This window comes from Candoia aspera, chromosome 1 (genome assembly GCF_035149785.1).
Source record: "Candoia aspera isolate rCanAsp1 chromosome 1, rCanAsp1.hap2, whole genome shotgun sequence".
In the NCBI taxonomy this organism is placed as follows: Eukaryota; Metazoa; Chordata; class Lepidosauria; order Squamata; family Boidae; genus Candoia; species Candoia aspera.
Genome location: NC_086153.1, coordinates 93,033,069 through 93,104,670, shown reverse-complemented (window position 1 = coordinate 93,104,670; position 71,602 = coordinate 93,033,069). Strand labels below are relative to the sequence as shown.

At 40.7% G+C, this 71,602-nt stretch overlaps 3 protein-coding genes and 1 long non-coding RNA gene across 6 annotated transcripts; 3 read left to right on the top strand and 1 right to left on the bottom strand.

Moving 5' to 3' along the window:
- The first annotated feature begins 3,503 nt into the window (after positions 1 to 3,503).
- On the top strand, positions 3,504 to 7,493 carry TCF21 (transcription factor 21). The gene is made up of 2 exons (XM_063309856.1): positions 3,504 to 4,493; positions 7,003 to 7,493. The coding sequence occupies exons 1-2, from the start codon at positions 4,032 to 4,034 to the stop codon at positions 7,090 to 7,092; spliced, it is 552 nt and encodes a 183-aa protein (XP_063165926.1). The 5' UTR covers positions 3,504 to 4,031; the 3' UTR covers positions 7,093 to 7,493.
- Positions 7,494 to 12,343: 4,850 nt separating this feature from the next.
- Positions 12,344 to 15,180, top strand: LOC134501869 (uncharacterized). Its single transcript, XR_010068392.1, has 2 exons — positions 12,344 to 12,503; positions 14,220 to 15,180. It is a non-coding gene; the product is annotated as an uncharacterized LOC134501869 (long non-coding RNA).
- Positions 15,181 to 18,095: 2,915 nt separating this feature from the next.
- On the top strand, positions 18,096 to 30,010 carry TBPL1 (TATA-box binding protein like 1). Its single transcript, XM_063309819.1, has 7 exons — positions 18,096 to 18,373; positions 22,955 to 23,141; positions 24,390 to 24,472; positions 24,584 to 24,647; positions 26,672 to 26,775; positions 26,912 to 27,006; positions 28,754 to 30,010. The coding sequence occupies exons 2-7, from the start codon at positions 23,007 to 23,009 to the stop codon at positions 28,831 to 28,833; spliced, it is 561 nt and encodes a 186-aa protein (XP_063165889.1). The 5' UTR covers positions 18,096 to 18,373; positions 22,955 to 23,006; the 3' UTR covers positions 28,834 to 30,010.
- A 3,947-nt stretch (positions 30,011 to 33,957) lies between these two features.
- SLC2A12 (solute carrier family 2 member 12) lies at positions 33,958 to 62,103 on the bottom strand. Of its 3 annotated transcripts, none has more exons than XM_063309790.1 (5): positions 61,803 to 62,095; positions 46,135 to 47,463; positions 42,862 to 42,984; positions 40,161 to 40,293; positions 33,958 to 34,318 (listed from the first exon to the last, which is right to left on the bottom strand). In XM_063309790.1, exons 1-5 carry the CDS (start codon positions 61,903 to 61,905, stop codon positions 34,213 to 34,215), a joined length of 1,794 nt encoding a protein of 597 aa, XP_063165860.1. In that variant the 5' UTR covers positions 61,906 to 62,095; the 3' UTR covers positions 33,958 to 34,212. The 3 variants fall into 3 exon arrangements, with proteins under 3 accessions (XP_063165860.1, XP_063165877.1, XP_063165869.1); XM_063309807.1 differs by lacking the exon at positions 61,803 to 62,095 and adding an exon at positions 61,089 to 61,224; XM_063309799.1 differs by lacking the exon at positions 33,958 to 34,318 and adding an exon at positions 34,914 to 35,924 and having other exon boundaries at positions 61,803 to 62,103.
- Between the last annotated feature and the right edge of the window lie 9,499 nt (positions 62,104 to 71,602).

Sequence of the window (71,602 nt, the reverse complement as noted above, 5' to 3'; positions counted from 1 at the left end):
AGAGCAACTAATTTCCTCACAGACAAGCAAGGAGAGGCCCCTCTTATGAGAATGGTCATGCTGAGTTTAAATAATTATTTCTTTCTTAGATTTATTAGGATATTTTCCTACCCTCAATAGGGAAGAGCCTGCAGAGCATAATGGACACCAACTGGTAGTTTACTGAGCCAGACTCAAGATGCTGGAGTTGCAGAACCTTGGAGAGCTCCAAACCACCCAATTTTCTCCAATGAAGTTTGGCTTCATCCTGGATCATTCCTCTTGGGTGGTCCATCCTCTTCCCCCAAAAGCAAGAGCTTTAAGGATGGTTCTTTGCTCCAGAGTCTGGCATTATGTCACCTCTCAGGCAGATCCCAGCTTGGACATTGCCTGAAGAACAGGCACAGGAGAAAGTGAAACCCCAGGGCTAAATCACAATTTATCTGGGACAGTCCACATTCAGGGGGTCTGGCTCAAGAAGAAATTATCTGAATTTCAGCTCAGTGTTGGAGCCCTGATTCATCATCCCTGCAACTTGGGCCATACTGATTAGAAATAGCTGTTTTAATGGGCTTTCTACAAATCTTTTTGTCACTGTAAGGATTTTTTTTAAGTATGTCAATTAATTTTTAAGTCATGGAGCACACAAAAAAACCCTCATCATTGAGTACAGTGGTGGTAAAATCCATTTGCTTTAAAAGCTGGGCAGTTTTGAGCTTCAGGGTTTAGTCACTGTGGTCTAGACAACAGATTTCCTGACATTTCGCTGGTAACTGTGGCTGACATCTTCAGAGGCAAGATGGTCTGCTTGACAACCCTCACCAACCTGCACCAATTGGAAACCGGCTTGGCCAAAGACCAATCAGAAGTCAGGATACCTGGCTATAAAGATAGGAGCCCAAACAGTCCCTGCTCAGTTGCCTGTGGTCTGGCTTCCTATAATTTACATCTATTGTTATCTCTTCCTGGATCAGGAGGCTCTGCTGATGCTCTGGTCACCTCCTGAATGGACTACTGCAATGTGCTCTACATGGGGCTGCCCTTGAAGAGTATTTGGGAGTGTCATCTGGTACAAAACAAGGTGGTGCAGGCACACTTTACACCTCTGCTCCACGAGCTGTATTGGTTGCCAGTTTGCTTAGGGTCCAATTCAAGGTGCTGATTTTGACCTTTAAAGCCCTACATGGCATAGGCTCAGGGCATTTGAGGGTCTATCTTTTCTCAATTACATCTATGTGTCCTATCAGGTCAGACAGAAAGGACATGTTACAGGTCTCATCTGCTAAGGAGCTCCATCTGAAAGGACTCAGGAGGTGACCCTTTTCTGCTGTAGCACCCACCCTTTGGAACTTCATGTCCCTGAGGTGAGATTAGCTCTGACCCTATTGGCCTTCCAGGATCTCTCAAGACATGGTTTTTCCAGCAGGCCTGGAGATCCCTTGAAAACAGGAAGCCTGGGAGATGGCTTTATTATGTATGAGCTTTATTATGTATGAGTTTTAACACTCTCCCTTGTTCTATGCATGTTTCTTGTATTTTATAGTTATTTTAAAATGTGTTTTTATTGTTTTGTTTTTATTGTACCCCACCCAGAGTCACATTCATGAGATGGACAGCTATATAAATTTGATTAAACAATGTATGTATGTATGTATGTATGTGTGTGTATGTATGTGTATGTGTGTGTGTGTCTATGTATGTATGTATATATATGTATGTATGTGTATGTGTATGCATATATATATATATATATATATATATATATATATATATATATATATCTGGTAGCATTCTGTTATTTTTCAATCATTTTCTCTAATCTATTGAAATCATTTTGAATTTTATTTCAGTTTTCTAGGTATTAGCTATTGTACCAAGTAGAGTCATCTACAAATTTCGTAATATTCACTTCTTCATCAAAATCATTAATTAACAAAACTGAAGAAAACAGGGTCCAAGTCTGAACCTGGGGGCACCCCACTTGATATCTCACTTTAGCTTGATGAGGAACCATTGGTGAGCACTCTGAATACAGTATTTCAGCTACTTAGATAGCCATTTAATTGTCATGTCATTCAGCCCATACTCAACTGTAACGCTGAACTGAATGTCATGGGTTTGCTGAAATCAAGATATATTACAACTACAACATTCCCACAATCTATTACAGAAGTTACCTGGTCAAAAAAAAGGCACAAAGAGTTAGATAGGAATCCATTCTTCACTGAATGGACTCAAGCAAAGACTAGACAAATCTCCTCTTAGGGATGCTTTAATCAGGATTCCTGCACAAAGCAGGGGTTGTACTTAGTGCTTTAACTGTCCCCTTCCAACTGTAGGATACTATGATTCTATCAGTTAAGTGGTGTTATTTGAGTGGGACTTTGATGACCAGACAGTAGAATGCTCAGGAGAGTTCCAGCATAAAGGATTAGATTACCATATTGACAATGAAATGAAAAGTGGATGTTACATGTTCATTAAGCCTAGAGTTTAAAAGTACCTAGCTGCATTGATATATACCTGGAGTTTGTCATTGCAATATAGTTCCTTTCCTAGTATGAACTGATTAAGTCATGAAGAGAGAGTGATTTTCCATAACAAATGTGCGTACATATGACTATTGTATTACGGAAGATATTAGTATCAATCTGTACTTTTCCTTAAATTTAACCACATCTTGTAAATGTTCCAGATAAAGGCCTCCAAAGAAAAAGCACCACTGATTTCTTAGACAACATATTCCAAAATCTGCCTTAACTTTCATATATAAATTCTGTGTTGCAAGTGGTTTTGACCTAAATGGTGGGTGGAAAGGGAAAAATATTTGTGTTAGAAAGTGGGTAGCAATTGGCAGCAGGTTAGCTTTTCCTCCTAATGTAAAATATAAACAGCACCTACCCTAAGACAGAACAGCCAGTTTGGTGTAGTGTTTAAGGCATCAGGATAGAAACTGGGAGACTGTGAGTTCTAGTCCTACCTTAGGCGCCAAACCAGCTAGGTGACCTTGGGCCAGTCACTCTCTCTCTCAGCCCTCAGAAAGAAGCAATGGCAAACAGCTTCTGAAAATTTTCCAAGAAAACTGCAGGGAGTCACCAGGAGTCAAGACTGACTCAAAGGCATCAAAAACAAAAAACACCACTCCCTAAGACAGACAAATTATTCTCACATATGGCAGAAAATCCCATAAGCACCTCTTCCCAACATTGGCAGTAAAGGCACAATAAAGAACAAATTAAATAGCAACTTGCTGCCTTTTCATGACACCCAGAATCAGCTGCTAAGGTGGGTGCCTCTTTCTGCCTCAGAGGAAAGCTGGTCCAGGCTGGTGGGAGGAAGTTTAGGCAAACTCTGACAAGCTTAAGCAATCTCAGCTCCATCAAGAACTTAGACCTCTCAGACACAGACGTCCTTGGCCAGCCCATTCATATTGCAGGAATTCAAGTGAATGGATTTCTGCAATTACTGAGAAAATGACACAGCTTTCAAGGCTTCACAAGAGAAATGTCACTGGTTCTGGAAGACAGGAAGGAAGGACCTAGCACTGAACGACTTGGCAAAGCAAATCCCATTGTGTTCTCTGAACTGGGATGTCCCAGAGGTTCTTAAGCCTAGGCAAACTCTGGGGCGAACCCAGGGAAGGAGGCATATCTCTGGAGGCATCCTAGTCTAGAGGACTCAGTAGGCAAAAAGGGAAGCAGATATAACTGGACGGAGGAGAGAAAGAGAGGGTAAGGCAGGCAGATCGCTCCAGCCCTACTCCGGTTTCACTTCGGTTTCAAGGAAGCCCCAGGCTCTCGACTGGCCTCTTCCCTGACCGGTCCGGGGTGACTGTGGCAGACAACGCTGTGCGGCGACCCTTCTGCGGAAAGCCCCTCCCACGGGCTGCCCCGGACCGCCTATCCATTCCCCCACCCCCGATAAATGCCTCCTGGGCGCTACGCATCAACTTGCGCCGCGCCTTCCCTCTCGCCCTCGCCCAGACTGGCGAGGAAGGCTGAGTAGGGGTCCCCAGGCGGTGGGGTCCCCTTCCCTGCCCCCGGCCCGAGGCCATGTCCACGGGCTCTCTGAGCGATGCCGAAGAATTTCCCGAGGCGGAGATTCTGGGCTGCGCGGGCAGCCTGATAATGGACCGCCGCCGCTCGCCGCCTCCCCCGCGCGAGAGCCCCGCCGAAGGCTCGGCCGGCGACCGGGGCTCCCCCGGCAAAGGCCGGGGCGCGACGGGCGCGGGCAAGGCGCGGAAGAAAGCGCAGGGCAAGAAGAGCCCGCTGGGAGCCGCAGGCCAGGAGGGCAAGCAGGTCCAGCGGAACGCGGCCAACGCCCGCGAGCGGGCTCGCATGCGAGTGCTGAGCAAAGCCTTCTCGCGCCTCAAGACCACCCTGCCCTGGGTGCCGCCGGACACCAAACTCTCCAAGCTCGACACGCTCCGCCTGGCCTCCAGCTACATCGCCCACCTGAGGCAGATCCTGGCCAGCGACAAGTACGAGAACGGCTACCTCCACCCGGTCAATTTGGTGAGTGGGGCCGGGGAGGAGGGAAACGCGCCGCCGTGGGCCTGAAGGACGCGGCGCCGCTCTCACCGGGCCCCGCGCCTCCCGGCGCCCTCAGCTACCCTTCGCCTTCCCCCCACCGGCCAGCAAAGCGGCATGCCGGCCGGCGGCTCGCCACCCGCCTCGCGGGGGAAGTCGGTCGCCGGGGTCGTCGGAGGCAACGGCGAGCTCTGGACGCCGTGGCGAAAAGCCTCGCCCGCCTGGCCAGCCGTCCCCAGCCTGGGAATCGGCTCTTCCCTGCGCGCGGACGACTTCGCGGCTGGTTTGTCCCAAGCACGCGAGGTCAGGAAGCAGAGAGGTGAAGGGACTGGCGAAAAGGTGCAGAAGGGGCGGGCAGAATAATAATAATAACAACAACAACAGTAATAATAATAATAAATCTTTAAAGGCAGCCCCCCCTTTTCTTTTATTTTCTTTTTTTTAACCGCCCTCCTAATGCACCTGGAATCAGGAAATCGGATTGCGCCGCAGAACTATTTTCAGCTGTCCCCCTATCCCGGCCACTCAGTTGTAACTGAAGGGAGCCGTCGCGTCCTTCTCTCACCAAGTATACTAATTGATCAGAATAGGGGGGGAAAATAGCCCGATTTATTGACTTAACGGCGTCAGTCGGCTGGATCCGATTTCGGTGTGTTTATCTGCCAAGTGTTGGAGGTTACTACGATTAGTACTATTACAACAACTACAACTACTACTGTTATGCTATTAAGTCGCAACTTAAACCGCTTTTCCAAAATACAGAATAGCAACAAAGGATTTTAAATAAAGGAAAAGAGACGCCTGCTTTTTTTTCCTCCGTCTCTTTTCGCACGCCCCGACGGCAGGAGCTTTTTTTTCCCGTAAATTATGGCTTTTCGGGAGTGGAGGGGGGGGGTGTCGACGGCACACCTTCAGATTTACAACCACCTTCTCGACTTCCGTCACGAAAGGGGCCACGGTCCGTTTCTAGGTCACGAAGGAGGAAGAAAGAAGACGGGGGTGTTGTGAAGTGGCTTCGGATGCTTATGAGCCTCTCCACCCTCCCTTTAGTAAATGTGAGCTGGGATAAGAATCAAATGTCGGTTCGGGTATTGGGAGACCCCGTTATTCTCAGCAAGCGGAGTTGATCATAAAGAGGGAAATGTTTAGCCCCAGTTCATGGCTTAAACGACCACAACTGCTGCTAGAGAGAGGGAGCTCGGTAAAAAAAAAAAGTTCCGTTCAGGGCTTTAGCGGCTGATCCCTCCTTATTTGAAAGGAATCTGGGAGGGGGGGCATCACATTTCGTTTCCTATCTTTTCTAATTTATCGGCACCCCTGAAAGTTTACTTTTATTGTGGTTGCATATATAACAATTATCTTCATACTATTAATAATGATTAATTGTGTTGATAATAAATTGATGAGGCTTAATGCATTTATTACCCTATGATTAGCCAGCGGATACACAGTTACATGTAAGAAGCTCCTGAAAGCAAAAACAGACTCAGAGCCAAAAACTATCTTGACTGATGGATTTGCCCGGGTGTGTGTGTTCGTGTGAGAGAGAGAGAGATGGCTGACCTTGCTGTTAGTCTTGCTATTATGTAATTATTGCATGTATATGATTACCTAATTTTAAAACAGGCTGAGATTAGTTGCTACAATAGCGTGACAATGATGAATAATTCCCGCCACCACAGAACGGATAATCTACAGATTTTATTTTGCTGAAAAGTTTGCATGGGCGCCATTTTTAAAAAACAAATGCAAGTAATTAAGATGATTTGTTCTTCTTGTTGTCCAGTGAGAAACGGATAGAACTGGAATTTTACTGTTACAGAATTATACTTTCCGTATGGCCATCAAAAAGACTTCTGACCTCAGTAGAACTTTGGCAATTGCAAACCAAAGTATATAGTAGAAAAGAAACCCCCATCTCCAATTCCAAAATGCTTTTAGAAGAGATAATACTCTTATCTTTTTCAAAACAAAGCAAAAGTGGAGGGGGAGCCGTGCTTTGACATTACCCAGTCAAGAATAGACAGGGGCTTAAAAAAAAAAAAGATGTCTGCCACAATATGCCTTTTTTTGGTTCTATTCATTATATGTTTGAGAGAAACATCATTTCTATCAAATGTGACACATGTTGGTATCTAGGATCAATAAAGCATGACCCATCACCCCCAAGGATTACCAAGAATTATGAGGAGCACAGACATAAACAGTAAAAAATGCCTTTATGGCGCAAAACATATTATGATTGCGCAGCCGCATGGGGCAATACGGTGGAGCCATCTTAAGAACCTGGTTACACTCAGTAGCTGAGACTGTCTGGTCTAACCACTTCTTCTTCTTGTTTGGAAAGAACACCTGGGTCGTCTATGGCTTTATTTATTACCGTTCAAGTACTGCGCCATTTGAAGAACACTGATCTCTCTCTCTCTCTCTCTTCCTTGCCACATCCTTTCTTTTTCTTCCTCTCCTTTGTCCCCCCTTTCCTCCTTGGCTACAGACATGGCCCTTTATGATTGCTGGCAAACCAGAGAATGAGCTGAAAGAAGCAGTGAACACAACTCGGTTGTGTGGCCCTACCGCATCCTGACCCAGGATTTTCAAGCATGAGAAAACCACTCTTCTATGTGGATGAATGCATTCGTGCATGTGTGTATGAATGGGGGAGGCATTTAAAGGAGGCAGCAAACTGTTTTCTCATGGAAAAAAAAATCCTAAAACTGAAAAGAAGACCAAATATACTATGCCAAAGGAAAATGAAGCAAAGAACATATATTTAACTTTATTAACTTGTATATATATTTGAATATCCTGCAGCAACGCCTTGCTGGTCCAAGTGCTGTTCTCTGGATCCAACCAGAATTTGCAATTTTCTATCTTTGTGTACTCCACCTTGTGAAAGACGGCGATTCCTAGAATCAATTATTCTGAAATCACATCTCTCTAAAAGAATACACATTAAAGATATTCTATGAATATATTTTCTTCAAACAGGTTTTGCTATAATTTGTATAATTTTTTAAAAAAATTCCTCAACAGGAAAACAAAAACAAAAATAGCAGATTGTGATGTGGGTTTCTTTTCATTTCTTTTCCAAGAAAAGAGAGAGAGGATTGCTATTTATTTTATTTTGGCTGAACAGATTTTACAAATCTTAAAGTGACACAATGCAAAAACCATTTGACCTCAGATTATGAAATGTTTGTTTTCCTAATTAAGAAGAGGTAGACCGTATCCTTTGGGGGGAGGGTGGGTGGTTTAGATGGCTAGAAAAACAGCATGCAATGGCTGCCTAACTTAAGAAGGAAGGAAGGAACCTGTTTGTCATATTTGCAATAATCTAACTAGGAATTACGGGGTTGTGAAATTAGCAACAAAGTTGCTAATAGCTGAATAATAGCTGAATCCATAAACCTGCATTTTCATTACTATTCACCCTTAATTTAGAATGGATTGTTTGCAAGGATGGTAAGGATGGAAGGCAGACAGTTTTATATTGCCTTTGCATTCCAGACAATCTAAGTTTTATGGAATTTTTCACAAGTCATACAAACTGTAAATGTTAGCATGGAATGTGTCTTTTCTAAACACTGCCAATGTAAGACTGAAAGCGGAAAAATGCTGAATGAAGGTAGGTACAATTTCTTTCAATAGAATTAATTTGAAGCTGGATATTTGAAGGATTAAAGTGATTTGATTTCTACTTAGAAATAAATCCCAGGTGAGTTCAGAGGGCTTTCCTATTCACTTCATTTGTTTCCAAGGGATTTATATGTTGATCCTAAATAACTTTTTGGAAATTAGCATCACCTCTAAAGTATACATTCATAGATAACAGATGCAACATGAGAAAGAATATGTCCAGGTTTTTTTGTTAATCTGTTCAATTGTGTCAGATTCTCGGAGACTGCCTGGACAAGTCCCTGCAGTTTTCTTGGCAAGATTTTCAGAAGTGGCTAGCCATTGCCTTCTTCCTATGGCTGAGAAAGAGTGACTGGCCCAGGGTCACCCAGCTGGCTTTGTGCCTAAGGTGGAACTAGAACTCACAATCTCCCGGTTTCTAACCTGATGCCTTAACCACTACACCAAACTGCCTCTCATATCCAGGTTACATGCAAGCATATTTGTTTTTAGCTAAGTAGCTTGAGGATCTGCTGTATATAGTTTGGGTTTGTTTTTTGTAAAACTAAAAATTGTGTAGAAAGAAAAGGATTTTTTAGAAGTATCGAGCAGTTCAAACAAATATATTCTAGATCCCACAAGGATGGAGTTAATCATTTAAATTATATATGTATTAGAGGTGACAGCAAAAACACAAATAACATTTTTACAGTAAAACATCTGAACTCTTGCTTTGTTCTGCTGTTCAGATAGTGTATCTACCATAGTGTTTCAAAATAACCAAACAACGCAAAAGCTGAAATATTTTGCAGTAAGGTTTTTTATTATTATTATTGTCAATCGCTCTATTACAGTAAATGATAGAAATAGTATTATGAGGGACAGACAGACCTAAGCTAGCAACAACAATCTTGGGGGCAATTAATGAATTATTTCACAAAGATAGGTAACACATTATCTTCAATATCAACTAAGCTAAAATGATTCCTTGGCAACTAGGAATATTCTTTAAATGATACCACCTTTCTGTTTTCTGGTTTAACCAATGAATAAAGGCAAGATTATTTATTTGTAGGATCACAAGTTCAAGCTTTAGCTCTTTTCAGGTCTACTTGCTTGGCATGGTCCTTTAAATTGAAGGAAAGGGAAGTCCAGCACTTCTGTTTTACTAAAATGAACATATTGATTGTCTTGTTAACCATCTGATTTGGTCTGGATGGGCTGTATTAACAATCTCCACATGCAATGTGCATGCACCCACACAAACCGAGCCACATTCCAATCCAGGTTCCCTCTACAAACCCTTATCTGTACAATTTGTGGATTGCTGAAGTCTGAAAGGAGAACATCTGGTGCCTTTGCATTCTATCACAGTGGTGTCTCAACTTGTCATCTGCTGGAGCACTGAATAAAATTCTAAGGTATGCCATGCTTCCAAATGTTTTAGCAGTTAGATGGTTCAAGGCTATATGTGTGCCAAATGTATGCATTTTATTTACACTACTATGGAAGCCCTTGTTATACGTGTACATTATATAGTTCTGCATGTATCAAAGGATAGGATCATCTTTAATTTTTTAGAAGTTCCAGTGCTCATCCCTGTTGGAACAGCAAGTCACCTGGAATTTCTTATTATTAATCCTCGAAAAATAATTCAAATTATTGGAAGATAAAAGGATAATATTTTCAAACAAGTTCCATTCTTTATTGTAGGGTACCTGACTTTGAAAACAGATTTGGGACTAAGCCTCTCAAAGTGGGGCCCATGAGCAGCAAAGCCTTGTTGCAAAGATATCTCCCCACCAACCCCCACAGTCTCCCAGGAGGCAACGTGAGATGATGGTGGAGCCAGGGACAGTACCATTAAAAAGTACTGATGGAGTACTTTCGGTGGGAAGGTATTCTTGCCTTGTACACCCTCATGGTGCCCTGGCTTTAATTTAAACATCATTCTTTCTATTGATCTGATTTGTTACTCTGTGAGAGATTAAGCGAAGAGATAAACAGAAAGTGCTGGGCTCTTTCCTCTGAGCCAGCTCAGTCCAGAGGCAGCTGATGCACCAGATCCCAGAGAACTGTTTAACGTTTCAAGGTTATGACCGCACTGTTTACAAGATGTCTTCAGTTATTTATACTGTTATTCCCAGCAGAGGGGCTTTAAATTTCCGCTTCACTTACATACATACATACGTACATACATATATTCATTCTGTTTAATTTGATACCTGGATTCCTTTTGGGAACAGCAACATTCCCATGGGGAAAATTTACACTAAAGTTAAGCCTAACTTAGAAATGTACAAAAATCTAACTACAAGGTATATATACAAGTAGAAGGCACACGGCAGTTTGGGAAGATGTGATTAGGATCCTTTAACCAAGATAGAAATATGAAACCTTAAAAATCACATTTATTGTTGAAGTTTTAATAGACCATCTTGTCACATGCATGAAATAGTTCTCTCAGTGATGTGATACAAATATAGCTTAAGACAGAAGTTGACAAATTTTTCAGATTTTTCCTTACAAAAATTCAGGAAACATGTGATATAGCTATTGGGATATTGTGCAAATTACACAGAGCTCACATACGTGTCGGACACAAGAAACCTTCTGAGTAGCAGGCGTCAGTAGAAAAAATACATCTCTAAAGACAGCCAATGCTCTTTTGCAATGAGCTGGAAATCCCCAGGATTTTTCTGAAATCAAATTTCATAGAGACAGAAGTTGATCATGAATTTTGCTGTGGCAGCTTCAGATCAGAATTAATTATGCTGTAATATACAGTGTATCCATGCTTCATGATTATAAGTGATACTTATAGCTGTGTGTATCAAGGTAATTATCTAAGTTATTCTTACATAGACTATGACTGTAAATGTGATGCAAGAAATGTACATCTAATACAATATTAATATATACAGTACTTAGTGTTAATTAACCTGGAATAACTACAGCATTCTCTTTTGATATTAATATAATTTAGGATACTTACTTCACCTTGATGAGTATATAGTCTTTTCAGGAGAGAGCTGCTATTAGGTTTTTATGGCATGGCTGGTGCCATACTGCAAAATACAGGCTGAATCAGGTCAATGAAGTAGGCAGATCCAGGATAATCGAACTGAAATGTATGCCAAATAATTTAATACAGTATAAATAACTCTCCATGTATTTCATATTTTCTGTCTCCGTCACATTACCAATATTTAGCAGCATCTTAAGTGAATTTAAACTAAATCAATTAACTAGAGCATATCTAACTTTTCATGTATTTAATGCTTCTCCTCCCAGCTTGTTAAAAATGATAATTCAGCAGCATCTCAATTAAACTGAATTTAAACTAAATTAATTAAATGCAGTATATATAACTCTTCCTGTATTTCACATGTTTCCCCTCCAATTTTGTTAAAAATTACAACTCAGCAGCTTATTTTGGAGAAGCCCCAAGAACCATGTACAGGGCTCTAGGGGAGCCACATGGGGCCCTAAGGCCTCAGCCCCCCCCCCCATATCTTGCAAGTATAGAGAGAAAAGATAAGGTAGCATTAAAGGGTGCTAAGAGGTAATTAGCCTATATGACGTATGTGAAAGATTTATGCTAAAGTTGGAGTGTCATCCTTTCCCCCTTGCCATCTTCAGTGAAATTTAAACAAAGAATTGCATGGGCCCCACATTCATTTATATAATTTACATGACACTTCAGCTGTATAAAATGTGCAACATGAAGTTCAACTTATTTTGTCTTAAAGAAAAGTCACTGAACTGAGAGGTCTCTCTGCAGTCTTAGGGCCTAATTACTTGGGTAATGCCCTTTTGATCTTTCTTTGTTGTAAATAATAGTAGCCCTGGACCTTGTTAGAATTGGGACCAGGGCACATGGAGGAGGATTAACCCAAGTATCTTTCCCATCACCCAAACTTTTTTGTGTCAGGAAGGAAACTTTTGTTAACATCACATGTAGTTTAATTCTTAGAATCCTAGGCTGAGAAATATTTGTATCTCAGTATGATGTTCTCTAAATATGCTGAAGGTAAGACAAGAGGTAAAAAAATTATAGTGGAAGACGATCGTGCACGTTTCTAATCTTTTTTTCTTTTTTAATACTAATTAATTGCTGTCTGCAACATACTGGTACTATCTAGTCTTCTCTTCACTAGTTTTGCCACTTTAAAAAAATGTACTGTATATAGTGCTTTTGTTTTGTTTTTTTAAATTAGGCAATGAATGAGACACTAAATTGAATAAACTAACACGTGCAGAGAGCCTGCCCAAAGTTTGGGGAAGGACAAGAACTATGATTGAATTGAATCACTGGAATGGACTGTTTGGTTTGTTTTTTTTTATACCACAGGAAGAAAAAGGCTGGTCTCGTTATTGGTTAGGTTTGAATGCATCAAACGCACGCTGTCTGGAGAACTCTGGGAGTTGAAATCCACTCATCTTAAAAGTTGCCAAGTTTGAAGAACATTGAATTAGAGCAACCTTACTTGTCAGGAAGAGTGTGAAAATTGTAGTTTTGGGTTTAGCTCTAGTGTGTGAAAATTTAACAACCGGTTCTCATGAATTGGGCCAAATCTGCAGGCTAATATCCCTGACTGGGTGGCCACCTGGCAGTGAGCCTTCTCTGAGTGCCTTTCTAACTCTGGGAGGCCCTCCCCAGTACGGCATGCTTAGCACTTAGTTTATTATCTTTTTGGTGCCAGCTAGGCAGAGATATTTTTATTCCCTAGAAATTATTACTCTTTATATGGTATGTATTTTAAAGTGCTGTATTTTAAGAGATCCTGACCCAAAGATTTTTTTTTTAAACCCTCTCTCTAAATCTGATGAAATGGAATGGTGGACATCCTATTTCCTGCAACTTTGTAAATAAAAGGCTACTAAGAATGTCACCTTCTGTATTAGTGCAACTAACATGTCCTAATTTTCTTTGTACCAAACAAACACTGCAACAGCCTGTTGAATGGATACAGTAGCAGTGAAGAGGAAATCACTACTGCAATGCTATCAACACCAGAGCACAGGCCTTCAGATAAAAAACACCAACCTATGGCTTGTGTTTTCAGCCAGCTGCACCCTCCCTTCTTTCAGGAGGTGTAATATTCACTAGATCTCATCACAATGAAGAGAATTGAGACTCTATTATGTGAACAGAGTACTGGAGACCAATACCTATGGCCAATAGGTCAGCAAGTGCCTCCAGCATTCTACAGTTCTTTGTATCTCCTTTCATCTGGGGTGGGACATTATAGCTGGTCCCAAAGAAGTTCCCATCTATCTGCATACAAATACACAAATTCCACATTCATGCATTGCACTAAATTATGAGATTTCCTTGGTTCTAGCTTAACACATTGCAGGAACCTAGCCTCTGAAATTATAAACCAGGGTATTTAGTTTAATATGATCTGTAATGGTAGCCAGTGTTGATTTATACAATCCATGATAATTAAGCAAACTGTGGTTTAGCATAATGTGTTGTCTTCATACAGGAAAAATAATACTACAGCTGTGTCTGTGGTTCTAAACACATTTTGAATGTACAGCAAAATCCTTATTTTAGAGTTGTCCTCCCCCCCCACCCCCCATGAAATGCTGTTGAACTTCAATCAGTCCTACCAACACAGTCAGTGATGAGGGCTACTGAGAGTTGCAGTCTAACAGTGCCTGAAGACTGTGCATTGCCTCCGCATGTTCAGCAGCTGGGATTTTAATGGTCAAAATTTAATAAATTAGAATGAGAGATGGCGGCATTACAATCTTTAGCAGCCACACTTCAGATGAAATGGGGTAGGAAACTGGCTTTCAGTTTACTGAAGCAGGGGGGAGAGAGAGATGGGAGCAGAGAAGAGAGAGGAAAAAAAATCTAAGGCAGAGTGATGGAAGGGATGGGAAAATTGATAGTGTTTCAAACCTTTGGCAAGAATAATTTATACTCCCCACCCTCACCCACTTTGCTTGCATAGAGGGAAAAGTAGAAAAAAAGAAAGGGGGGAAGGGTGACATCTAATTCTGGTAGAGGCTTTACCATCCCCTTGTAGTCTCAGAGAGAATACAACTTCAACAAAAAAGTATTTTTCCCCTCTGCCTTAGGTTCAGCATACAGTAAGTGCACAAGAAGGAAAACATGCAAGTTCTAAAGGGTATCCCAACCTTCTCAAATCTTGTGACTGATCTGCAGAGATCCATGTAAATTTCACAGCTGAAGCAAGAAACCAGTCTTCCCCCTTTAAAGCAGTGTTTCTCAACCTTGGCAACTTGAAGATGTGTAGACTTCAACTCCCAGAATTCCTCAGCCAGCTTGACTTCCACACATCTTCAAGTTGCCAAGGTTGAGAAACACTGCTTTAAAGGCTTGTTTGCCTAACAATTGCTGAGTTGGAAATGACTAAACATGTAAACATTAGTACTAATTATACTTCTTCCACAAATGTACATTTAAGAGTCACAGATTTGTTTATCTACAGAAATTCCACTGAACAACATTTATCATATGAATTGAATATAGATTCATATGATAAATTTTATTGTATTGTTCAGTAAATTTTCTTTTTTATACTCATAGTTATAACTGAATATTTACTGAAATGTTTAACAGAACATCTAACAGCAGTTTTCTTTTTTGAGAAAGAAAAGGCAGAAAAATGTTCTAATCTGCTTGAAAAAAAAAACATTCAAAAGAAAAAGTAAACTGTACCACCTTTAGGATCGATAAGGTGTCTTATATCCAAGTACTTAAAAAGATAAATTCCCTCAATTGTTTTCTTTTATTTTTATATGCCACAGGGTGGCACTCATGCTCTGCATGTTTTTCTACCAAACAAACAAATACAACCCATGGAGAGGAATTAAAATTATCTGTCTCTAACGCTGTATTTTCTAAATGTGTGTGTGCATGTGTGTGCGCACGCAAAATGTTTTCAGTCAGGTCTGCAATCACATTAGTTACAAATGCTTGTTTTTTAAGAATAGAAAGCTAGAATCTCCAGATACTCTATTTAGTACAGTGCAATCCATAATACACTTTAATAAATGCATTTGTTTTCTGCAAGAATCTCTCATCATAATTAAAATGCATGAGGGACAACTGAACTCTCACCCAGCATTAGCTTCCTAGTTTTGGCTTGGTTTAGCTGCTGCTGTGTTTTGGATCAAAATTAATGACCATTAGATGTAAAAAACCATTCAATTTTTGAAAACCTCAAGTACAGGTAGCCCTAACTTGACAACCACAATTGGGACAGGCAACTCTGTCACTAAGCAACACAGTTATTAAGCGAAACATGTGACTGCACTAGACTTATGAAGTCAGTTCCACTGCAGTTGTTAAGCGAATCACCTGCAGTTGTTAACTGAGACATCACATGACTGCAACTTGCAATTTTACTGCTGGCTTCTCCATTGACTTTGCTTGTTAGAAGCCAGCTGTGAAGCTTGCAAATGGTGATCCTGTGACCTTGAGATGCTGCGATGGTTGTAAATGTGCACTGGTTGCGAAGTGCCCGAATTGCAATCACATGGCTGCAGGAAGGCTGTGACGGTTGCAAGTTCGAGGCCTGGTCATCAAGTTATTTTTTCAGCAGTCATAACTTTGAATGGTCACTAAACAGGGCAGTTGTTAACCGAGGTCTACCTGTACCTATATCTATGTACTTAGAAAGTTGCTTTAGAAAGTTTCTAAATGAGGCATTTTTTATGCAGTTACAGTACTCCATTCAGGGACATTTGAAGGCAAAATTTCAAATGAAAATATCTGCTACTTGCAAATCATGTTTCTTGGGCAACTCTTCATGCTATCCATCAACAGGCATTGTCCAGTTTCTTTAAGGTATTGGTGGTATTATTATCATGATTATTACAGAAATGATGATGTGGGCAACATGTCCAAATTTCCTGTAAAATTCTGTGTTTGAGCTGGTGATTGTATAATAAATGTCTTTCCTGGAAGCTCCTAAAATCTGGGGAAAATAGAAAGACATAAGGCCCACATAATGGCTATGATTGCATGGCATACATCTATAATTAACTGAGCCATGTTTTATCCAACTAATCCAATTGTTTTAGATTTGCATATCCACAAACTAATAACAACATGCAACATGCTAAGGTAAAATGTGTTTGGCTAATTCTTAGTTCATTGTGCCACATGAACACAGCCAGTGCTCTTTGATTGGTACTGTTTTTTGATGGAGCCACCTAACTCATTTATTCTCTATTCTGATAAGTAGCAGCGTCTCCAGCGTTTCAAACAGGACTTTTTTTACTGTTAAAGCTGGAGAAGAGTGGAGAAAGAACCTAAGATATTTTTCAGGAATGGGTCTCCATTTTCACATACTCTATTGTTCGATCTATGATCCTTTTGGAAATTCTGAGTGTTTAGCTTGCATGAAACTGCCTTGTGGGAAGAATATTCAACTTTTGCAATACTGAGAGAAATGTAAAACAGTCTTAGGTTAATCTTTATTAGGAAATAGGTTATCTTGAACTATAAGAACATAAGCGGTACCCTGCTGTATTGGACCCCTGGCCCATCTAGTCCAGCAGCCTGTTCTCAAAGTGGCCAAGCAACTGCACAATGAAGCCCACTAGATTCCCAGCAGATGGCCTTTGGAGGCCGTCACATGTTAATAGCCACTGATCCCCATGACTTCCATGAACTATGTACATATGAAATCTAAAATTTTAAGAGCTGTAACTTTTGAGGAAGGTACTGATGACTCTGCTTGAGGTCCATTAATAGCGGAAAATAAAATTTAATGCAGGACCTCTTGAACTCTAGTAAGGAGTAAATTTCAGGTTTCTCTTGGCCTGGAATCCCCTTCCTAACAATTGTAATTCTCATGAATAATTTGAAGCCCTCAGCTTTCCTGAACTTGTGTTGTCCAGAATGGGTCTGGTCAGCCCCAGCCAAGACAAGGCTTTTGCAGATGGAGTGTGCTGGAGAGTCCAGATCCAGGAAAGCTAATGTGCATGATTAGAATAACATCCTCAGCCAGCACTGAGGCTGATAGGGTTGTGACCAAAGGGGGGGAAAAAGCCTTCCTTGAGATGAAGTCAATTCCTTTTTAAGTCCACCTACTTTTCATCATACTAACATGGAAGTTGCTACCACTGCGTCATTCATTCATTTTATATGGCCGCCCATCTCAAGCTCATGACTACAGGTGGCTAAGTTTTAAAGATAATATAAAAGCATAACAAACAGGAAAAAAAAAACAATATACATAAAACAGCAACTGGAGTAAAAACAGACCCATCAGTCACAAGTTAATGTAACCAGTGTACTGGCTCAGCCCCACCTCCTGACCCCCAGGCCTGGTGTTTTTTCAAGTTTCAAATTTGGCTTACAGTGTTGGGATATCTCAGTATTCTCTCATTCAGGTTCTATCTGCGAAACTTTTTCAAGATTAGCCAAGCTCGACTACACACTACCCCCTAGAGAGCTGGCTGAGTGATTTTGGGCCAGTCACTCTCTCAGCCCAACCCACCTCACAGGGTTGTTGTGGGGAAAATAGGAGGCAGGACTATAGCAGTATTGGGCATCTATGTATATGTATATGTATATTTTATATATCTATATAGATATATAATGATAACAAGGAAAAGGAGAAGGGAAGGAGAAGGAGGGCAAAGAAAGGAGAGCATTATTGCTCCCTATTTCCAGAAGGAGAGTTACGTTAAACACTTAGATAAGCGCTACATGGCAGGCAGCAGACGTAAAACTCTGGATTCTGCTGTCATCTAGCGACTGCCACATTTTCAGATTACTATTAGCCTTCAACTGCATCCGCGTGCGGCAAAAATCCACCGCGAAAATCCCGGGGGGGAAGCTGGGACGCGATTGCTCTCCCTGACCACGCCTTCTTGATTTGCATCGGAGGCTTCGGACTCCCGAAGAAACATGAATTTGATCAAACAACGGCGACCTTAGCCGGAAGGACTGGGGTTACGGAGAACATCCGGTTGCCGCTCTAGGGAGCGGAGATGGGAGGGCTGTCGATGGTGTTCGCGCGCTTTGTGATGTTTTATTGTGTCGCGGAGATTCGGCGGCCTGGAAACCCGGAACCGTCAGAAGAAGCGGCGGCGGCGGCGGCTGAACGACTGTGGGTCGCTCAGCGGCCGGGTCTGGTTGGAAGCCGTTGAGCAAGAGGAGGCGAAAAGACCGTCGGGTTGTACGTCAGTAACGGTCTTCGTGCCGCGAACCGTTGCACGCGAGCCTACCGGGAAACGGGGGAAGAAGCGCTGGGGTGGGTTTTTTCGCTTTCCGTCTCGCATCTTGGGATCAAGGAAGAGCTAAGGAGGTGGGGGAAGGAAGGAAGGCAGGCAGGCAGGCAGGCAGGCAGGCAGGCAGGCTTCTGCGTCCAGAAAGGGCCTAAGAGTTGGATCGGTGGAAAGGGAGCCGCTGCGTTTCTTGTTCTCCCTCCTCCCCTCCCTCCTCATCAGCTCCAGCTTTCACCATCTTTCTTCCGTTTCGGCTGCACGCATAACCGAGGGGGAATCCAACGCCATAAGCCAGCCTTCCCCAGCGCAGTGTCCCCTTGCGTAACAGCCATGCTGGCAGGGGCGATGATGAGAGTCGTAGCCCAAGAAATCTGGACGGTACCGGGTTGGGAAAGGCTGCTTTAGTCTCTGGGAAACTGAGCCAGGAGGAGGAGGAGGAAACAGCGTCCTCCGCAGACTCTTATCTGTTTCCTGGCAACCTCAGTGACTCATATTAATAAAAAGTAAATAAGATGAAGGTCCTTTTCACCACTGCTGTTCTTTCGCATTCTCCAGTGCTGCGCTCTGCGGACTTACCTCTTGGGGTCGGAGAGTGAAATGGATCTGTGCAGAGATACAGTTTTGTTCTTCGTAGGGTTACTTCTATAGAGGCCCAGATTTGTATCTTATCACTGGGGCAGATGGTTTCATAATACCAAGCATCCTATTCTAAGAGAAGCTTTTTTTATAACTTCCTTTAATAGAGCCTGGATACAGCTATCCATGTTGCAGTAACTTCTAGACTGCTCTATTGTAATATGATATATGTAGGACCTCTTCTAAAGAAACTCCAGTTAATAGAAAAAACAGCTGTTAGGTAACCTAGATTGATAGAGACCATCTCATCACTTCTTAAATAGCTACATTTATTCTGTACCATCACAATGTTCAATAGCTATTATTTCTTGTGTCCTATAATTTTCATCAGTTGCCCTTTCAGTCCCATTGCCATCTGAAGTTATGTGGATGGTGATCTGAGACAGCCTTTTTGACTGGGCAACCAGACATTTGTTGCGTTTGGAATTATTTTTCTATTTGCTCTGGCAGTTCAGCACTATGAATAGTGAATTTTAATTCCTGTTTTATGATTTAGTCATGCTTATTGGGCAGTGCAGCTATCTGCCCAGTCTTACTGTTAACTTGTTTTCAACTGCTTTTTTTTAATGTATATTGAAAAGCAGATTATTAATTGCATGTATAAATAATACTCAATCTTCTAATCATTCAGAATAACACGATTGCAATTAAAATGAAAAATAAGTATTCTCCCCACCCCCCATCTCAGAAAACCCACCAAGAACTGAATCTGGAGTCCATAGAACAGAGTGGGGAAAATGCAATGAATTAAAATGAGTTTCAGGTTGAGGAAGGTTGGCATATTGTATTCTGGAAGACAATCAGGGATAGTAGATGTGGTCTGTGAAACATATATTTTCTCCCCTTCCCAAATGCAGGATACCTCATTTGTAGGAGCTCTAGTTCCTTAACATTAATTATTACTGAGAAATCTCTTAGAATGCAAGAAAAGTTTTCTCCAATCCATATCAGTCACCTTACCCCATATGCTTCCTGTTGTGAAAAGGCAAGGCTTGAGGTATTCTGGAATTGGGATGTATATAGTCAAGTTTATATCCCTCAATCAAACCTCTTGTCCCTCAGATAACATTGTAAAATAGAAATAAATGCCTCTCATTAGATGACTTGTATTTTGTTCACCTTGTCTTGAACTCTTGGAATTACCTCAATTAAACTATAATACAATACTGAGGTTTAGAGCTAGATGAGGTGAATGTACAACAAGATCTTGATAGCCTTGAGCTATTGTGCTATGTGGAGGGGAGTTTTCACAGCTGCTTCTGTCCCTGTACTCCTTGAGTATTGGACATTGCAGTGATGACATCAGGATAAAACAAGTGAATTCTATTTTGCCACTATCAACCCATCTGAAATTATATTCACCAATGGAGTGTTCATATTGAAACTCATATAGTCAGAGTCAGTTCTTAAGCTTGCTATGACTATTGCAGAAATGCATGTCAATCATTAAAGGAGGGGATTGGTGCCTTTAGAATACATAATACTCAGGTCTTAAAAATTATTAAAGAGTAACTGTGATGAATACTCTCAATTGAGGAGGGGGTAATATTGTAGAGCCACTTTGAATGTATTCCAGAGCATCCTGCCCATTGAATCTTGCTGGATCTTATTACGTGCCGCTTTTTCCATCCACACTTCTGAAATCTGTGACAGCATCCTAGAGAAAAAATGTAGAAATATTTTTTATGAATCAGTATGTAATTAAGAAGGAAGTTGTTTATATGTTCACACATATCTGAGCTCAGGAATAGATCACTGCATTTGATGGGAAATGAAATATTTTTAGTGGACAGCTGCTAGCTGACTTGCAGAAAGCACATTCAGGAAATAGATATCCAGAACTTGTGTAGGCTTCCTGTATCATCCTTTTCTCCACTAAAGATTTGCATGTTTTTTTTCCTCTCAGTTCACCAGCCACTATGTTGAACTACCAGCTGGTCTCTTTCCTAGTTGCACTTTTGCGATAAAAATTTTGAGCCCAAATAAAGGTGTGAACAGCATGTGAGCCATCAATTGTTACAGAATTGCAACTCCCACTGTTCCTCAGCTTTGGCAAAGAGTGATAGGAATTTAATTTCAAAGATCCATACAATATTCATTTTTCACTCTTGCTTGTAATTTAAGTTCAGCTAGTTAAGGAATAGTTGAAGGTTTCCCAATTCAGATACTTCAGATCTTGCTTAGACAGATGTTTATGGCTGAAAAATAATTGTTAGAAGTTCAATCTGAAATAGGATAACTTTAAAGGATGCAGGTTATATTGTTAACTTGAATTCACTTTTGGTGCACTCTTAGATTATTCCTTAATGATAATTTAAGGCAACTTCTTGATTAGTAGATCTCACCCATTCCTGGAAGGAGATAATGCAGTCTAGTTTTCAGTCCTTCTATCTGTACTTTTGCTATGCAGTAACTTTGGGCATGATGCCATCTACTATGAGCAAGCTTCATTTAAGTCCAAATGCAGTGGCACAGTTCCTTCAGCATAGAAGAACAAAAAATATACATTTTACACTTCGAGTAGAACATGTTTTATAATTAAAAAGATACTGCATGAAAATACTGAATTTCACAATGTATTTCTCTCTTCCATCATGTTCACAGGAGGCAGGAAATACATTAACAATTCAGTTAAGTTTCTGTCTCCCAGTTTCTTATGACTTGCAAATAGAGTATAAATTCAGGATTGTAAGTTCCTCAGTCTAATTGACTATGGATCTTGTTTATCTAATGCAGGAAAAGTGTTTTAAGAGCTGGTGATGATATACCCTGAAGAATATATGTGTTAGTATAAATGAAAGGTGGATCTGAAGCAAACAAAAGTTTTTTTCCAGGATTATGAAAATAGGGTTACTGCTAACTAATACAGAAAACAATTTGGTTATGAATGTCATTTATGTTTAGTAAAGTCTTACTAGGAGTAAACTACATTTCTTAAAATAATGTACTAAACCAATTAATGAAAGGAAAAGTATTAGTGAAGAAAAAATAATTTCAAACAATTGCAAGATTGAAAAAGAAAAAGCCCCAGAAAGTTAAATTATAACTATAAATTATAAAGAGAGCCAGTTTGGTCTAGTGGTTAAGAAAATGGGCTGGAAACCAGGAGACTGAGAGTTCTAGTCCCACCTTAGGCATGAAAGCCAGCTAGGTGACCTTGGGCCAGTCACTCTCTCTCAGCCCAACCCACCTAATAGGGTTGTTGTTGTGGGGAAAAGAGGAGGAGGAAGGAGTATTAGCTATGTTTGCCAGCTTGAGTTATTTATAAAAAGAATAAAGGCGGGATAGAAAATAAATAAATAAATAAATTCTAAGGCCGACCATATTGTTTGGAAGTGTTCCACTGCATTTTGCAGATGATGGTATGTTTAACAGCTTTGGTTGTCTGAAAAATTAATCAAATTAACTGTATTATCTTTGCATTAAATGGATGTTCTTAGATCAAACTGTTGTAAAAAAATATTCTAGTCAAATCAGAGAGATTTTTGTAATTTTAACATTCAAATATTGTCTAATAATGTATCTATCAGGAAGATGGGACGCGGTGGCGCTGCGGGTTAAACTGCTGAGCTGCTGAGCTTGCCAATCGGAAAGTCGGCGGTTCGAATCCGCGTGACGGGGTGAGCTCCCGTTGCTAGTCCCAGCTCCTGCCAACCTAGCAGTTTGAAAACATGCAAATGTGAGTAGATTAATAGGTACCGCTTTGGCAGGCAGGTAACAGCATTCCGTTTAGTCATGCTGGCCACATGACCACGGAAGTGTCTACAGACAAACGCCGGCTCTTTGGCTTTGAAACAGAGATGAGCACCGCCCCCTAGAGTCGGACAAGACTGGACTTAATGTCAAGGGAAACCTTTACCTTTACTATCAAGAAGATACTGTTTTTCAAATTAGGTCTTCATTTTGGGAGTTAAAACATACTGTTCAACTTTTTGATAGATAAGTGTTTAACTAATGTATCTTACCCTCAGGATGTGATCTTTCATGGTATGGTGGTGGGAATCTGTGTTTTAAATCACCCCAATGGATGCAGAGAGTGATGTTGCATTGGATATTTTAATCACAAATGTAGTCTGTGTCTTCCGAACAAGATGTCATTTAAATTTGCGAAAGATTGCGTTGGAGGGAGCAAATGTGATATACAAGCGTGACGTTGGGGTAAGTAACTTAACATTTTAATTTTGGAGTTCTCTCCATATCACTGGAAACTCTAAACGACTCTAAACATTTTAGATATTTTATTTGGTAATAAGGGTGGAAGAAATGTTTTACAATGTGTCAGTAGTAAAGATATATGTTCCATACAGCAACTTTGAGACAGCAACATAGAGTGCTAATATATCTAGAATGTACTGAACTTTATATAATATTACTTTTGAAAAAGGTTCAAAACTTCAGCTTCTGTAGAATACAGTCATTCAAATATCAGAGGGTGGTTGGAATGGATGACCTCTGTGGTATATTTTCTGCCAGTACATTTACAAGTTCAATCAAAATTGCAGTAAGTAAACAACCAGGTCCCAGTATTTGAAGCTACTGCCCCAGTTCTAAAAGACCTAGTTTTTTACTTTAAAACCTAAAATGGCTTGGATTCTGATCATTTTAGAGGCTGCCTATCAACATGAACCTGCCTAGACATGGAGTTCAGCAGAAAAGCGCTTCCTAAAGATGGGAGAGCGTTTTCAATGTTATCCCCAAACTATAAAAGGTACTCCTTTAGGAGCTCCTAAGCCTTTTAAAAAAGGAATCATATTTTTCCTCTACAGCCAGACCTGTTCAGTCTGAGGTAGTAAATGATGATGTGGTTTCTCAGATTTTAATTGTTAACATTGCATTGTATGTATAACAAGTGTACATAAATGTTTAAATATGTGACATTTCAAGCTCAAAATTGTTTTGTGTTTGAAATGGGTCCACTCTTACCAGAAGTGTTCCAACAGTGCTCTGACCATTTTGGAACAATTCCAAAGTTGAAAAAGAGGCAGTTTGGTCTAGTGGTGAAGGCTCCAGGCTAGAAACCAGGAGGCTGTGAGTTGTAGTTCACCTTAGGCATGAAAGCCGGCTGGGTGACCTTGGGCCAGTCATTCTCTCTCAGCCCAACTCACCTCACAGGGCTGCTGTTGTGGGGAAAAGAGGAGGAAGGTGTATTAGGTATGTTCCCCACCTTGAGTTATTTTAGTTATTTGTGCCTAAAATCTTACGTTTTTATTGAAGTTAATTGTTTAAAAAACAAAAACAACAATAACAACCCTATGTTCTAATAAGGAACATTTTAGAGTAGCTTTTCCCCCAGAGTAGAGTAGCTCAGAAGTGAAACTTCATGTTGAATCTTTCTAAAATGATAGCATTTAGATCTATTCTTTAGGTTTTTCAATTTAAGATTTATTTTTTCCCTATTGATTTCAGAAAGTATTAATGAAGCTTAGGAAACCCAGGATTACAGCAACAATTTGGTCCTCAGGGAAAGTAATTTGCACAGGAGCTACAAGGTACGTTCCATCTGTATTTTTATTGCTTGCTTTTTAATGAAATAATTTATATATGAGTAATCCTTAATTGTATAATCCCTTAACTAGTTGTTTGTTTGTTCCCAACTCTAGTGAAGAAGAAGCGAAATTTGGTGCCAGACGATTAGCCCGTAGTCTGCAGAAACTAGGTTTTCAGGTAATTTTTCTATTGAAATAGATATATTTTGATTTATTAGTCAATTGTGACGCCTGTCTTCTTTCCTCCTTCAGACTTTCTCATTTGATCTGTTCCTAGAAAGCCAGCTGACTGCTCACCACTGAGCAGGTTTCATAAATCAGCAATAACAACCCTTTCCCTTTCTGATGAATGCCTGTGTATTCTAGCCAAAACACCACAGAGCAAAATGGGGTCAAAGAACAGAAAGCACATCCTTTGTCTTTTGTGGGCAGAAAAGGAAAGCTGATTTTATATTTTCTCACTGCAGAAGCTCTTGTCATTACTTCTACATTTTGAAAAAATATTAGCGCAAAGGGAGACACAACTTTCCTTTTTCTACACAGTCTACAGTCAGGTTTTTCTTTCTTTTCATCAATTTCTTTGTAGAGGGAGGGTTTCTCTCCCTTTGGCTGAATAGTTGCAAAAAATGCTTAGCCTCTTTTCTATTAAAAAAAAGTAGTAGTTTCTGTTGTAAGCAACAGAATAAAGAAAGTATTGAAGAAACACCAAGGCTGTACATGCATTTCCTGCAAAAACCAAGTGCTAAGAGCAAGTCTTCTCCCATCCTCATGTGAACTTGGGAAGTGAGTGTTTGGTATCTAGTTTAGATATTGGCTTGCTAGCTTTCATACAGCACCAGTTCTTCATAAATCAGACTTTGGGGGAAATGTTTTCCCATACACTTGAATTGATACCAGTTGACTGAAGTACATGATTGGATCATAAAAATACTACCATCAGTCAACATCCCTCTTCAAGGATGCTGCATTTTGTTTTTGCTGGTTTGTATTTTATTACTTTGCTGACACATCAATAATAAAATGCTTTGTCAGTTACCAATACTGATTTTGCCAATTATAAATTCAATTATAAATAAGTGGATTATTAAAAGGAAAGGGGGATGTATACTTTATTTGCAGTAAAATAACAATGTGTTTAATTTGACATTATATAATTCTCAAGAAGGTGGAAGTTTGGCTTGTAAGTAGAATTTAATCATAGTATTCAGACATTAGTCAGAATAGTCCTGTGTGGCTACAGGGTTGTGTGTGTGTGTGTGTTTTAAGTAGCAAAATGCATTCTTTCCCAGAGAGTGCAATAGGATGCCAGGGCACTCTTCTGACAATGTAGCTCATCTTAAAAATAATCTAAATCACTGTTTCTCAATCTCAGCAACTTTAGGATGGGTGGACTTCAACTCCCATGCTGGCTGGATGAATTCTGGGAGTTGAAGTCCACCCCTCTTAAAGTTGCTGAGACTGAGAATCACTGATCTAAATGATACTCTTTGCAGGTGCAGTATTTCATACATGTGACATATGGAGACTTATGACATTCCCCCCTCCCCCAATAATTGGTTGGTGCTGATTCATATATTGTCATTATTTTATACTGGAATAAATGGATAGGAGTGCTATTTTGTGCTTATAGCATTCTGGAATGGTCCCTTCTACTAATAATTAGAAGAAGTGATACATGTGGATTTTAGGGACTTGATTAATGCCACTTCACTCCATATGGCTCCTTCCTAAAAATGTTTTCAAATAATGCAGCTTGGTTCCTTATTTTTTTAGCCAGTGGAAATCAAACACTCCAAAGAGCAAAATGGGGGAGTAGAATGACTCCTTTTAAAAGATAGCAGCTGCAAGTTCAATATTTTCTAATAAAGAAGGTTTGTTTGCTGTGAAACAGGAATATGACTAAAAGGACAATTTTAGAATATGTCTCAATTTTCAGGAATACTGGTAATTCTTGATTGCTATTGCACAAGTTAATCAAATGATGTAAAGCTGATTACTTGAAATAATTTTCTGTTGACTAAAATATATTAATGTCTTTTCTGAAAAGGGTCTTATGCTAAAAAGCACATTGTAGCCAGAGTTACAGGAAACAACTGGTGGCTTCTTAGAAATAAGACAAAAATGTATATAAGCCCTTTTTTTCCCCAGATTTAAAAGTTTTCTAATAATTCTATTTCCACATGTTCTTTCTCCTTCAAAAAGGTGATTTTTACAGATTTTAAAGTTGTCAATGTTTTAGCAGTATGCAACATGCCGTTTGAAGTCAGATTGCCAGAATTTACAAAAAACAACCGACCCCATGCCAGGTATAGTCCAATTTAAAAGTATTATTGTACTGTACAAATTAAAATTATTTTAATTTGAACAGTACAAATTTAAATTATTTTATACTTTTACTGTAGGATTTATTTTTGAAATAAGTTTTGCTTATTTATTTCCTAGTTATGAACCAGAGCTTCATCCTGCAGTGTGCTACAGAATAAAATCACTTAGAGCTACTTTACAGATTTTTTCAACAGGAAGTATCACAGTTACAGGTACTCATCTTTTTGTGAATAATGATGGGACCTCAGGTAATTAAAAATAAAGATAGCTTTATAACCATGAAAACAATAACAAAAACTCCTAATGGATGCTACCTTTATTAATAATGTGCTACAAAAGAGTCTGCAAAAATCTGAGTTCAGTAGAACTCTTCACTAGGCAAGATGTTAAACAGCTGGTGTTGGAGGGATAGGAGTGGACAACTAAAAACTGGTCAAAAGTGTTTATGAACATTAGATCTAAATCCAAGGTGATAGTTAGTACATTGAATTAATCCCTAATGACTTCTCTCCCCCCTTCTCTAAAAATACAAAGTCGCACTATAACTCAGATCTCTTGCATTGAGTAAAACATAGCTTATGGCTAGATAGAGAACAGGAATAAAGAGAAACAAAGTAGACTTTATACAAGCAAAACTATAGATTATTTTTAGATGGTGTGGTTGACAAAAGACTAAAGGGTTGCACATCCAAGTATTAATGCTATTACTTAAGAGAAGGAGCTATAAAGATGTGGAGTAGCTATTTATATGGTAGAAAATAACCATACCATGATAGTAGTCTCCACCTCTAATAGCTCATATAGCATTATTAGATGCATAAATAGCAATTATAGTCTGTAGGACTACATAAAGACTCATAGTAGGCAATATTTCTTTTAGAAAAGTGTGCATGAATTGCCATATTTTTGTTTTTAAATGAAAATTATGTCCAAGAGTAGATTCTACGTTATTGTTTTTGTAGGAGATCACATCACACTTTGTGTGTTTTCCTATTAAAGTGGTATCAGCATTCCTGCGTAACAAGTGGCATTTGACTGAAATCAGTCAAATTAAATTCAGTTAGATTGAAAGTCGAATAGATTTAAATTAGATTGAAAATCTAACAGATAAAAACAGGAACTGAATTATAATTGAATGAGATCAGCTAATTTGTCACCATTAGGTGTTTCAGGTATTAAATTTAGTAGTCCATCCATAATCAATACATTTTAACTGAGGAAAAAAACTGTGTTCTTAGTGTATAGGATGTAGCTTAGTTACACCTCCAATTTAATTACAAGCACACGGGGAATGATTTTTTTTATCTAGAATGTAGCACACAATAGAGGAAGGCTTACAGATCTTCCTTTCTTTCTGCTTGTGACTTAAACACTTTTAAGGGTAAAATATCCCATTGTACCAATGGGAACATTCTCCTTTTTATATTTTAGCAACTCTGGGGAAGTAACAATTTTGTTCAGTCTTGCTGAGGAGAGAAGAAATAAGACTTCCATTCTTCTATATTGTGATCCCAGTGAAGATTTTCTGGACTTAAAATTGAAGAAAAATAAGATAAATAGCTATATTAAGGTCTAATTTGAGTTGGAGTGTTGGGTAGCCATTGATGATATCAGGTAATTTAACAATATAAAGTGCAAGAAGCAAATTTTGGGAAAAGAAATCAGTTGCTGAATTTGCACTTTCTTTTGCTGTTTTGGGTTTATGGTACAGCTAGTCTTCAACATGAGAGAACAATTTAGGATATATTGTGCTGTGTGTGATGTATAATTTAATGAATGTTTCAGGCTAGTTTTGAAGGTACTTTCTGCTTCAGTCGTATTACTTGGAATTGTTTGCTTTTAGAATTTTGGAGAAAAAATGTTGAAAGTATTAAGTTCCACTAATAAAGTTTAAGGGCTTCAGAGGTTTCTTTATATGCCTATTCTGAGCTTTTTTTTTTTTCTTCTGTTTATTCTTAGGGCCAAATGTAAAGGCTGTTGCCACTGCAGTGGAACAGATATATCCATTTGTGTTTGAGAGCAGGAAAGAAATTTTATAATTTGCCACTTCATGGTTAGGTGGACTAACCAAGCACCTTTTATAAGACTGCTGCATATTGGACTTAAAGCAAAAAAAAAAAGGGTAAGGAAAAAAGGATAACTGGACCAAGACAGCTGAGGAGGTACAAACTCTTGGCCACAGTGATAAGCTCCAGTCCCTTTTGGATTTTATTTTGAACAGTGCTGTATTGTAAAAAAAAAAAAAAAAAAGTTTACAAAAAAAAGAAAAAATGAAATTGCTGCTTTTTACAAGACATTCTATTTATTTCTGCAGTGATTTCTGTGTTCATAAGCAGAATTGTCATGATATGCACTAACCTTCGAAATACTTCTTTAGGTTGAGCTTGTGTTTTTATTTGTTAATAGTCTTTTACATTTTTGTATGCTGACTGTTGGGCACCAAAGAAGCTGTAGACATTACCTTTTTCACCTGACAAACATGCACAAATAAAAGTCTGCGAAGCCTTCCTTCATATCTGTTCTGTTACATTCCTTTTCCCTTTTCTATTAACAATTGTATATTGGCAAAGTAACTAGAGCATTATTAGTGTAATATTTTGTTCATTTTTTGTTCCAGTTTTAGTGTGTGTGTATAAAGTGGTCAGTAGCAGACTAGGTTCAAGTGAATGACAGATACATGTGTGTACAAAGGACAGACTCTGGTTTTTCTGCAATATATTTGTAAGTAAATGCAGAGATTGGCTGATCTCTTCCTGCTTTGTTCAGTAAGGACACGTTATAGAGCATAACAGATTTTAATGAACATTGTATTCAGTAAAGATAGAAGTACCATTATAGCACTTGATGTTAGTAAAATCAGCTTACTGTGTCCATAATCCAGATACAGTTTTGGTTGGTTTTTTTTAAACTGCTGTGAATTACTTCCATTGACTAATGTTATTTTTCAGGAAAAAATTAATTGATGTAGACCTTAGCTACTTCTAAAGAATTGTCCACACTTGCCAAATACTTCTATAGTACTTCATTTTGTTTTTTGTTTTTTAATTTTTATTCTAACATGTAAGAAAGCTTGGCTTTGACATGTAATCTTGGGACTTGAAAAGCCAATGTTGAGTCTCTCAGTACATGTGCATTTGGTACAGATGAGTGGTATTAGTAAATCTTAATTGGAATGAAGATGCTACTCTCACCATATACAATAAATATGTAAAAATGCAGATGTCTCTTTTTCATATCTAAGCCTCAAAACTGAATAAATGTTGATATGAATATGAATATTGCAGATATCATGTATTCAGCTTTCAGTTTTGCATGTCAGACTGAAATAAATTCAGCAGAGTCCTGCAGATAGAATCCCATTGAAGGCGTATTTTTAAAACTATTTTTAAAATATTGCTCAAATGTCATGAGAGAACTTTGGAGGTCTGCTGGGAAAAAGATACATAAATTGTGTTTTGGGAGAGAATACAAATGGACTGGATATAAATAGATTGTGTTACTCCATCCAGAAAGCATGCTAAATATATATTCTTAAACGCAAATTCACAAGCATTTTCACCAAGGAAGCAGGCTAACCTTTTGAGAGGCATCTACTCACACAGATAAGACACAAAGTGATAATTTTAATAACTATAACAATTATAGTTATTATAATTATTAATTATAATTATAATAACAATTATATTAATTATAACAACTATAACAACAATTAATGATGATGATGATGGCAATTAGGCATGGCGCCCCATAATCATAAGCTGCTGTTGATCATCATTTTTGCTTTTGTTTTTTGGTGCCTTCAAGTCATTGCTGACTCTTGGTGACTGTTCTGGACAAGTTCCTGCGGCTTTCTTGGCAAGGTTTTTAAGAAGTGGTTTGCCATTGCCTCCTTCCTAGGGCTGAGATAGAATGACTGGCCCAAGGTCACCCATCTGGCCTCAGGCGGGACTAGAACTCGCAGTCTCCTGGTTTCTAACCTGGTGCCTTAACCATTACACCAGACTGGCTCTCACCCCTAATCAAGTGTTCATAATTTGTTAATTTCTCCTTTGGAAACTTATGGAAGATAATAATTACATTGTATGAACAAGTATGGAGATAATTAAACTATTTAAGAAGAATGATAGAGAAAATACTTCCTAAACTCATTTACTTTTAATTGAGTCATAATGTACATTTCATAAGTCTATTGCTTATAAAAGTGACACTTCCAAAGCTAATGGGTTGGAGTGCAGTTGTAGTCCACAATTCTGCCAAATTTCAGGTTGGTCTGATAGAAGTTGTAATGAGGAAAGCAAGTTAATGAGCACTGAATATTTACAGATTTACCCTTTCTATTCAGACATATATTGGGTATAAACTGTTGATGCACTTTATTCATCAATTAACTCACTTCTATGTACTGCTCAGGATTTTCTAAGGATTTTCTAAGGCTTTCCTGCCCCATTAAAGAATGGCAGCAACTGTTGATATAGTTATATTTTGTAAGCTAGATATTATCGAGCTGATTGGATAGCCTAGAGCAGTGTTTCTTAACCTTGGCCACTTTAAGATGTGTGCACTTCAACAAGCTGGCTGCACAATTCTGGTTCACACATCTTAAAGTGGTCAAGGTTGAGAAACACTGGCCTAGAGGAAGCAGGAATAAAGTGAGGAAGAGAAGTGCATCCAAGTATTTTCATATTGCATTAAATCAGCAACAGCACCTAAAATAGCTCAAAGTATAGCTTTCCAATTTTTTTACTCTACCTTTAATGTTTTTATTCCAATTAGGAATCTTGGTTTTACATATATACTGTATGTGTGGTGCATTGCTTAAAATGAAATTAGAGTTAGGATTCTGTTTCTCATATGAATGCATTTGCACAAAAGTGACTCAAATAATAATGGTGAGATAGTGGGACTCTGCTGGTCAAAATCAGGGAATGTGTCAATGGTGCATTTTGCTAAACAGGACAATTGTTACATGTGGGAATCATAACTATGTGGAAGGAAACTCAGAAAAGCACAAAAAACATTCCCATAAAAATAAAGCCCAAATCGATATAGCAGTTTGAAGAAAAAAAGTTATATGAGAATAGGAACCGTTCTTGGCCCACCATAAAGAAGACCAGGGATGCTTTTCCATTGACTGGAGTCACACATTGTGCTAAACCATGGTTTGTTTTAGACCTTATTTTTCAAGAAACCACAGTAGCCTGGTTTACACATAACTAGTCATAAACCATGGTTTGCAGACCACAGTGGTGCAGTTCACATACACTAAGCCAAAATTTAGACAGACTACATTATAGTTTTAGTGCAATATGTGAATGCAGCCAGTGATTTGAACAGGCCTTTGGATCCTCTTGGCACAGGTTATCACACACTTTTTTTACCACACGGACGAGTTCAGAAGTAAGTTTGTGTGTGTGTGTATGTTGTGTGTATGCATGCGCTGGTACATTATCCTGCTAGTGCTTACATGGATGGTATGGGAACAAAGATGATGAGTAGCAGTAATGGACTAAAAGCTGCTTTAGGTTATAAGTAGCTGATTCATAATGTCCACCTGCTAAAGTTAAAACATTTCAAATACTCACTGTCTTTTCCCATCTGAAGTTAAAAGAAATCAGATGTTTCAAGACAACTATAGCAATAATTTCATTTCTTAATCTGAAATGTCAGTGAAAAAAAAGTAAAGAATCAGTCTTCATGGATTCAACAGAAAAGTGGGCAACTCATCAACCCTGTAGGTACTTCAATGTAGTCTGTCATAGGTGCTGAACAACCCCAACCTCCATCATATTGCCACTTGCCATGTCCATAAATGCTTTCACATAGAATCACTGGGCTATTCAGGAAGAGGACCTTCTCCAAGAAACAGGAGGAGGCAGCAAGTCAGGGACCAGGAGAGGTCTTCAGACTACCTTCCTCAGTGGCTGTAGTGCAGCTGGCAAAAACATGCTGTTTCTTTCATATGTGAAGTTGCACATCAGTGGTTAAAGCCTCCAATTCAGTGCCTTATGTCACATCTGGGCTCTGAGCCTGCTAAGACTGCCCACCCCATATTTAAACAACCGTTAAAAGAAGACAGTATACTTTTTTCTTGAATTTCCTAATATGCTTAAAATTGTGGAAACATACCTGTGGAGGTTTTAGTCATTATTTAAGGCTGATGTAACTTCTACAATCTGTACAATCTACAGCAGATAAACTTTTTCAGGCATAACAGCAAACCATAGTTCAAAAGTACAAGAATACATCTTGAGAAGCCTCAAATTCATATCTGTTCTGCCCGTTCTCCTGTGGTGTGAACATAAAGAGGAAACTGGAAGCTTTTACTTATTGGTTTAAACTAGCCACAGCATATTGCTACGTCATTGAAGAGCTGCATTGACAGATCAGTGGCTTCTCCAGGCCAGTATTCTTGCATAATAGCCAACCAAATGCCTTTGGAAGGCCCACCCATAACCTTCCCACTATTCAGCTCCATTGGATTACCTTGAGTTCAAGGCAAACATTTTCTCAACATCGTGATTTGTATCCTTATTGCCTTTATTCTAAGATACAGTAAAAAGCTTCCATTTTCTCAAAGGAGAGTTGCTCAAGACCCTTCCTCATTTTGATTGCCCTGTGGTGCACCTTTTTTAGTTCTACAACATCCTAGACAAACCACAACAAAACAAGTGATTTAAACCATCTGGTTCTGAATACTGGTTTCCTTCAAAAATATCATGACTTAAGTTCAATACCACTTAAAATATAAAGAAAAATGTTTAGCTTAAACCACAAGTCAGATTTTTCCAGCTCCAGGAAGAAAGGGAAGCTTTCAGATAAACTTGTGCGAGTAACTCTAAACCCCAATTCAGTACCAGATTCAAATTTAACCATAGCTTCTTAAAGCCAGATCTTGCTGTTTATCCAGATTTAATGGCCTTAGGGTAGATTCTCCTAGGCAGCCCTTATAGGTTGCCATAAGCCATACAGTAATGCAGTTTGTGTGTTTGTGGCTTAGCATGAAGCAGTAGTCAGTGTTCTTCCCTATAAAGGGCTTGGCTAACAGGCCTAAAAAGGATAATTGATCAAGTACAGTTGCACAAGTGTGCTGAGCATGACTAAAATACTTTACACACTCTAAAAGAGAAGTTTGCAGAAATTTCTCATATTTGTATTATTGACTATGTTATGTTTATGGTTTTTTTTATTTTTTTCCCCATAGAAACACTATTACAGTTGACAGCTCTGTGCTTAAAATGTGCAAAATTCATTACTTTATAATGTCCACTGACCAAAAGGTCCTCTAAAATAAAATGAAAGAAAGCTAGTTTAGGGTAAGACACTAATCATATGGATGTAGCAGCAGGATTTCCTTGAGTTCTACCATCTTGTCCGTTGGGAAAGCTAGTTCTTCTGGTCTTAGTTACTCAAACATCTGCCTAGAAGAATTGTTCATGGACTTCTTTATTAGAAAGCTCTATAGTTGAGCCAATCAATTGGTCTTGCCTCTGGCCCATCCAACAAAAAGGATTCGTGGCATGCTTTCTGAAAGAGAGGAAACATTTCAGAGCGATCTTTAATATAAGTGCATTTATTCCTGAAGACAGTGATCCTCAAACTTGGTGGTACTATGACCCTCTAAAATAATTAATTAATTTGTGTGACACCCCTTCCCAGTCTCATCTTCCCTCTATTCCAAAGCAGCAGCTTCCTGGGGGATGTCACACTGGGCCCCCATTGCAAGGCTGTCTTTCTGCAAGAGATGCAACGCCCAGACTGCTTGGAGTGGATGCGCACACTCACTGCCAGGATCCAGCATCAAATCCAGAAAAAGCCACCCCTGGAAGAGGAGAGAGATGAAGACTGTGCTAGGTTGCCTTGAGCAGTGCTCAACAGCAGGCTGGGGTCTTGCAGGAGCACAAAGAAGAGGAGCCCAGCACTGGGATCCCATGCATGGCCTGGTCTGGCCAGAGTGGGAGTGTGACATGCACATACCGCACTTGCAACCCACAGTTTGAGAATCCTTGTCTTGAGACACTGGGTCGCAACTTGGTGTTGGGAGGAAAAATATACCCTTACGTGTTATCAGGCTCTCTGTCCTACCTGATTTTATTTAAGGCTTAACTTTTTTTAAAAAATGAATGGGAACTAGCATGGTGCAAAGCATCAGGAATCAGTCTCCAGCAATGCTTTTATTTCCATTAATGCTTCTGAACCCCACACAGATCCCAGAAGGATTCCTAGAAAATCAAATGATGGGTGGCTACAGCCCAGAGTTTTGCTTTCCTTCTAGTATATGGGCCATGGTGGGTATGACCAACCATTTTGTAAAAGTGCGAATAGCCTTTCAAAATTCCAGAAGTTCCCACTGGTCCAAAAATGTTGGGGATCTAATTGGGTAACAGCTGGAATTAGCTTTGCTTTTTGTCCTTTCCCATCCTATGTCAGCAGCTCAGAAGTTATTAAATGGAATGGAATATATTTCTGTTATGATAACCATCATCAACAATTATTTATCAAAATAGTACAGAGAATACTGATATATTTCTTAACAGCTTTCCTCAAGCTGGTACACTCTAGATGTTGGTACTTCAATTCCCCAAATACCTAGCCAGCACCAGGTTTGTACAGGATATTTCATGATATGTTTTGGTTAAGGTTTAAGCAGAAGATCTGAAAAACAGCATTTTTATCTATGCAAGTAAAGTAAATTTGAAAAAAACAGTATGCATATCCACATGCTTTGCATAACTAACATAACACTGTCTGCTTTCTACTCCTTTTAAACTCCTGAAGAATTTGAATTTAAGTTTTTGCAAAGGACACACTGCCATGACACTGTGCACAATAGGCAGGTGAAGATGCATCTAATTCTTGAAGTTCAATATGTAGGCTTCTTGCTTAGAGCGGGGTTATTCACACCACTGCTGTTTCATGAAGCAATTTATTTCCCCAGTTCAAATTAAAGCTATCATATTGTTCTACAGCATACTGATCCAATGTCCAGTCCAGGCTTCTGTGCACATATTCTGCAAAGACTGAAGCCACTTCTGGTGTTTCTAGTGAGCACTGGAAAGAGGCTTCTTGCAATCAGAGTGACCCAAACTATCTCAGGAGGCCAAATATCACTGCCTCTGCAGCATAACTTGTCCTGTTGAAGGAAATTAGGGATGTCTCACACAAGCCTAATTTATATAAAATATTAACACTGCAAACTTTTTAAAAAGTCAATAAAAAATACCAGCTATACTATAACATCTCTGCATCAGTGCTGCTCTTAAGACATTGCCCAGTTTCAAAAGAGGTTTTCAAATGTTTTAAAGGCCCAAACGTGGACAGAAAAGTTATGGCCACAGTGGAGAACTCCCAGTCTGGAACTTGGGGCTGTGATGGCATGCTTACATACAAGTTTTAAACCTGGTGGGCATAGCTGGCAATTCCATTCACTCTTGGTCTGACATTATTTCCCATTACTGCAAAATGTGTCATCATTAGGGCGAGGATTTCTATGACATGTCATACTTTTTCTGGAACCTTTATTTGAATTTGTAAGTAAGTTAAAACATGTTTTAGAATAATCTGGTGAGAATTGGATGCTTTTTATTTTGCTTGAAAAGTCATATTTTGACTTTTTAAAGGTGTTATATTTCTGCTTAATTTTGTAACAAATGTCATATTTTGGTCATATTTTGGTCATTGGCAACTCTCCTGATAAGCCAGCAAGTTCGAGCCAGCAAAGAAAGTGAGAATTTGCCTGTTTTTTTTCTTTTTCTTATTTGCTCCCCAACTCAGGGAGGTGTGTGTGTGAGAGAGAGAGAGGAAAAAAAAAAAAGGGAGAGAGAGAGAGGTGGGAACAAAGGCTTCTACCCTGACCAGGCCTGAAAAAAAAGTGAGAATTTGCCTGTTTTGTTTTCTTTTTCTTATTTGCTCCCCAACTCGGGTATGTGTGAGGGAGGGAGGAAAAGGGAAAAGGCTTCTCCCCTGACCAGGCCTGAAAAAAAAGGTGAGAATTTGCCTGTTTTTTCTTTTTCTTATTTTGCTCCCCAACTCAGGGCTCTCTCTCTCTCTCTCTCTCTCTGTGTGTGTGTGTGTGTGTGTAAGAGAGGGAGAACAACCTTTTTTAAAATGACTTCAGCAGGCAGAGGCTTCTCCCCTGACCAGGCCTGAAAAAAAGAGTGAGAATTTGCCTATTTTTTTTCTCTCATTTGCTCCCCAACTCAGGTGTATGTGTGTGTTTGAGGTGGTGGAGTAACGTGAGAGCTGCAATCTGATTTCAACATGCCTAAAAGTAGATGTTCAGCGAATGTGAAATTACAGTGTCTTGTTCAAGAATTTGGGGAGCAGATTTTTAGTAGCGATGGTGATATTTTGTTTTGTAAATTGTGTGAAGTTAGTCTATCAGCCCAAAAGTGTTTTAATATTCAACAACATTGTGACATCGCGAAACTCAAGAGCTGTTTAGCAAGATTTACCTTCACTGAGAACAGACGTCTCCTTTTTGAGAGAGCTGCTTCTTCAACTGCAGGTTCATCAAATACCCAGTCAGAATTTTGTAAGAATCTCTGTACAATGATGGTTACTTCAAATACTTCCGTAAGGAAATCAGGTAGTGGTAGCCTCAGGCATTTTTTGGAGAAGTACACCAGTCACCTGATTCCACATGAATCAACTGTAAGGAAAAATTACATGTCTGCCTGCTATGACGATCTGTTTGAAAAGATAAGATCTGCTGTTGACAACAATAAGTTATGGGTTTCAATAGATGAAAAAGTGATGTAAATGGAAGATAGTGTTGTTATTGGCACTCTGAAATGTGACAAGCCTGAAGTATTTCTTCTGACATGTGAAACTCTACAAAAGTAAACAATTCCACTATTGCTATGCTCTTTGATGATTCTATGAAACTACTCTGGCCGGATGGTATAAAAAGGGGAAATATCCTTCTCTTTGTAACAGATGCTGCTCCATACATGACTAAAGCAGCCAAGGGACTTAAACTTCTTTATCCAAAAATGATCCAGATCACATGTCTTGCACATGGTTTACACAGAGTGGCCGAACAGATGTGAAGCAACTATCCTGATGTAGCTAAGATCATTTTGAATGGGAAAAAAAGTGTTCATTAAAGCTCCACTTCAAGTACAAAAGTTCAAAGAAATTGCTCCTACTTTGGCTCTCCTTCCCCAACCTGTCGTGACACGTTGGGGGACTTGGCTGGATGCGGCTATGTATTACTTCACAAATTATGCTTCCTTGCAGCGGATAAAGAATTTGTTGTGAGTCTTCCTCCATCAAGATTGTGCAAGTTTCCTTTTCTGAAACCTTGGCTGGAAATTTAGCATATATAGGATCTAACTTCAGTGGATTATCAAGAGCAATCACCTGCCCTGAAACTGTAGGAATGGAACTTAGTGATGCACTGAACATTGTAAAATAAACTGAGAGTGATTTAAAGCAAAGGGGAAAGTGGCTGAAAAAATTAGTGATAAACTGCAAGGAGTACTGCAATCTAATCTGGGTTATTCAACACTTTGCAAAATAAGTAACATTCTAAATGGACTCGAAGCAAAATTTGAAGATGTGAGGTTTCAGCCTGTGTCTGACTCCGAAAACGAAACTTATCCGGAGTCAAAGGGGTAAACCAAAACCAATCAGGGAAGGTTTGAAAAAGCAGAAGCAGGAAGTGACTCAGCAGAGCGGGAGAAATGGCAAACGGGGATTGGACAAGCTCCGGTGGGGGATTTGAACTCTCCAATCAGCGTGCGAGACAGGAGACCTGAGAAGTGCGCGAATCAGAAAGCAGCCTGATTGGCTGCTGGAGAGAAAAGGCGCGGAAGGGATCGGCATAAAAGGCAGACATGTGAAGAGCAAGCTGCTGGAGACAACCGATCCTTCGAGCTCATAGCCATTGCAGAAGAGTCCTTACCTATGTCGGATGCCTTGCCTGTAGCCAAAGTGGAACCAGTGCCAGCATCTTCTACCTCCGTAGAATTGCCTTCTGCACCAGCTGCTCCAGAGGATCTTCCTCTTGCCATCCCTGCTGAGCACAGCCTGGCATCTAGCTCTGGACCTTGTCGCCGCATTCCAGCGTGATTCAGGTGTGCACTCAGCCTTGCTCCTAGCTCCCAGCCATGCCTAGGACCTCCAGTCCAGTCCAGTCCAGTCCAGTCTTGCTTCCAAGCCCCAGCCTTGCCTAGGAACTCCAGTCCAGTCGTGCTTACAGCTCTCAGTCTTGCCTAGGGTTTCCAGTCCAGTCGTGCTTCAAGCCCGCAGCCTTGCCTTGAGTCTCCAGTCCAGTTCAGCCTTGCTTCTAGTTCTCAGCCTTGCCTAGAATATCCAGTCCAGCCCAGCCTAGCCTCCGGAGCCAAGCCTTGCCCAGTGGTTCCAGTTCAGTCTCGCCTAGCCTCCACATGTCAGTCTGGTCCTACCTGTGTGCCAGCTCACAGATCCTTGCCTCCAGTTTCTGCTTTGCCACGCACGCTCCCTTCACCAAGCCTGACAGCTTCTATCAGAGAGTTAGCTGAATTCTGCCTTGCTGTTCTGCCACAGTCTGACCCTGCAGCCTTGCCTGTTCATCTGTCATTGCCTGGGTGGTCTTGATTGGAACTGCTTATTATTCACCGGGACTTTATTACTGTAAATAGTTGTTTTAAATAAAGAGTTTTGATAATAATTCTGTCTGGCTGCCTCATAGTCTGAACAGGATAGAAGACTTCGAGCCAGAATTTTCTCCAGATGAGTTTGCTTTTTTCAAATTTGTTGCTATAACCTCTTGTGATGTTGAACGGAGTTTCTCCAGATACAAGAACATACTGGTGGACAACAGAAGGAGTTTCGAGTTTGATAACCTCAAGATGCACGTGGTCATCCAATGCAATTCTGCTGTTAATGAAAACTAATCCAGGGATGAACATTTTGAGAGTAAAGTGAAGAATAAATCTCTTAATGTGTATGTGTGTGTCTGTTTGTGTGTAAGCACTGATTTTTAAAAATTGGGTGCTAATTTCAGAAAAATTGTAAAGTCATATTTTTGACTTTAAAAGTCGTATTTTTTGTTTAATTGGTCATATTTAAACGGTTTTAAGGTCATAAATGCTTGCATATTTCTAACATTCTTAGGTCATAGAAATCCTCACCCTAGTCATCATTGTCCACTAGACATCAGATGTTCTCCGTTTCAGTTAATCATCAAAGCACAGAACAACAGTGTAGGCTTGAGCACAGGCATGTTCAAGCCTACATCCATCTCCGTTTGTAACTTTAAGTGTATAAACACATCGAGGTATGTCACAATTTTCCCCCCACAGTCGAATAAATCTTTAATTATAGTGATACACTGGCATTAGACAAACAAGTACAATGTATGTACATATTGCTTTCTACTTACTGTTTTGCCAGTTCCATGGATATTTGCTCTAAAGAACATCCTTTTGTCTTCGGTATAAAGATAATGACAAAAGCTAATGATGCTAGGCTCATCAGTGCATAAATGAAACAGATCCATGGTAAACCAATAAGGTCTAAAAAAATAAAGAAACATTGTTTGACTCTGATACTTTATGGACACAAATTCTTAAGACAAATAACCTGAGGGTGCCCAAGGTCTGCTATAACACACAAATTCTTAGTACGCTGAATAATGCCACCAACACAATCAGTTCAACAATGAAAAACATTCAACAAGTTTTATTTTTAAACATGTAGAAATCACTGGTTTACAAAACAAAACCTTATAGCAGTATATTATCAACTAGAAAAGGATATTATAAATTATTTAAAAATATCATGGTATCTATATCAAAGAAGAACATATGCTTTATTTTCTGATTGGTTGAAAATATTACCTTTTCCAAACAAAAAAACACATTTCAGAATAATTCTTTTTGCAAAGTACAAATGTACTATGCCTAGTACAACCTAATTCCTCAAAGATAGTCAGACTTCAAAGTTTTGGATATAATTCAACATCACATTAATATATTTAATATTTAGGGATTTCCCCACAGATCTACATGTATATTGAAATGCCATTCCAAAAGGATACCGATGGTTTACAAGACCAGATCATATGGGTTTCATTTTCTTTAAAATTATTTATTTATTCGGAGGGTCTTTTTTTCTTTCCTTTTTTGGTTTTGTTTAGTTTTATTTGTCATTTATTAACGGTCTTTAGTAAGCATTGTTTTATTGTTTATCTTGTGTATTTCTGTACAGGTAGTCCTCTTTTAGTGACCACAATGGGCACCAGCAGCTCTGTCATTAAGTGAAGCAGTCGCTAAGTGGGAATTCACATGACTCTGACTGTGCTTATGATTTTACTTCAGCTTTCCTTTCCCCCCATTCCCCTGCCCTTTGGAATGCTCACCCTGGTGCTGAGATAATTAGCAAGAAGGGAATTAATGTTTGTATTCACATTCACTGGAGAGGAAGGGATTACAAAAGAATAAGAAGGCACACAATGGGGAACATAAATCGAAAGTAGTGCGCTGGCGCCAACTGTCTGTCTAGCACGCTGGTGGCTGTGAGCTGCTTAGGAGGCAAAAGAAAGCCTTTAGTATGAGACTGATTGGGGTCTTGTCAGGTACAGGCAGCACCTGCACCCCACTAATTAAGGTCACAGAGCTAAGCTTGTTAACTTGCCCTTAGCGCCTTACCTTGGGGTAGCGCTGTACTGATAAGAAAAGCAGCTCAGGAAGAGATTGCCTGTTTAAGCAATCTCTCTGTTCTGCAAAGAGGCAGGGAGAAAAGGAAAAAAAAACAGGTCAGGCACAGGACAACACGTGCTAACTGACTGTAATGGCAAACACATGATAGAGAGATGCTGTTAAGGTTGTAAATGTGGGGCTTGGTTGCAAAGTTATATTTTCAGCACCGTTGTAACCTCGAACAGTCACTGCATGAAGCAGTCAGTAAGCAAGGTCTACCAGTACTCTATTCTTTGTGACCTTGCATATTTGGCATGGCTACTGTTTGAGCAGATGAACTCTGAGTTTGTAACATTTTTGAGCTAGAAATATAATATAAGGTGAGGAACTGGCCCTAATGCACTGAAAAGGCTGTTTTGATGGTTTTGCCAAAACATCTTTTTGATTGATGGATGGATGGATGGATTAATCAACTGATTCACAGGGCTTATATGTCACTCCAGTCGAAAACAACTCTGAATAACTTATATACCCTGTTTACAAAAACAAGTCTAAAAATATACAAATAACAGTATCATATAAAAGAGCGACAGAGATACATAAAGCTCTACATTCATTAATCTCCAGATTACAGGAGGGAGCAGTTCACAACACTCCCATCTCCAAGGCCTGCTGAAAAAGCCAGGTGTTGATGGCTTTTCTGAATCCTAGTTGTGGGTCTAGTGATCACGTAAGACATTTGCTGGGTGCTTTGATTGTAAAAAGGACCTGGGACATACTGCTAAAATGCTGAGCTGCTCTGTTCAATTGATGGGAGCTTCCCAGGTGGTAGGCAAGCCCTAAGTCACCCATCAACAACTGCCATCCTTGCATACACCTGTGTGCAAAACAGCACTGGGCTGTCTATAGCAGTGTTTCTCAACCTTGGCAACTTTAAGAAGTGTGGGCCTCAACTCCAGTTGAGGTCCACACATCTTAAAGTTGCCAAGGTTGAGAAACACTGCTCTGTACAATACCCCAGTGATTAAGGTAGGCCCTGGATTGGTTCAGTGAAAGCCAATTCTTTTTGTTTTGAAAACATATTGCCAATAATACTGAAAGGTATCTTGGGCATAAGTGATAATGAGGACTTTCCATTCTAAGAAATAATTTCCCACTTTTACTTTCATTCTAAGGGTGATTTTGTTATATAAAAATATCTTTGTGTCTATTAAATCCCTCTAGTCCAACTCCCTGCCCAGGGCAGGAATCCTTATACCATCCCAGACACATGGCTGTCCAGCCTTTGCTTGCAAACCTCCAGCGATGAAGTACCCACAACTCTAGGACCTTCCCAGATTCCTGGAACTTGCAACAATTTATTGCATTTCTGCCTTTTTAGAAGACTATTCTGAGCTGACAAAAAGGCTGATCGTGCTCATTCCACAGCCACAGCAGTCTTACTTGTTATAGTCAAAAATGTTGAGGAGATTAGGAGATTAACCCCCCAGTTCATGCTTGATGTGAAAGCAATCGCTCTTCCTCTGATCCCTCCAGGAAATATTTCACTTAACACCAGCCATGACACTGAAATAAAAAATAAAATCAGTCAGCTAGTCAAGTTTCACATCCTTCTAGCCTAATCTTATACTTCACAGTTCCATTACATTCTGGATTGTCAACTATACCAGGGTTCTAGAAGCAGCAGAATAAAAATGCCCACAGATAGTGGGATTGGAACATTTAATTTAGAAGGAGGCAGCATTTTTTTCAAAAACAATCACATAAAAGATCCAGTTACATTTTTTAAAAACCCAGCATGCCACCCAAGCATGAAATGCTTCGATACTGTGACTAAAACATGAAAATAAAGCAGCTTATAGTGTCCAGTTTGGTAAACAACAGGCTTTTTTTCCCCAGGTCTTAAGCAGCAACCTGACTTTCTCCCTTCATGCCTTGAAACTACATTCTAAGATGACCTACACAAAAGTGCCCCCTCTATGACCTTGATGGACTACCTCCAAAGTACGCATGGAGATGGAGACGGAGTGAAAGCCTTCTGGCTTATCTCCGTTGACTTAACCGAATTAAGTATGTTTGCTGATCAGGGACAATGATTTATGTTCTTTCCTAAACATGTATCTGGGACACCCATTTATTAATTTTATTTTGAACCTTAAGCCTTGCCATCGTAATGTTTGGTTGCCTAGCAGCAATCTAAATAAAGTACATACACACAAAAAAACCCCTCAGTTTCCATTGTTTTTTACCTGTTGTGAACCACCCAGAGTCACTTAGATGAGATGGGTGGCAATACAAATCAAACAAATCATCATCATCGTCATCTTCTAATTTCCCTTTTCTGAGGTGGAAAGTAGAGGAAGTTTCATCCTCAATTCAGAGTTATCCTCCTTTCCAATAAGTAAGACATTACTACCTAGAACAGTGTTTCTCAATCTTGGCAACTTTAAGATGTGTGGACTTGAACTCCCTGAATTCCCCAGCCAGCCATGACCTAGAATCACAAAACTATAGAATTGGAAGAAACAACAAGGATAATCTAGCCCAACCATTTTCAATATGCAGGAAATTAATTAAACTATCCTTAACTAGCTTCTTCTTAAAAATCTCCAGGGACAGAGAACCACAACATCCAGAGGTAGACTGTTGCACTATTATACAGATCTTATCATCAGATTATACAGATCTTACCATCAAGAAGTTTACTGTTTTTCTATTAAAAAAACAGCCTTTTCCACAGTAGCTCCCACCCTGTGGAACATGCTGCCCCTGGAGGTAAGACTGGCCCCATCACTCCTGGTGTTCCGGAGGAGTCTGAAGACCTGGCTCTGCCACCTCGCTTGAGGCGGAGAGGGGAATAGAGCTACATGGGGATGGCTGCTATAGACCACTCCTCCCACACATGGACTGTTTTAGATTCTCCTGCCACTTGGATTTTTTTACTTTTTTACTCTTATTTATATTTATTTATTAGAGTAATTTTATATTTGTATATTCTATTTTTACTGTATGGTGGTTGTTGTAATTAATGTAAAACTGCCCAGAGTCCCCCGATGGGAGGAGATGGGCAGGGACAACATAAACAAACGAACAAACAAACAAATATAACACTACTGTACAACAGTTTTTTTAAGACTATGTGAACTGTATTGGCCTGCTTCACATTAATCCATGGTTTACAACTCAAGATAACTTTGTTGACATGTCCCACCGATGCATGAACTCAGAGAGTAACATCTTCAAACTGACTACCTTTAACTTAAGCTCCTAAATGACACACATAATTTCCAAATAAAGATCTCAGTCTTAAGGAGGCAGCAAGATCAACTCAGCTGCTGTTGCTCCCATACTTTCTGGGATTCCATCACTTTCTGGGATTCCCCTCCTTGCTCTGCTCTGGGAAAAAGTTCTCGTACAGAAAGAGGGGACATGAAAGAGTGAGAGGCCCACACATTAGCCTCCAGTACAGTCTCAGTCTCTAGAAATCCAAGTATAGTTTTAGTTTGTAATGAGGCATTATTATGAAAAGAAAGTAGAAAATAATGACATTCCATCCTAGCTGGTGGCTTTGGTCCATTGTCACTGAGCATCTGAAGCAAGTAATCCTACCAACACAACATTCTAGAGTAGCAAAGTTTATGTTGGTGCCTTTTCACATCTATTATTCAGAATAAGACAAGCCTGTTCTTGTTTGGTTTTCAGTTGCCTTGCTTGGAGATGGAGCCTGGCTCCTTGCAATGCCTTACATGGGTTGTTTAATCAGAAAACATAGGCATAATATTTCTCACAATACAAGTATTAATAATTGTGATTCAGATATTTCTCAAAGTAGAATTTATGCAAAAAGAGTACAGTACACCCTGAAATCCCTTTCACCATTTTACACATTTTGTTGTTTATTTGTTTAGTCGCTTCCGACTCTTTGTGACTTCATGGACCAGCCCACGCCAGAGCTTCCTGTCGGTCGTCAACACCCCCAGCTCCCCCAGGGACGAGCCCATCACCTCTAGAATATCATCTATCCATCTTGCCCTTGGTCGGCCCCTCTTCCTTTTGCCTTCCACTCTCCCTAGCATCAGCATCTTCTCCAGGGTGTCCTGTCTTCTCATTATGTGGCCAAAGTATTTCAGTTTTGCCTTTAATATCATTCCCTCAAGTGAGCAGTCTGGCTTTATTTCCTGGAGGATGGACTGGTTTGATCTTCTTGCAGTCCAAGGCACTCTCAGAATTTTCCTCCAACACCACAGTTCAAAAGCATCGATCTTCCTTCGCTCAGCCTTCCTTATGGTCCAGCTCTCGCAGCCATATGTTGCTACAAGGAACACCACTGCTTTAACTATGCGGACCATTTTACACATGCCATTATGCATGCATAAACCAGTGCCTGCCCTCTGGAATGAGGTTCCCCCCGCCCCGAGATCTGGATGGCCCCCATTCTGCTGTTGTTAGAAGAGTTTTCATTCCCACTTGATGCTCTGAAATATCACAGTGGAATCAAAAGATAAAATAATGGTTTTGGGGGGGGATTTTAGGAGACACGAGCTACAGTGGAATTTTCATTTTTACACATCATACTGTCCTGGGCATATGAGAAAGGCTTTTGCTTATACAATTTTTGTTCTAGAACTTTCATGTTTAGTGACATCAATCCAAGTACCTTACACTGACACAAAGGTATGAGAGAAAAATATATAAAGCAATATACGTAATACTTACTTGGTCCAAGTCCTATGGAAAAAGCCGCAACATAAACAAGCAAGCTAGCCAAAGAGAGCCATTTCAGAGAGGTTCGTACCTCTGCAGGTTCAACTGCTACCTGGGATTCTGCTTGCATATGGACAGAAGTTTTATCTCCTGCCAATGCTGTCTTGTTCTGATTCTCTGGGTCAGCACTTTCATCCTTCCACTGTGAACTTTTAACAGATAAAGTTGTGTCAGCAAAATGTTCCTTAAAAGTTTCATTACTGAAGATCACTGTTCCCGCTCTCTGAAATCGGAACTCTTCCAAAGACTGGTTTTTACAGACAGTGGTGACGTTCACATGTATATTATGCATTACTAATCCTAAGGTGACCAAGGACACGGACATGAGGGATGAGCCAATACAGAGAAATGTCTTGCTTCCTACATGGTCCACAAAAAGAATGGCGGGAATGGTACTGATCACTTTTACTGCTCCAACCCCAGTTGAGGCCAGACTAGCCACTGCATTGCTCTGGAATCCAACTGATTTCAAAACAGTGGATGAATAATACAAGATGTTGGGTTGTCCGGTTGCTTGCACAAAAAAAACTAGAACGATCCCTATCAGCATCCGTGTTCTCATGTTGTCTTTTGAATGGAACAAATCCAGAAAATGATATTGGTGTTCATCTTTCAAAGAAGCTTTGATCATAGCGAGTTCTTCAGTAGTGTCCGAAGTTGTCCTGAGCTTTCCAAGTACTTTACTAGCAGCTTCATCAAAACCTTTCATAACCAGAAACCGAGGACTGGGCAGAAGAAAATATAAAGCAATTGTTTGTAAAATCCCCAGTGGAATAACAAGGCCGAACATGTACTTCCAGCCATGGGAAACATTAGCAAAGGCATAATTAGAAATGTAGGCAAAGAGAATGCCCGTTACAATCATGAGTTCATTTAGAGACACAAGCAAGCCTCTTCTGTGCTGTGGGGCAATCTCTGCGATATACACACATGTCGCAGTTGAAGAAAGTGAAATAGAAACCCCTATTACAATCCGTCCTAATATAAGTAGTCCATATGAGGCAAAAATTATCAGAATCAGACTGCCCACAACTAGTAAACCAGATGACAGCATAATGGTAAGTCGCCTCCCATATTTGTCTATCAGGATCCCACCAGTTAATGAAGCTAACAAGGCACCAAAAAGAAGTGCGCTTACAATTATTTCTTGTTGTCGGCATGAAAGGGTTAGGATGCTAGTTAACTGAAGAAGAGCTCCAGAGATAACTGCAAGCTCATAACCCATCAAAAATCCACTGATGGCAGCAATGATGGATGACAGGAGAGTGAACATCCCACAACCTGGAATTAAAGGATATGAGAAAAATCAATTTAGTTTTGTAGCATCAGTAAGTATATCTTAGATACCATACCTCTCCAAGAGGCTCAAGCAGTTAAAATGGAGAATTCTATAAAAAGTGTCTTAAATAGATTAACCATTTTTATTATTATTTCAAAAGCCACCATGCTGCTGTGTGAGGCCAGGGAATTAAGAATTAAGCCAAGTAAGTGGTCAGTCATGGTGAAGCTGTGGCAGAGCTTCCTGTACCTGGAATGGAACCTGAGACTTCTGATGAGTGGAGCCCCATTCATTATTGCTGGTCATAGAGATTCCATGGTAGAATGTGTTCGTTACACATTCTACCATGAAATGGTGTATCTAGAGACAGTATTAACAGCAAAACATATCTGATGTCCAACTGTTAAATTTTTTGCCAAAACATGGGTCACCGATTGGGACACCAGAATAATGGACGGTTGGAAACCTGAGATATAGAGCTAATATCAAGGTACTGTCATGTTCACCGTTTCAATGTGCTTGGTACATCGTAACGTTTCGCATGTCATTAGCCTGATACGTGTTTGATCTCAGAAGGGAGGAAGATTCCTCTTCGGGGAGTTCTTATCTGTTGGCTGCTGGGTTGGAATGTATTTGGGTTATCTCATGTATTCAAGGTTGCTTTCCCAGGATGTGTGGAAAACGGTTACCAGCACCTGGGAGGGGGGTGGTTGCTATGGCTGGTAGGGGGGAGGGATTACGTTTGGACCCGAGGGTTTTTAGTTTGTATTTGGCGCGCTTTTAGTCATTCTCAGCTTTCTCTGTAACTGTCATAATTTCCCTAATAAATCAGATTTCATTTAAGTAACCTCTTGTGAGTCTGAGTGTTTGGGATAGGCAACCATTACATAAAGCTGAGAATCCAAAACTTCAAATCCCACTGGCCCCTATCCAGGAAAAGACAAGTTCGTCCGATCCTGTGAGGGAGAGTGCTGGCGATGACCGATCCAGATGTGCTACTCGTGGAGAGTGAGGGGTCGAGGGAAAGCCCGATTCTACCATGATGCGCCCCAACAGAGCCCCCCTGGGAGAACTCTCAGCGATTCGAGAGGAGGCGAGTTCGGGGTCTGAAGGCGAAGCTACGGGCATGAAGACCACGCCAGAGACCACGGTCACAACCCCGGGCGAACTGGTCACCTGGGATGACAGTCGGGGGGACTTCTCGGAGGCGAGGGGCTCGTCCTGGAGGCAGAGATACCCGCTGTCACCAACGGTGGTACAGGTGCCGCCGAGGAGGGACTCCCCCACTCCAGACCGAATCCAGGTGCTAGAGTCGAAGATGGACTCCCTGGAGCTCATTTTGCAGAAAATGAGCATGGACCTGAGTTCGCTGAAAGAGGTGCGGGAGGGGTCAAGCCAGCGGCATTCCACCCCTTCCTCCCAGGCCCAGGCCCCAGAACGGAGAAGGGGAGCTCGCCCAAAAGAGGGGGATTGGGCTCCCAGGTGGAACTAGCATCGCCGCCCGTCCCTGAGCGGAGGCGGGCGGGACCTGTCAGAGCAGCTGAACCGCCAGTGGGGGGGCACAGCCCGTTGGGCGGAGAATTGAGGGACTTCTCTGTCAAGTTCGACGGAGACCCGACAAAACTCTCGTTCTTCCTGACGAATGCCAAGGCGTACATGGAAGAGTGGGGGTCGCTTTTTCGATCGGAAAAAGCAAAAATCATCACCATTCCCACCAAGCTGAAGGGGAGGGCAGCGGACTGGTATGTACAGATGTGCCAGTCGGAAGCCCCTGAACTGGAGAAATTCAACGAATTCCTCTGGGCTCTACAGCATCATTTCGAGGATCCACTAGTGAAGGAGCGGGCGAAGCGTGCCTTGAAAGAACTCAAGCAGGGATCGAGAACGGTGGCTGACTACGCGCTGGAATTTAAAGCGCTAGCGGGGAAGGTGGAAGATTGGTCACAGGCAACTGTCATAGAGCTGTTCAAAGATGGTTTAAACACCGAAGTACTGCGCTGGTCGCTGGGGTGAGATGACCCTGACAGTTTGTATGGGTGGATCCAGCTCGCTGGAAAGGCTGAACATGCCCACGAGGTGTTTGCGCAGAGACGAGCAACGAAGTCGGGGCGAGATGGCAAGCCCACCCGCCCCTTGGGCTCCTTTGGACGATCCGGACAACGTTCCTGGGAAGAGGAGAAGGAGCGGCGTTACGCGAAGGGGCAGTGCCTGCACTGGGGCAAGGAGGGGCACTGCGCGGCGGCATGCCCGAGGGCGAAGGGTGAGGACCGGCAGGGGAAATCGACTGCGAAGTCCCCTTCTCTACCGAGAAAAATGAAAGCAGCTGTGGCCGACAGCGAGCTGGAAAGCATGCCGTTCTACGGGGACGAGGGTGAACCAGAATTGCTACAGACGGCAGGAAACGCCAGCCACCTGCTCTAAAGGGCACCGCAGGGCAGGTGGTAGAAGTGGGGCGCGAGCCGGTGTCGGTGAGTGGCAACTATCGCATTCTCACTGTGAAAGTAAAATTGGGATCCCGTTAAAAGACGATAGAAGTGTGGGCGATGATCGATTCTGGGTGCTCACGGTGCTTAATGCATCCCAACGTGGTAGCTGCCTTGGAGTTACCCACCTTTCCATTGCAACAACCCATTGCTTTCACCCAATTGGACGGGTCCATGGCCGGGGGCAAACCAGTCACGCATTTCACCGGTTTGGTAGCCTTGCAGATGGGTAGCCACCGGGAAGGGTTGTCATTTGTAGTGGCTCCGGTGGGGGGTCCTTTGGTGGTTTTGGGTGTCCCATGGTTGGTCCAGCAGAATCCTCAGATAAATTGGGTCTATCAAACTGTGACCTTTAGGGATGGATTTTATCAAGCACCAGAGGGAACTGAAGCCCCAGAGGAGGTGGTGGGGGTAGCGGCAGCTGCGACTCCGCAGTACCCAACCCCTCCTCTTGAGGGTCTACCAGAGGAATACCAGGTCTTTGCTGATATGTTTGGGGAGAAAGAAGCGGATCAACTGCCTCCTCATCGGAAAACTGATTGTGCCATTGAGCTGGTGCCTAACACCCAATTGCCTAAGCCAAAGATTTACTCAATGACTCAGAAGGAACTAACTTTGTTAAGGGAGTTTGTGGACAAGAACTTGGCAAGAGGGTTCATTGAACCAGCTAGCTTGCCAGTGGGGGCACCGGTCCTCTTTCGCCCGAAGAAAGATGGGACATTAAGACTCTGTACGGATTTCCATGGGCTCAATGCAGTCTCAATATCAAATAAATATCCCCTGCCTTTGATAAAAGATATGTTATCACATCTGGCAAAGGGGAAAATCTTCTCAAAACTGGATTTAAGGGAAGCCTATTACCGTGTGAGGATCCGGGAGGGGGATGAATGGAAAATGGCATTCAATTGCCCGTTGGGAGCTTTTCAATATAAGGTTTTACCCTTTGGTTTGGCTGGGGCCCCTGGGGTGTTTATGCAATTGATCAATGAAGTACTACACGAACATCTGTTTAAAGGGGTATTGGTCTACTTAGATGATGTATTGATTTATACTGAAACTCTGGAAGAACATGTACATTTGGTTAAGCAGGTGCTTCGCAAACTAAGGAAGGCTGAGTTGTATGCCAAACTGTCAAAATGTGCCTTCTATCAAACACAAATTGATTATCTGGGGTACCAGATCTCAGATAAAGGCATAGAAATGGATCCTGCTAAAATCCAGGCTATCTTAGAATGGGAAAGACCCCGCACCCGTAGGCAACTTCAAAGTTTCCTGGGGTTCAGCAATTACTACAGGTTGTTCATAAAGGGGTTCGCTGAAATAACCTTACCCCTGACTGATTTGCTTCGGACAAAGGGGGTGGGAGAAACCCACCGGGTAAAAAACCCAGGCGCGCTGCTTACATGGACTCCGGCTTGTCAGGCGGCATTCAACAAACTGAAGGAGTCTTTTACACAGGAACCTATTTTACAACATCCTGACCCCTCCAAGCCTTTTGTTGTTCAGGTGGATGCCTCTGATTATTCTATTGGAGCCCTGGTGTTGCAAGCCGATGGGGCAGGGTGCTTAAAGCTATGTGCCTACCTGTCCCACAAATTCTCTGAGACAGAGAGACGTTGGCATGTGTGGGAAAAGGAGGCTTTTGCAGTTAAAGCGGCTTTGGACTCTTGGCGCCATTTGCTGGAAGGGGCTAATCACCCATTTGAGGTGTGGATTGATCATAAGAACTTGGAAGCCCTTAGTACCCCTCGCAAGCTGAGCCCTAAACAAGTCCGCTGGGCTCAGTTCTTTAACCGCTTCAACTTCAAACTGAAGTTTATCCCAGGGAAAAAGAACTTTTTAGCAGATGCGCTGTCCCGGCAACCCCAGGACTCCAGCGCAGCGCCAGAGGTGGTCAGCACGCTGTGGACACAGCCACAACTAGGAATGCCTGCTGTGACCCGCAGCCAAGCCCGTGCGCAGCAGCCAGCCGGCAGTGATTCCGCGCCGCAAGGCACCGTGTCCATTTTGTCTCAATTGCAACAAAAGTTTCTAAAGGAGCAGAAAACTGACACTTGGTTGCTAGCCAATAGAGACAATGTTACTTTTGATCGGGGATTCGCTTGGAAATCCAACCGTCTCTATGTCCCTGACAGCTTGCGAAAGGAGGTTTTACTCCGTTTGCACGATGATAAGCTTGCTGGGCATTTTGGTTTTGTAAAAACATTGCACCTCGTCCGCAGACAGTTTTGGTGGCCCACATTGCGCAAAGATGTGAAGGATTATGTGGCGTCTTGTTCTGTGTGTGCTATGTCTAAACGTAAAGTGGGAAAGCCTCAAGGCTTGTTGCAACCAGTGGCCAGTCCCGCTTGCCCCTGGGAGGAGGTGTCCATGGATTTTATAGTGGAGTTGCCTCCTAGCCAACAAAAAACTGTGATTTGGGTCGTAAAAGACTATTTTTCCAAGCAAGCGCATTTTATCCCATGTGTCTCCATTCCTTCAGCACGACAATTGGCCCACCTATTCCTTGTACACGTGTACAGGTTACACGGATGTCCCTCCCGCTTGATTTCGGACAGGGACACACAATTCACCTCTCAATTTTGGTGGGCGTTCTTAAAGCTTTTGGGTACTAAACAGGCATTGTCCACGGTGTGGCATCCTGAGACTGACGGGGCCACAGAGGCGCTAAATTCAACACTGGAGCAATATCTGCGTGCTTTCGTGAATTATCAGCAGGACGACTGGGTTGACCTCCTTCCCTTTGCTGAGGTTGCCTACAACAACGCTGTTCATCAAAGCACTGGGCAAACCCCTTTTCGCACCGTACATGGCAGGGATTTTGTCCCTATCCCTGATTTGCCACAGCCGGCAATCCCGCCTGCCTCGCCGTCCGAATGGGCAACACAGCTGGCGGACTCTTGGCCGGTCATCCAGCAGGCACTAGCAGACGCCCAGTCTACTTACAAACAGCACACTGATAAAAAGCGTGCCCCTCACCCTGCGTTTCAAGTGGGTGACCTGGTATATCTGTCTACTAAGTTCATCAAGTCCTCTCAACCTTCGAAAAAATTAGCTCCTAAGTTTGTGGGTCCATTTCCTATTGTCGCACAAATCAACCCTGTGACTTTTAAACTTGATTTGCCGCATAACTTGAAACGCTTACACCCTGTCTTTCATTGCAGTTTGCTCAAACCCCTTACTCGCTCTGACCGCTGGCATGATCAACCTCCGCCGCCTCCTCCCATCATGATTGACGGGCAACAACACTTTGAAGTGAAAGAAATTCTTGACTCTCGCCAGCTTCGCAACACGCTGCAGTACCTGGTTCGCTGGAAACACTTCCCCCACCCTGAGTGGGTGGCCGCTCACGATGTGGCTTCCCCTGTACTTGTTACTCGATTCCATAACGCTTACCCCTCCAAACCAGGTCCTTAGGTTTTGGGGGGGGGGGCAGTATGTCATGTTCACCGTTTCAATGTGCTTGGTACATCGTAACGTTTCGCATGTCATTAGCCTGATATGTGTTTGATCTCAGAAGGGAGGAAGATTCCTCTTCGGGGAGTTTTTATCTGTTGGCTGCTGGGTTGGAATGTATTTGGGTTATCTCATGTATTCAACGTTGCTTTCCCAGGATGTGTGGAAAACGGTTACCAGCACCTGGGAGGGGGGTGGTTGCTATGGTTGGTAGGGGGGAGGGATTACGTTTGGACCCGAGGGTTTTTAGTTTGTATTTGGCGCGCTTTTAGTCATTCTCAGCTTTCTCTGTAACTGTCATAATTTCCCTAATAAATCAGATTTCATTTAAGTAACCTCTTGTGAGTCTGAGTGTTTGGGATAGGCAACCATTACAGGTACCTTTTCATTATAAGAGTGATTCTTTTCTTTTACTTTTCTTATTTTTAAATAATTTTCTACAAGCTTTTTTCATCTTTTATATTTAAGATATAGGAAAGGGCTGGGTTAATTACACTAGAACTGCTAATCTGCAACATGGATTCACATGTGGTTCCAACTGAAGTAATGCATGCAGTCTGAAACTGTTAATAACTCTGGTACTATTTATCTGCACTGGATTGTGTTTTTTTTAACAAGGAAATTACAACACATCCCAGAAAAGACATCATAGGAGAGTCATAGAGACACATTGGTATAAGAGGTTGCAGGTGATTTTCCATGTTCCATCTAAACCAAAAATGTACCAAACCTTGCAAATTTATATATATATGTGTGTGTGTGTGTGTGTGTGTGTGTGTATAAATAATTTAACTAAACCAGACTGTCTTGTAAGTCTCATGCACCTGCTTAACCATATGGTTTGAATTACATACTGTTTATGATAGCCTTTTCCTAATCTTGCGGGTAGTCCACACTACCCTGAATATTTAGAAATTAATTTAATTTCTGATGTTAAAGGAGAAACTCTGAGGAAAAGAATTAAAAAAATATTTAACTGTGCTAGTTGGACATAGCTTGAGATACATTTTAATATCCACTTTGAGCTGATCTTTCTAAGGACTAAACTGCATGTTCCATTAATTGCACTGTCGTTAAACAATGTGCTTAGGAACAGCCATGTGTCACCATCTTCATTATGAACGAGGAGGAACAGATGGAGATGCTCGAGTACAAGAATAATGGCTGAAAAAAGTGAACAGAAGAAGGGCTGACTACTTTTCCACACACCATTGCAATTTATTTTTAAGTAGGTAATTACTCAAGATGGAGCCCATACTCTTTACTAGGCATTCTTTCTTAGATGTGTTACATGTTGACATCTTCATTATTTTTGGTTCTCAAGTCTATTCTATTGTTTTATTCCTTTAGGCTTCCTTTCATTTTGTCTTTTTAATTATCTCTTGCTGTACTTCACTTAGTTTAATTTTGTTAATAACTGTAACAGTCAATTCATAAACACAAACATAAACAGTAGTCACAAAGCCTATTTTATTGACCTTAATTCTGCCAACTGTTTTTAAGTATATATCTATTACAGTAAAAACAAATCACTATTTTGTTTCTTATACTACTTGCTATTACAATTCTATATTTTATTAACTATCAATTGAACTACTTACCATTTGACAGTATTTTGAAATGGTTTATTTATTTATTTAAATAAGTTATACAGCTGCCCACCTGTCATGTTCACTGTTTCAATGTGCACTGTACATCGTAACATTTCACATGCCATGGTGCTGACGTGCGTTTCTGTTTGGGAGGGAGCTGCTGTGAAACCTTGTGCCAAGCTCTGTATCTATGTTCATTTCAATGGAATGTGTTTGGGTTATGTGCTTTGTTCAAGGACTTTTCCCGTGGACCATCAGGAGCCGTTAGGAGCACCTGGGATTGTGAGCTTGGGAAGATTCTACGGGGGGAGGGATCTCATTTGTACCAAGGGTTTTTAGTTTGCATTTGGCGTGCTTTTTTCATTCTCAGCTTTCTTTGTGATCCTGCATACTATTCTTTAGTAAATCAGATATCTTTGTGATCCTGCTCATGAGTCTGATGGTGTTCTAGAATAGGCAATCATTACACCACCTCACCCTAGTGACTCTGTGGTGAATGCAGGATTAAAACCGAAAAACACAGTTTACAAAAATAACACCCAAAACAATAATATAACACATGCCCAAGGTCTAAAAATCATCCCACTTTCCAGTCAATGAAAGACAAGAACTAGATAAACCAATCAACGAGGATCACTTGCTCAAATGCCTGAGGGAACACTAGGTTTTTAAAGCCTTATGAAAGACCAACAGGGTCGGGGCCATCTGAATCTACGGGGGATAGTGCTGCAGCAGAGAAACCATGATTCCTAGGTCCCACAAGATGATACTGCCTAATAGAAGGGACCTGGAGCATGCCAACCCTGCCAGTTCTGATGGGATGAGCAGACAATCGAAGACAGATGGTCCTGCAAATAATCTGACCGTATGCCCTGAAGGGCTGTATAGGTGACAACTTGGAAGCCCAGAGGAATTGCACTTGGAAGCCCACAGGAAGCCAGTGCAGCTCTTAGAGGTGTTAGATGAGCATATCCTGGGATGCCCAAAACTGCCCACATCACTGCATGAGCCTTTTTCATAAATGGACCTTAGTAGAACTATGGCATTAGAAAAAGTTGCTGGTGTAGCCATGTTCTATGGCACTAGAAGTTCTGTTAGAAGTTCTGTTAGAAGATCTAAAAAGTTATATGACATTAGAAAAAGTTGCTGGTATAGCAGTGTATTGTCTGGACTTTCTTTACTAACCTCTCTGCTGCTTTTCATAACAGGATGGGAAAGCATATGATTTGGCTAGATGAATCGTGGTCTGGGGATGAGAAAGGCCAGCAATATGGAAAGAGGGAGGTAAATAAACTGCAGTTGCCTACTTAGTCTAATGACACTGTAAATAACTAATGGAGAAAAGTTTTATAGAGCTCATCAGAGACCTCTTTTTTTTGTTTGGCAGTCAGGTAAATTAAAAATTAAGGACAACTGACAATAAATATCTCAGTCAATGGTCATCAAGGTGAATCAAGAACAGAAAACTAAATTTGTACTTCAAAGTAGAAAAAGAAAAAAAGAATCAATATACAGCATCTGGATTAAGGAATACAGTATACTATCCTAGAAGCGGTTCTCATATTTAGGAGTGGGAGTTTGGCCAACAGGCAAATGACAAAGATTTGGAAAGGCACGTGAGAAGGAAGTGGAGGGGATGATCTTTAAAAACACTATCATGCAAATAAAAAAAAGTGATCTGGTATGGTTCCAGTTTCCCGTAATATGTTACTTTATTAAAATCCACACTTTATTTATTTGTTTGTTTGTTTGTTCGTACATTCATTCATTTCATTAAATGTATTATAGCTGACCCACTCCAGCAGACTCTACTCCCCCATTGAGAATGATGAATTCTTAAGACATCAGGTACTACAGAATTAAGCACTTAGGAATTAATAAAGTATAAACAAAATTATTTATTTATTTATAATGTAAATTTCTGTCCAACTCAACAATGACTCTAAGCAGCATACAATTTAACATTATATTAAAGGTTTGTCACCCTTTCCTAGGACAACTGAGTTGTAAAGGATCCGAATCATCTCCTTTCCTCTCTCCCTATCCTACAAGCAGATTCTTGACCAAAAACAGCATCTTCTCTCTTAGAATTACATAAAGTCTTGTAAGTGATTTATCACAAAATTAACACCTGCTTCTTTCATTTCTATTGCATTTTCCAAAAGTTTACTAACATCTAGGCAATAAATTTAAAATGAAGGCACTTGCATTTATTCTTGTACAGACATGTTTAGCTGCCCATGCTGACTTCCAATATCTTTGATTTGTATGGACATTTAAACTACTGCACTCCCCTCCGCAACACATACACTTATTGCATAGCTTTCTGAAAATATGCACTTTAGAGACTGAAGTCTGAAAAGGATTTCCTGGACATGATCTAAATCTAAGTTCCTTAAATGCACAACAATAGAATTATTCCAACTACTCTGTGGGTTATACTGTTTATACCAGGGGTTTCTCAACCTTGGCAACTTTAAGATGCTCGGCTGGGGAATTCTGGGAATTGAAGCCCATGGCTGGCTGGGGAATTCTGGGAATTGAAGTCCACACATCTGAAAGTTGCTAAGGTTGAGAAACACTGCTTGAGTGCCAGTCCAACACCTTCACCACTATAGGTCACAGGCAATGACACTGAGGAGAAGCATTAATTGTGTACTTCAAAGTGACAAAATGCATATGGCCATGTGAAGGAAGAGGTGGCTGTACAGAAGTTCAGAGCCTTAAATTACCCTGTGGAATTATTGCCAATGAACTGGTAACATCTTGTTTCTCCTCCCAGTGAGGACAGAATGCCTCTACTCCACCTAAACCCCATTGCCATTCCATCATTCTAAGGAAGAGGCAGAAATCAACAGACTTGGGCAGCAAATCCTTTCTCTTTCCATCCCACCTACTCCTGTTCACTCTGTGTTACATAACAGGCTTCCAGAGGAAGAAAGGAAACTTACAGAAATGTAATGCTGCTTTAACTTCTAACTTGCTAACCTGAATAGAGCCCCTATATCAACAATATACTGTGATCTGTCATGTACCTGACAGTGTCTCAAGTCCATCTTACATTAGCAGTCTCAGGCAGGCAGTATAGACAGTTTTATCTGATCTACAGGTAGGCTACATTTGGAACCAAAGATTTGAACTAATGGTCCAAAAGGAAGATGACAGAAATAGAACAAAGTGAATGAGGAGGAAGAGCAAAACAGCAAAAAAAAAAAAAAAAGTTCTGGGAAGAAATGACATTTATACTGCAATCCAGATTTACTCATAAATAACTTTCATTTTAAATGTATTTAGGATTGCAATCAATAAAAAAGTCAGATACCCAATATTTGTCCATGAAAACTTTCTTCAGAAGTTTTAAAAGAATATATATGTATATGTATAGGTATGTATATATGTATGTGTATATGTCTATGTGTATATAATGTGTGTGTGTATATATATAAAGGTGGGATATAAATAAATAAATAAATAAATAAATAAATGCGTGTGCATGTGGTGGCGGCAATGCGGAAGTCCATTCTATTTCGAGGAGTTTGACTTTTTTTTAATTTCTCCTTCATATTAAGAAAATTATAGAAGTTTAGAGTTCATTCTGAGCTAAGTTTAATCTGCTTGTTTTTCACTCTTGTTTGAAAAGAGCGGGGGAGAGAAGAGAAAACCCCAAGACTGTTTATGTTAGTGCTAGCTTATCTGCATAGGTTCCCAGGCTCCTGGATTATATCATGAACAGATGCCCAGACCCTGGGAACTATCCAGTCAGATCCTGCAGTATTGGTACCATGAAAACAGTATTGGTACCATGAAAACAGGACCTCATGGTTTTAGTGCCAGAGTTTGATAAAAACCTTAGGATTGCCTCTTGAGTGGGGAGCTTGGCCACAAACCCTGGTACCAGGTGCTGTGTGCAAAATTAGCTTGGGAAGCTCCTGCACAGACTTAAGGCTGAGTACTCTGGAAATGGAGCCACCCTAGGGTATCTCCGTTGTCTTTACAGAGGGGCTCCTGACAGCCTATGAAAAATTAGGTATCATCTTGCTTGGTATGTTATGGTTTTTCTTTATGTTGTGCTTTTTATGTTTCTGTTTAATCTGCTTAGACTGTTTGCTTAAGTTAATAATAAAGCTCAAAATCTCTTTACTCACTGATGTGCTTATTATCTCTGGATCTAAAGGAACCAATTGTTTGGGTACCTGATCACTTCCTGGACACTTGGTAGAACAATGGGTCATTCCCCTTCTCTGAGCTCCCCTCACTTCACAGGACTGTTGTAGGGAACACGTATTTTGGAATAGACCTACAAACCCTAACATTCTTTTAATCAAAATACAGGACGTTAATGAAAAATCTAAAAAAAATCTGATCTAATTACACTGAAAATCCCTTTCTATGCATTCTTTCCTAATATAACTTATAATTGACTATCAACATGTTATTCCTTATGGTAGATGCAGTAAATTAAAAAGATAAAGGAATTTTATATACAACCACCCACATTTTGGATATGTACATATATTTAAAATGCAACTATTTGCAAAATTAATATCTAAAATGCTTCTTTCTGCAGCCATATATGGTCACTGAGGATAATGAGCCTTTGAAATAACCCAAAATCTAACCAGTTAATTTATGTTTAACAAGCCACTATCAGAGTATCACTACATTTATTACATTCTCAATATGGCCTTTTTTTTTTTCTGGAGACCTAGTTATTTTATTTACATGTAACTGCTTATAAGGTACTGAATAATCTAAATCACGTTCAGACCATTACCAACAGAAGGAATTTTGACTTTCACTCAAACCTAACATCTGAGAATATTGGTCTTGGGTAGTTGCTGAGGCCCTCAGATTCAAAGGGGTCAATATCCATTGCATTCACAGTGTGGTATCTCTTTAAATGAGTGGTCTCTTTAAATGAGAGCAAAAGTTATCTCCTAATTGTCTAATACAGTGTTTCTCAACCTTAGCAACAACATGGTGGCTAGGGAATTCTGGGAGTTGAAGTCTACACAGCTTAAAGTTGCCAAGGTTGAGAAACACTGGTCTCACAGAATAAGGCCGTAAGGCAGGAACAAACCTGATCCATTGAATGTATATCTCCCTTCCCTCCCACTACCAGAATACTGTTATGGAGCAGAACCAAGGACTGACAAGGCCCCCATCAAAAACATTGCTGCCTGCTAGGGAAGTGAGCTAGGCAACTTCAGGGATGGAGGTGAGGTGGGAAGTCAGGAGCTGCAGTACATGCTAAGAGAGGCAGGCAATGGAGACCTGAGACCTTTTCAGCTAGGGATCCCTGACCTCCAGAGATGGCCCAGATTCCACTAACACAAGAGGATGGCTTTCTTTTTCTCTTTGCTAATTCCCTGCTTTCCCTATTAATCCCTTGTGCCATTTTCCATGGAATTCTAAGCCCTTCACTTATTTAGAGGAGCAAGCTGATTCTGCCCATGTTCTTTAACTAATTAGCTAATCCAGCAAGTGCTCAAGATTAATCAGTCGTACCCATTAGTCCTTATCGCACTAACACACGTTCTCTTCCATCCTCCCACATTCCTTGCTGCAGGCTTTTACGAGAGGGCATTTTATGAATTCATTGGCTAGAACAGAAGCACTTCATAAAAGGATTTGTATTGAAAACAGCCATCTGCACAAAGCCATTCCAAGTATCTCAGCTGTCATGTGAATGCTAAATACTCAGGATCAGCACATTGTGAATGAATATACCACCCCATGTAGCTCTTTTGTGTTACTTTTGGACATCCACAAAAGACCAAGTAGGCATGCACATCTGGGATAAACAAAATGAAACAACAATGACACTGCGACCTTAAGGGTTTTTAAAAACATAGATGATACCAGTCTTGCTGTGTTCAGAAATCAGAGCCAAAATCACCAGCAAATATTTGGAAAGACAACCATATTCGGATGATGAATAGAAGCTCCAAGGGTGACATGTTGTTTTCATGGTGTATTGCAAAGAGCACAACAAACACTCTAGGCTAGAATGTATCTTGTGATAGTTCAGGTGCCTTGGTGGCCCAATTAAACCAGGACATAAAATAACTGCAAGATAAACAGTCCACACCTTACACGTACAATGTTGCAAAGGCCATTCATGAGTGAGATCAAAGTGGTGCAGCAGGTAAGACTCACTTGAACCAGGTGAAACCGTATTAAAATCTAGCTACTGTCACTTAAATGAGAGCCAGTTCGGTGTAGCGATTAAGGCACCAGGCTAGAAACTGGAAGACGGTGAGTTCCAGTCCCATCTTAGGCACAAAGCCACCTGGGTGACCTTGGGCCAGTCACTCCCTCTCAGCCCTAGGAAGCAGGCAATGGCAAACCACTTCTGAAATCTTGTCAAGAAAACTGCAGGGACCAGTCCAGATGGTCGCCAGGAGTCAAGACTGACTCGAAGGCACCAAAAAGAACAAGCAAGCAGAAACAAACAAACAAACAAAAACACTCTATCGCTTGGCTTTGCCCACCACACAGAATGTTACATAGAATAAGCAGAATTCTTCCCGTTTGCCTCCTTTGGCTTCTTGACTGAGGAAAGGTGAAACGCCAAAGGGATACAGGTACATATTGATACTACTGTTACTTCCAATACGTCCCTGAAGAACATCAAGAATGATAAAGCTGAGTGACAAAACGATTGCAAACTTTCCGGGCTATTTTGTTTGTTAATATGTATTTGGTCCCTTGTGTTTTTCTATTTCTTGACGCTGGAAAGTTACAGGCATGCATTATCTGCGCCTCTAAGCCTGCAGGCATATTCGCAACCGCACTCCGCTGTTTTACCTGTTTGAGCTGGAGGCCTGTGAAGGCTGCTGCACGGGGTACCTTCTTCCCTCTCTCTCTGGTTTTTCGGGCTGAGGCCCTCCGTGTTCTGCCCAGGTAACATGGCTGGAGCCTGAGAAACCCCAGGGGCGCTTCGAGGCTGAACGCCTTTACAGGAGGGCCGCCTTACCGTGGCGCTCCAGACGGGCGTTGAGACCTCTTGTCCTGCTCATGGCAGCAGGATGAAGCCTAAAAGTTACTAAGAGATCCGCGAACAACTTTTCTTTCTGTTGCAGCAGGCTTTGCCCTTTACGGTGACCCGGCCTGTTGCTATTCTGGCAGAGCCTATCAGCAGCGGGCAAGGGAGGGATTTCTTTCAGACGTATTGTTTTCACTTTTAACAAATAGCTGAGAACCGGAGTAGAGAACGCGGAGCTCGGCCGGCGCTCTGGAGCTGTTAGGTTTAAGCTGCTTCTCGACGAGTATTTTACCCTCTCTCATGTCCCCCCCCGTGTGCGCGCGTGTGTGTTAAGAGCCCGTAAAGGGCAAAGCCTGCTGCAACAGAAAGAAAAGTTGTTCGCGGATCTCTTAGTAACTTTCAGGCTTCATCCTGCTGCCATGAGCAGGACAAGAGGTCTCAACGCCCATCTGGAGCGCCACGGTAAGGCGGCCCTCCTGTAAAGGCGTTCAGCCTCGAAGCGCCCCTGGGGTTTCTCAGGCTCCAGCCATGTTACCTGGGCAGAACACGGAGGGCCTCAGCCCGAAAAACCAGAGAGAGAGGGAAGAAGGTACCCCGTGCAGCAGCCTTCACAGGCCTTTGCTGGGCCTACTCAAACAAGCAAACGAATCACGCACACACCCGCAGGGCACCGTCCACGCACAGGACTACTGGTATTCGTTTTTTGCCCTTATGTGGGGGAAGAGTCACTTAAGGCAAATCAAATGGCTGGTAGTCTGGCTCTTTTTTCCTTTTTCAATAAACAGTGCCATGCTTTCAAGAAAGAGAAAGCAGAACCCCCAATGGCTGAGAAGAAAATTGGGATGCTTGTAGCCAGTTCAAAAATGGATTATTTCTGTAAAAATTTAAATCTATTACAAATAGGTTTTGCAGAAGCAAAAGTACGTGGGTGTATATATATTATGATACTGCTGTCCTGCAGGTGCATGGGAAGATAGTGTTGTCTACAATATCTCTTTATATAAGTTTATATAAGTAGTATTTATATAAGTAGTATTATTTCCTGAATAACCCACAATTGTTTGGGTTCACACACAACCACAAAGTTATAAGCCGAGGATTACAAACCCCAGTGGTTGGTTATATTGTATAAAGCAAAACCAAAGTCACTCAGTGCAATGTGTCACCCAGCCAGTAATATTGAACCACTAACTTTCTAGGGACATAAACAACCACATGAACAACAATAACAAGAATATAAAAATAAATACAGAAAAGGCAACTCATCCCCAAAATACTCCCCCCCGCTTTTTTTATAAATATGGCAGATGCACTCAATCATAATGAAATGATGATCATGGGGAACTAGATTTCTAATAGCCACCTAATCAGATTTCAGATGAGGAAGTCTGAGCAAATCAAGTTTATGTATTGCAAATGTTGAACATGGTTTTGGTGTGGCTTTAGTAATCATTCTAAATTTGAATACATGCACGCTGCCAGCTTTGAATATACTGGAAATCACACTGTAGTGGTGTCTGTAAAGCCCATAAAAAAGTCAAGATGATGGCCATGTGATTGAGGCCCTGTAGCTTTTCACACATGTCACATGCGTTGTGCATATAAAAAGGGGTGGGGATTTGATCACACCATTACAATGGCTATCTTGACTTTTTGACACACACACACCCTTCCAATGCTCCTGTCAGACTGTATTAGGCTTTGTTTTCAATGGCATTGAGACATAGGAGACTAGGATTCCAGATCCATTTGGTGTCATCTGTAGAGGGACTTATAGTAGCAATCTACTGGTGAAACTAAGCAGTGGATGGCAGAAGTACTGAAATCAACAGACAAGTGAGGAAGACCAAAATAAATGAGAAGCAGTTGTTCAATAAGAATTGAATTCCACTTCCCATGTGGTCTCATTTCCTATTATTTTTCAAAGAGTGATTCAAAGGAAAGGTTCACATATAACATATATCCTCAGTAAACATTTTCTGCATCTCTCTGGATGAAATTTTTTCTCCAACCCATCATTGGGAACTGTTAATATTTTTTCTTAAAATCAATATAGTAAGCATACTCAGATGCAGTTCAGTACTTTTCCTTCCTCCCCTAGTTTCGGCATTGCACAGAAAAACCGAAAATGAAAGTCACTGTTGAAGTGCTCATGTTGCACTGTATGAAAAATGGAGGCATCATTATTATTCCTTTGTCATCAAGACTTTGAAGTAAGAAGGAACTGGAAAGTGCTCCAGCTGCAACAAATAAATAGAAATAGAGGACACACAAGCAACTTTGAACTGTTCAACTGAGAAATTCTTAAAAGAGAATATGTCATTAAACCCGAAACATTCACTAGGTACTTGCAGTCAACCAACTGTCACTTGAGGGGAGACTCAGAAGTATGGTTAGACATATTCAGGACAATACTTCAGGAATATATACTTCATTCACTGAAGTAATCCCCTCCATGCATACATTTCAAGTGAGCCCTTGCCTTTTTTCTCCCAAAGGGGAATAACTGCACGTTTTGTGAGTGGTGTTTGCAGCCTGAACACTATCAGGCTGAAAAACCCTGTTCTATATAACACATCCCAACAGGATTGTTCGTTGTTTTGTTTTATGCAATCAGAATTCCTTGTCAGTGAAGAGTTGGCTTGTCTTTTTGTATTTCTTCAAAGATCTTATTTGGTCCTTTTTCACAACAGTGTTTTTATGAATTCTCAGGTGCCAGTTCCTGTACTCATCCTTGGCACCAGCAAATACTAATGTGGCAAAAAACAACAGTTAGTGTGATGTGTGGAATGCAGCTGTTCTAGTGTCCAAAGGCGCCTATGGACAGCACCCATCAATTCCTCCAGGCTGCTGTGGTGAAAGGATATCTATGAGCAGCAGCAGTGCCTTCAGTGGGTACAAGTCCGCCATCACTCCCGTGTGTACCACAATGGCAACAGTGACAGAGCCCCATGAGCAAAAGTACTGAGGTCCAAGAGAGCCTAATAACAAAGATTATAATGGCTTTTCAAATGGAATTCTGAGTTCATATAAATAATGCCAATGAAATGAGTAAGATTTATTCTAGGCACCTTTTTAGTAGGCTGGCCATACGTCCCCTTTTGAACGGGACAGTCCCGTTTTTTTAACATTTCCATCCGTCCCGTCGTTTTAATATAAATGTCCATTTTGTCCTGTTTTCTTAAAAACCTTACTTAAAAATTTGAAAGTTCCCGCAAACCTGTCAGAATGCAGCCTGACTTTGAGTGGAAGGAGGGGGAGCTCGGCAGAAATGGCGGGAAAAAAGCCACAGAACTCAACCTGGCGGGACACCTAAAAAGAAAAAAACAGGATCAGCTGATAGGCGGTGATCAAAGGGCGAGCCGATTGGCTTCTGCCTTGAAACGGCGGGAAGAAAAAAACGTAAAAGCACAGCCAGTGGAGGAACGGCTTGTCGGGGACAACCGTTCACTAGACTCTCCAGCCCAGCCTTGCCTCTCGCAGACGAAGGAATCCGAAGATTCCCAGCCCGAGAAAACGAGAAGTTCCTGCCTGCCGCTCCAGCCCATCACCCAGCCCTGCCCCATTTTGCCATCCCAATGTCCCGTTTTTAACTCCGTCCCATTTTGCCATCTCAATGTCCCGTTTTTGCCTCAAGGAAATATGGTCAGCCTACTTTTTAGAGATTATAGTTGTCATTAGTTAGACCCAACCTGCTGGTAAATAACTACCACAAGCAAACAGTGACATTTGCAGAAGAAACTGCTTTTCATTAGGGATGAACATGGACAATATAAAATATATTCATGTTTCTTCCACTAGATGTCACCAAAACAATATTTTTGTCCACTGTCCTGGTAGGCAACATGCTTCAATCAAGTCTCATGTCAAACCATTTGCTACAATTTTATCATATTTAATATTTTGAATGTGCAAAGCACATTACAGATTTAATTATATACTATTTATAACACTATTTCCAGACCTGAGGCAGAGCTGCTTGCCCATTGGCAGTCTGATTCACACTTTATAATAAGCCAGTTTTTTAAATTATTATTATGATAGAACAAACAAACCAGTATATTTTGCCCATTTTGGCTTTTCCTTGTAGCAGGATGAGCACTGTAAGGAAACTCCATACATCTTGGTTAGTATTTTGTCAGAACCAAGACCCTTGTTTTGTTGCTCTCTGAACAAGCCTGAATCAGAAACTAGAGATTTACTGTATTCTCAGTTTAAGATTATGTTTTGTTAGAAAAATAGTGATTCCATTTAGATGTAAAGCTTAAACAAGCCATGGTTGGAAATTCCTTGGTTTGTTTAGCCACTCATAACACCAAGAGGCAAATTGGACTGTTCAGCTTTTATGGACCAGCTTGTTTGCTCAATCTCAACAAGCCTGAATTCACAAGTACCAACTCTGATTTCATAACAATTATGTTGAACCCATATCTTAACCATCCAGATCTAATCCAGCTGCTTGACTGTAATCTGTCACTTTACATCAGACCTATAGCTCATCCGTCTTTAATGTTGATTCTTGTTCAACAAGAGGTCAGTTTTCAAATCTCTCCTTTATTCAGTCTTCATTAATGTAAGTCGCTGCCATTTTAGAGATCAAGTAACTGTGATTTGCTTAACTTATCTAGAGAACAAAGAAACCTGTAATTCAAAAATTACCTAATATATACAATTCAGTTTCTTCTAATCAACTGGGCTTTTAAAATCAATCCCCATCTAAAATTAGAAAACTAAAATAAAAAATGTTTTCACATGTTTTATTTGTGAGTGCAACCACCTGAGCACCTGAATGAGGGATAGAAATGTGGTTCCCACTGGTATTGTGCCCTTGGTTCTTACTAGACTCTATCTTGCTTGTTTTTTAAAAAATATACTTTTATTGGTAACTTCTAATTATTAAATGGGAACCATGTATGCTGCAAAATGAAGTATCAGGCATTATCTAGTTGGTTTTTACAGGATTTCCCCTGGGCCTCCTGTACCCATCATAGACATTCTTAGAAAATAAAAATTGTGCATGGCTATAGTCTGGTATTTGATTTGGAAGGCTATGCTTCTCTCCCACCGCCCTGCAAAGAAAACAGGTAACGATAATATGTAATGGGAGAAAGCATCATGGAGAAGCTGTAAGAGTTAACAAGATGCAATCTCATTAATTTGCCTTGAGTTTTTTTGGCAACTGGACATCTCTACCATGGCAGCCGTTCTGTACATAGATACAGTTGTAATCTCAGGTTTTTATTTCTTAATTTTTCCAATTTTCTGATCCAGTACTCTCAAAGTATTAGACATTCTGCCATTTTGATGGTCTTATCAGCTGTTGGCCAGGAGCAACTGGATTGAAAACCTTCCCCAAAATTCCATATCCAGTCAATGAAGAGGCAGAATCAATGCAATTCTTGTCCTTAATTGCCCAGGAAGCAGACTAGCTGAAGCCATTGTCTGGAGCAAGCCAGAGTCAGACTAGCTGAAAAATAGATTAGCTGAAGCCATTGTTTGGAGCCAGATGCCAAAATGGCTTTCTGCAACTGGGGAACTATGGTGGCTGGGTTTAAACATGTTCCTGTCTAGGCTTACATAGCTGAAAAGCTTTTTCCTAGCTGCTGTCGTTAACGAGCTGTGAACTATGTCAGCTCCAGAGAGTACTTTGTACTTAGCATCTACTCATAGACTGCCCACTTGGCTTGGTGTGCGTTGCTGCATGGCCTGGCATTCATGTCTGCTGGGGTGGAGCCTCAGTGCTGGTGTAGAAAGGTCCCTGTAACACCCCTCCTAGACTTGAGGCAGTGGATGGCACCCCAGAGTTCTTTGTGTCCTGATTCATTGCTGCCTCCTCCTCCTCCTCCTCCTCCGCTGATTCCACCCCTTATAACATGAAATCATCACCTTTGCTAAACCACCCTTTCCCCAGTGCTCTAATGGCAGCTTGTCGGGGTATTATTGATGTAACTGTGCTACCAGATATGGCGCATAGGTAACAGGGAGTCTGGCAGGCAAAAAAAAAAGCCTATCTCCAATGACACACAGCTCCCAGAGATGTCAGGTTGCCTAGTCCTGATAAAATTTTCAACATGTTGAGTCTCAGAAAACTATCAGTGTTACATATTTTTAATGACAAAATGACTCCCTTGAGGATTGTCACACTTTTGTATCTTTTGCCTTTTCAGATGTGAAATTATTTCTTGTTAGTGTACTTTTTAAATCTGCATAAAATTTGTGATAGACCTCCAGAGTCCTTCCCCCCTCCCAAACTAGGATGACGTTAGTACCTTGATTTTCCTAGTACTGTATTAGCCTTTTGAAGCTTAAAGGGTTAAAAAGCGATTTGTTCCATTTTGTGGAACAAGGAGTTGGGCTGCACATCTTTAACAAACCACATGGTGTCACTTTTTATCTAAATTTCACTGGATTGCAAATTAGTTCAACAGAAAATTACATTGTAAACTCGAAATCTCCTACCGACTTCGTGATTGATTCTAAACAATGCTGCATTGTGAAATGACCCATTTACAGAGATTTATTGGGGATACAAGTGTAATCACTTCCAGTGTTTTCTCACTGTTTTTCCATCACCTTTCCTATTGCAGAAAATCCACTGACTGGGAAATAAAATAAAATAAAAACCTGTGGCTCTCCAGATGTTGCTGAACTATAATACCCAGCAGCCTAGTCAGCAAGACCAATGACATTAAATATTTGGAGTTTTAATTTGGCAGTATCTGGGACTCACTTCTGGGCCAGGTAGCATGGCACATGGATTTTACCTTCTCTGAGCAGGGTGTTTGCTGGTAATGAAAGCGTGCAACATAAGCAAAATTGTGTGTATTCTACGTTATGCCATATAAACTATTTGTCCAAAACAGACACGTTTCTTATTTGTTTGTTTGTTTGTAACATTTATAGAGCTGCTCTCTCATATCAAACTGATTGGCAGCTCCCAATCAACAGTTAAAAACTACATCAATATGCCATTAATACTTACATAGATCTATTAAAACCACAAATATTAAAACCTGGCATCAGGTAAACTCTCACATGCAGTCCATCATTCTTCAAGCCATAATTGCAAAATAAGCTTCAAAAAGTGAGGAATGATGATCTGAAAGAAACTTTCAGTGACCAGGAGCTGGCATTTGAATAGGGTTTGTGTGTATAATATATTCTTCTGCTTCCTTCTCTTTCTTTCTGATGCCTTCTTAAACCATCTAGCTTTTACAGCAAATTACCTCTAGATCTGGTATGTGCCTTTCTCAACCTTTTGACCCTGGAGGAGCCCTTGAAATATTTTTCAGGCCTCGGGGAACCCCTGCACATTCAGGCTGAAATTTAGGCCAGAAATTACAAAATTATGATATTCGCTTCATGTGTAGGCCTGTATATATGCACTAACAGTGTTTTTCAACTAAAAATAAAGAATGAAACTTTCCTCTTTAATGTGAAGTTGCCCAAAGTTGAAATAATTTTTTAAATAAATCATGATCTCCCAGGAACCCCTAGTGACCTCTTGCGCAACCCTAGGGCTCCATGGAACCCTGGTTGAGAAACCCTGGTGTACATACATACAGTATATACTCAGAGTTTGGCTCATTATGATATTTGTGCTGACATACGGACTTTCTCTCAAATCCAACTGGCTAAAGTTTTGAGGAGGAGGATGGGAGGGCTTGTGCACACTTCTCCGCCATGGTAGGTGGGATGACTCATGTGTTTGAATCATCAGATGCCATCTGAAAATATCTCTTCTGCTAAACCTTCTAAGCTTAGCTTTGGACATGTTTGGGGCTGTGGTAGAAAGGTATGTGGAAAACAAACAGTTTTTGGACCAGATGGCCAGTGAGGTACATGGTACTGAAGATTTATCCAACTTGAATTTCCATATATTTGTTCTTTTGTTGTAACTGTGACAACATAAACATGTCTGAACCCCTGTTTTTCCTCAATCAGGCACAAGCATGTGTACTATTTGCACAACATAATTATTTGAGTCAATGGGGGTGGTATGTAATGGGAATACCAAGGAGTCAATTGTCTCAAGCAATTAATTTAGATTTATCTCCAAAGAAACCTAATTCTTGCCCTGCACTTAAACTTATGCCACCCAGACTGCTATGTTGTGGGAACAGAAAAATAATGAGAGAAAGACCAACTGAAAAAGCCTCTTTCTTCATTGCAGAACTCACTGCCAAAGCACGGTAGCATTATAGCCTCACTTAAAGGGGTTGATGATATCATGAAGTTTGCCAGTTCTCTCATAATGAGAGGAAGTTTGGTGTAGTGCTAAGGTGCCAGCCTAGTAACCAGGAAACAATGAGTTCTAGGCCTCCTTTAGGCATGAGAGCCAGCAGGATGACTTGAGGCCAGTCATTCTTTCTCAGACCAACCCGCCTCACAGGGCTGTTGTTGTGGGGAATATAGGAGGCAGAAGTATTGGGTATGTTCGCCCCCTTGAGAGAGAGAGAGAGAGAGAGAGAGAGAGAGAGAGAGGACGGATGGACAGACAGACAGACAGACAGACACAGATATACATAAGCCAGTAAGGCGTAGAGGTTAAGGCATCAGGCTAGAAACCAGGAGATGGTGAGTTCTAGTCCCACCTGAGGCACAAAGCCAGCAGGGTGACTTTGGGCCAGTCACTCTCTCTCAGCCCTAGGAAGGAGGCAAGGACACGACACTTCTGAAAGACCTTGGCAAGAAAACTGCAGAGACTTATCCAGGCAGTCTCCAAGAATCAAACACGATTGAACAGATTAAAATATAGAGAGATATAGAAAGATATAGAGAGAGGATACAAATCCAATAATAATAGTAGTAGTAGTAGTAGCAGTAATTAATAGTGTTCATGAGATACCACCATACATTTCCTGGAAAAAGTGAATGGGGATTCTGTATTCCAAAACCTATGATTTTTGATCCAAGTTAGTATGACGCTGTGCTCCGAGAACTACTGGTTAGGCCTCTTGACTGGGTCAGTGACTGAGTTAGGCATTTCATGAGAATTCTTTTCCTCTATAGCATTTTCTTAAGCATCTGGTTAGATCCCCCCATCTTTTCGCTGATATTCATCTGATCAGGCTGCCACTGGACTACCATCTCCAGTTATGGGCAGGTTCTGAGAACATTGACAAATTAGAATATGTACAGGAAAGGAGGGGCAGGATCACTATGTCTGACCAGGAAATCTTTAAAAGAGTTGGTGAGGCATGGAGAAAATATGCTAAAGGCCATTATGGAGAATAGACTAGACTTATTTTGTTGCTCTGTAGACAAGAACATGAGGTCCACATTTCCAGATTTCAGCTAAACATTGAAGCAGTGTCCAACTATGAGATATGGGTTAGTTAACATAGGTATCCTTGCCATTGCTGAATATATAGTCATGAATGCTACAAATGTTACCTGTACAGTATTGCATTTCTTTCACTTAACAAGGAGCATTCACAACCAGGACACTACGGAGGATTTTATATAATGAAATAAACTTGATGAGGGGAGGTCACTGACCACATCAGTGACCTCTTCAACTTTTCTGTTTTGTATTGCATTGAGATAGGACATCACTTGGAAGCTAACACACCATTATGCCTGGCAGGAGGTGAGAAGTGATGGCATAGATACCTTCCAA

Excerpts from the sequence above, each read along its gene's own strand:
- TCF21 (XM_063309856.1), top strand. The coding sequence starts at position 4,032 with ATGTCCACGGGCTCTCTGAGCGATGCCGAAGAATTTCCCGAGGCGGAG. Across the intron at positions 4,494-7,002 it reads ACCTCCACCCGGTCAATTTG|ACATGGCCCTTTATGATTGC; the intron begins GTGAGTGGGGCC and ends CCTTGGCTACAG.
- SLC2A12 (XM_063309790.1), bottom strand. The coding sequence starts at position 61,905 with ATGTTACCTGGGCAGAACACGGAGGGCCTCAGCCCGAAAAACCAGAGA. Across the intron at positions 42,985-46,134 it reads TTCCATAGGACTTGGACCAA|TGTCATGGCTGGTGTTAAGT; the intron begins GTAAGTATTACG and ends TTTTTATTTCAG. Across the intron at positions 34,319-40,160 it reads TCCATGGAACTGGCAAAACA|AAAGCATGCCACGAATCCTT; the intron begins GTAAGTAGAAAG and ends CCTCTCTTTCAG.
- TBPL1 (XM_063309819.1), top strand. The coding sequence starts at position 23,007 with ATGGATGCAGAGAGTGATGTTGCATTGGATATTTTAATCACAAATGTA. Across the intron at positions 24,648-26,671 it reads TGCAGAAACTAGGTTTTCAG|GTGATTTTTACAGATTTTAA; the intron begins GTAATTTTTCTA and ends TCCTTCAAAAAG. Across the intron at positions 26,776-26,911 it reads AACAACCGACCCCATGCCAG|TTATGAACCAGAGCTTCATC; the intron begins GTATAGTCCAAT and ends TTTATTTCCTAG.